This window comes from Cryptomeria japonica, chromosome 9 (assembly GCF_030272615.1).
Source record: "Cryptomeria japonica chromosome 9, Sugi_1.0, whole genome shotgun sequence".
Lineage (NCBI taxonomy): Eukaryota > Viridiplantae > Streptophyta > Pinopsida > Cupressales > Cupressaceae > Cryptomeria > Cryptomeria japonica.
In genome coordinates this window covers 48,625,999-48,698,087 of record NC_081413.1, presented here as the reverse complement: position 1 = coordinate 48,698,087, position 72,089 = coordinate 48,625,999, and positions in this window count along the sequence as shown.

Sequence of the window (72,089 nt, the reverse complement as noted above, 5' to 3'; positions counted from 1 at the left end):
TTTGTTTACTCCATTTGTATGTACTGGTTTGATTGAATTCTTTTATTACATATTGATTCATTATAATTAATTAATACAGTATAAATTGTTAATCTCTTCTATTTGCTAATTGTTTACTAAAATACATATTCAATTACTATTACAATTTGTTGGCAATTTGGCACTAAGTTGTCATTGATGTCAATTGGCATGATGAATATTCACATAAGGGCGAGCATAAAGAATGAAGGTCTACCGGTAGTCTCACACCACCGGAGGTGAAGATGTGCTACCAGTATAGGGTGCTCTACCAGTTAACAGAAGAAGAAAGCTCTATTGGTAAAGAGTTGTACCGATGTGACCAACAATGTGTTGGTGGGCCATGTCTTGATCGTTGAGACACCATGTGAAGCAGAGGTGGCAAACATGTTGTGGTTGGTGAAACCTCATCGACAGGGTTGATGAAACTAATAATCGCCATTAATGGAGGAGCCACAAATCCAGGATTGTATCTGACTGATTGTGGCTCGAGGAAGAAGGAATGATAGAGGAAGATCAGAGAGTAGTTGGCTCCTGAATCTATGCAAAGGAAATCCGATTTAGGAAGTCCTCGAAAAGAAAACTTCTGAAGCGCTTTATGTGTCGATTGATTTCGTGACAAGATCTGATTCGAGATTGGCATTTCCAAAAAATGTGCATTGGATAATGGAAACCGTGTGCAGGTGCATCCTTCAAGGACAGGTGATCGATCCAAGATAGGCAGGATTGGATCTCATGAAGATTGTGTCGAAAAGAGGAAACCCTTCCCGCTCAAGTTTTTGAATTGCATTCTAGCAGGAAATCACCATATAAGAAATGAGATCTCAAAATAGAAAAGATTGATCTTGTGAAAGTGTAGAAGTGTAGAGATATTAAGCCAGGAAAAGGAGCTATGAGCCTTAGAAAGAATTCTAAGAAAGTTGCAGTGTGTGTGAGCAAGCATAGTGGTGAGAGGATTCTACTGGCAGTTCTATAGTCTTGTAGTTGAGCCTAACCGGTAAGGCATGGCAGAGTAGGCAACATCCTAGTGTAATCTAGTGTGTTGAGAGATTGTGTGTGAGAGGGAGAGAAAGATAACAGAGGTTAAGAAACAAAGACAGTAATTCCACAACCGATAGTATGAGTTTCAATGGAGGAGAAAAGACTGTCAACCTACAGAGTGTTATTTGATCAAAGAGTTGCATAATTCATTTGCAACAAGAAGCCTTAATTGCATTCAAATAGCATTTCAATATACATTATCAAGTTGAAGCTTGGTGCAGGGGTTGGTGCTCCTTGGGTTGGTGCCCAAAATCTTTGTAAGTCAGTGTTTTACCTGTGAGGCTGGATTGGAGCAGTAGTCTCCAGCTGCTTTTCTCACCAAGGTTTTTCCCACATTGGGTTTTCCTCATAAATTTGGAGTTGTGAATCTCTTATGTGTGAATGATCTCTTTGGTTCTCGTTCCTGTATTACCGGTATGACTGCTTAAAAGTTTAGTGAGTAATTGATATTTTGAGATTAGTTTAGAAAAGTGAAAAAGCCAGAAACCACTGATTCACCCCCCTCTCAGTGGTATTAAGTGTTGAACAGTTGGTATCAGAGCGAGGTTCCCAGTTATATTTAAACCTTGGGTTGATTCTGGACTTTGAACACAATGGCAAGAAGTGAGTCTGCTTCCTCAAAAGCCCCCATGTTTGATGGATCCAACTGTGCCTTCTGGGGTAGAATAATGAGGACCTGTATTTCATCTCTTGGGTTTGATGTGTGGATGTCGGTCAAGAATGGGTATTTTGTTCCTAATACTCCTCCCTCTGATCCAAATGCAAAAAAAGAGTATGAGAATAATGCAAAGGCAAAACATGCTATCTTGAGTGGATTGTCTGATAATGAATTTGTCAAATTCATGCACTATGTATCAACAAAGGAGACATGGGACAAATTGCAGAGGTTGTTTGAGGGAGATGCGAAATTCAAAGAAGCCAAGCTGCAAACATTAAGAGGCCAACTTGAAAGCATCAAAATGAAAGATGATGAAAAGATTGCAAACTATCTTCACGGATTTGATGAGACTGTGAATACCATTAGAGGACTTGGAGAAGAGATTGCAGATGAGATTCTTGTCAAGAAGATACTTAGATCTCTTACTCCCAAATATAATACTAAGGTGTCAGCCATAAAAGAAGCCAAGGATCTGAAGACTTTTACAATGGATGAGCTATTTGGCTCTCTGATAGCCTATGAGATGAGAACAATCGATGATACTTCCTCAAGGAAAGAAGCAGCATTCAACATCACCAAAAAGGGCAAAGAAGTTGTTACTCATAAAGAATCCAGTGAAGATTCTGATGCAGAAGTAGCAAAATTTGTCAGGAAGCTCAAAAGAGGATCTGGCCGGTACAAAGGAAAGCTACCACTTAAGTGCTTCAATTGTGGAAAGGTAGGACACTTCGCTGCAAACTGTCCTCACAAAGAAACTGGTGGAGATGAGTCAAGAGAGTTCAGAAGATTTGCCAGCAAAGATGGTGAAAGGAATGACTATCGGGAGGGAAGGAGAGGCTACCGGAACCAAAATAGCTTATATACCTTTGAGGATAAAACAACAGATGATGAAAATGCATCAGAGGATGATGACCATGAGAACAATAGAAAAGTCAATCTCTTCATGGCACTTGACAGACCAGCTGATGAAGATGAGGAAGAAGAGGATACTGAGGCTGAAGTGGATTTGGAGAGTGAACTTATCAGTGCTCTTGAAGGATTGAGTCAAACAAGAAGAGAACTCAAGAGGGTTAAGCTTGTTGCAGTAGATGAACACGACCTTTTGAAACAATCCCTAGAAGAGTCCGCTCAAGTCATATCTAACTTGAAGCTGCAACTGGAAGAAACTAAGAGGATTTGTGAAGCTACAACCTTTGATCTGACAAAGAAAGAAAAGGAGCATCAAGAGCTGGAAGCAGAAATAATAAAGCTCAGAAAGGAGCTTGAAGAAATCAAGGAAGAAATAAAAATAAGGAGCAAGTATGAAGGCAACACTGAGGCCTTAGATAAGATGTCGAGCAAACAAAAGCAATCCAAAGACACCAGTGGCTTAGGCTTTGAAGAAGGTCAAAGTTCAACCCACAAAGATAAATCCGACAAAGAAATAATGTTCACCTCTTTAATCAAAGGTGAAGGAAAGAAGACATTCACTGTAAGCAAGGATGCCAACAAAAAGACATATGCAGATGTTGTTGGAAATCGTCACTCAAATCGGTATGCAGAAATGAACCAGAGGCCACATTTCTTGCACCAATATGCAGACCCAAGGAGAAATGCCAAAATTGATCGTGAAGGATTCACCAGATTTAACAACATGAAGGGAAGACCCTCCATGATGCAGTTCCATTCAGGACCAAGATAGCCCAACCGGTATGTTTCAAACTTTCATGGTTGCTATTACCGGTGTAATAAATTTGGACACAAAATAGCTGACTGTAGATTAAACAATAATCCTTCTATGAATTATGAAAGTAAAAACCCATTTAATATACTCCGGGATATGAATGTTGTCTGCTATCACTGTAATGGATATGGTCATAAGAGTTTTGATTGTAGGAAGAATAAACCTGTACCCTACAATAATTTTAAGGACATTCCCTTTAATGAAAATGTAAAATGCTATAACTGTCAAGAATTTGGACACATAGCAAAGTTATGCAAAAATAATAAGATCAAGCAAATGAAGACAAATCCAGATCAAGGGTCGGTAATTGAACCTGAGCTCAATATAGCAGCAGACAAGAAGAAGGAAATCAAACCAGTTTGGGCTGAAAAAGAAAAGGAATAGGCAGAATCAAGTCTCATAGTACAGACGGTCTTGCATGTTGAAAGGAAAAATCTATGGGTGGTAGATAGTGGTTGTTCAAACCATATGACTGGTGACAAAAAGAAATTCATCAAACTTGAAGACTGGAATAGTGGATCAGTAAGGTTTGGAGACAATTCCTCCATCAAAATAAAGGGAAAAGGAACTCTAAGCATTGATGGAAAACTGAAGGCATGTGATGTATATTATGTGGAAGGCCTCAAGCATAATTTGTTGAGTGTGAGTCAGATGTGTGATAAATGTTACAAATTCACCTTTGACTCAACCAGTTGCAAGATAAAGAAAGATAGTACCAATAAAGTTGTGGCAGAAGGAAAGAGAACCGATGGAAATGTTTATAATCTGAAGGAATGCTATGAGTCCCAATGTATGTTAGGACAAGTAGATGAAAGTTGGTTGTGGAACAGAAGATTAGGCCACATAAATCTTGATAACTTAGTTGCAGTAAGTGAAAAGGCGTGTGTGAGGAATATTCCACTCATCATCAAACCGATAAACACATTTTGTGATGAATGTGTAAAAGGTAAGCAAACAAAAGTGAGTTTCAGGACAAAGAAGCACAACACATCAAGACCACTTGAAAATTGTGCATACAAATCTATGTGGTCCAACTCAAACAAGAGCTCTTGTCGGTGAAAGATACTTTATGCTCTTCATTAATGACTACTCAAGAATGACATGGGTCACCTTTCTGCAAGATAAATCACAAGCATTTGAAAGATTCAAGATCTTTCGAAAAATGGTGGAAAAGGAAAGTGGGTACATATTAAAATGCCTAAGATCAGATAGGGGTGGAGAGTTCACATCAAATGAATTTGAAGGTTATTGTGAAAAACATGGAATTAGAAGGAAATACTCTGCTCCTAGAACACCACAACAAAATGGTGTGGTAGAAAGGAAGAACAAGACAGTCAAGGAGATGGCTAGAACCATGTTAAATGAGGCCAGTCTGTCAGACACATATTGGAAAGAAGTTGTTCATACTATTGCATACACTTTGAACCGGGTTCAATTAAGAACAAACATCAAAATGACACCTTATGAGTTATGGTATGATCGGAAGCCATCAGTCAAATACTTCAAAGTATGTGGAAGCAAGTGCTTCATCAAGAAAGATATGGATAGTTTAGGAAGTTTTGACTCTAGGAGTGATGAAGGAATCTTCCTTGGTTACTCATCTAATAGCAAAGCCTACAAATGCTACAATAAAAGACTAAGAAGAGTCGTTGAGAGTGTGCATGTAAAAGTTGATGAAGATATGCACAAAGGATGTCAACCACGGGTTAACCGGTATGATGACTCCAGTGATGAATATTGTGAAGTTCAGACAGATACTGAACCAGAGGTAGCATCCAAGAAGGCCCCCAACCAGTATGTACAACTAAATCACCCGGAAGAGAAAATTTTGGGAAATGTGAGTGATGGTGTGCATACTAGAAGAAGACTTACCTAAAATGATGAACAAGTCAACCTATGCCTCATGACTGAAGTTGAACCCAAAACGTTCATTGAGGCCATTAAGAGACAAGAATGGATGGATTCTATGGAAGAAGAACTGCACCAGATTGAGAAGAACAAGACTTGGGAATTAGTTCCTAGATCGGAAGAGAAGAATATCATTGGCGCAAAATGGGTCTACCGGAACAAGATGAATGAAGAAGGTAAGATTGTAAGGCACAAGGCTAAACTAGTATGCAAAGGATACTCTCAAGTAGAGGGGATTGACTTTGAAGAAGCATTTGCACCGGTGGCTAGATTAGAAGCAATTAGAATGTTTCTATCTTACTCTGCCTACAAGGGCTATAAAGTATACCAAATGGATGTAAAATATGCTTTTCTAAATGGAAATTTGGAAGAAGTATACATGGAGCAACCATAAGGGTTTCTGCTACATGATGATGAGACATTTGTGTGTAGGTTAAAGAAGGGTCTGTATGGTCTAAAGAAAGCTCCTAGAACATGGTACTCAAGATTAGATCAGTATCTGAAGGAGTAGGGATTCAAAAAGGGAAGTGCTGACAACAATTTGTACATAAAGAAAGATGGGAATCACATGATTATTGTGGTTGTGTATGTAGATGACATCATCTTTGGAGGCAACAAGGATACCCTCTAAAAAGAGTTTGCTGATCAGATGCAGTCAGAATTTGAGATGTCAATTCTTGGTGAATTGACTTACTTCCTTGGTTTGCAGATATTACATCAAGCTAAAGGAATCTTTATCTCTCAAATCAAGTATGCAAAGGAGATGTTGAACAAATTCCAACTGGAAGATTGTAAACCGGTAAGTACCCCCATGGTGACTGATAGCAAATTGAGCAAGAATGATGAATCACCGATGGTGGATTAGACTCTATATAGATCCATGATAGGCAGTCTACTATATCTAACTGCTTCAAGACCAAATATAGTTCAGGCAGTGTGCATGGTGGCTAGATTCCAAGCTACCCCAAAGCAATCACACATGAATGTTGTTAGTAGAATTTTTAGGTACCTACAAGGAACACTCAACTATGGTTTGTGGTATCCTAAACAAGGAGATCTTCTCTTGGAAGCATACACTGATGCTGATTGGGCAAGATGCATTGATGATAGAAAGAGCACAAGTGATGGTGCATTCTTTCTTGGTGATCGGTTGGTCTCTTAACATAGCAAGAAGCAAGACTCGTTCTCTCTATCTACTACTAAAGCTAAGTACATTGTTGTTGCTACGTGCTTCTCTTAGGTTCTTTGGATGAATCAGACTCTCAAAGATATACAGGTGGACATCACCGATCCTATTCTCATTCAGTGTGACAATTTGAGTGCAATCAACATAGCAAAGAATCATGTCATGCATTCTAGTACAAAGCACATTGCTATCAAATATCATTTTCTCAAAGAGAAGGTTGAAGGATAGGAGGTAAGGATGGATTATGTTCCTACTGGTGAACAAGTAGCAGACATTTTCACCAAACCATTACCGGTAATCACTTTTGAGTACCTCTGACACAAGTTGGGATTTGTGTCTTCTGCCTAGGCAGGTTTTATGTGGCTCAGGGGGAGCTGATAGTGGTCAAAGGGGGAGTTTGGTATGAATTAAAGGGGGAGTGCATAGTACCCTTTGTCATTGTGTCAAAGGGGGAGAAATATACCGGTATGGAGTATCTCACTAGAAGTTGACATCAATGCCAAATGGGGAGATTGTTGACAATTTGGCACTAGTTGTCATCGGTGTCAACCAACATGATGAATATTCACATAAGGGTGAGCATAAAGAATGAAGGCCTACTAGTAGTCTCACACCACTGGAGGTGAAGATGTGTTATCGGTTTAGGGTGCTCTACCGGTTAACAGAAGAAGAAAGCTCTACCGGCAAAGAGTTGTACCGGTATGTGTTTTTCGAACCAACAATGTGTTGGTGGGCCATGTCTTGATTATTGTGACACTATGTGAAGCAGAGGTGGCAAATGTGTTGTGGTTGGTGAAACCTCATCGACAGGGTTGATGAAACTATTAATTTCCATTAATGGAGGAGCCACAAATCACGGGATTGTATCTGACTGATTGCGACTCAAGGAAGAAGGAATGACAGGGGAAGATCAGAGAGTAGTTGGCGCCTAAATCTATGCAAAGGAAATCCAATTCAGGAAGTCCTCAAAAAGAAAACTTCTGAAGCGCTTTATGTGTCGATTGATTCCGTGACAGAAGATCTGATTCGAGATTGCCATTTCCAAAAAATGTGCATTAGATAATGGATACCGTGTGCAGGTGCATCCTTCAAGGATAGGTGATCGATCCAAGATAGGTAGGATTGGATCTCATGAAGATTGTGTTGAAAAGAGGAAACCCTGACCGCTCAAGTTTTTGATTTGCATTCTAGCGGGAAATCACCATATAAGAAATGAGAGCTCAAAACATAAAAGATTGATGTTGTGAAAGTTTAGAAGTATAGAGATATTAAGCGAGGAAAAGGAGTTGCGAGCCTTAGAAAGAATTCTAAGAAAGTTGCAATGTGTGTGAGCAAGCATACCAATGAGAGGATTCTATCGGCAGTTCTATAGTCTTGCAGTTGAGCCTAACCGGTAAGGCATGGAAGAGCAGGCAACATCCTAGTGTGATCTAGTGTGTTGAGAGATTGCGTGTGAGAGGGAGAGAAAGATAACAGAGGTTGAGAAACAGAGACAGTAATTCCACAACCAACAATGTGAGTTTTAGTGGAGGAGAAAAGACTGTCAACCGACAGAGTGTTATTTGATCAAAGAGTTGCAGAATTCATTTGCAACAAGAAGCCTTAATTGTATTCAAATATTATTTCAATATACATCGTCAAGTTGAAACTTGGTGTAGGGGTTGGTGCTCCTTGAGTTGGTGCCCAAAATCTTTGTAAGTTAGTGTTTTACCTGTGAGGTTGGATTGGAGCAGTAGTCTCTAGCAGCTTTTCTCACCGAGGTTTTTCCCATATTGGGTTTTCCTCATAAATCTGGAGTTGTGAATCTCTTGTGTGTGAATTATCTCTTTGGTTCTCGTTCTTGTATTACTGATATGACTGCTTAAAAGTTTAGTGAGTAATTGATATTTTAAGATTAGTTTAGAAAAGTGAAAAAGCCAGAAACCATTGATTCACCCCCCTCTTAGTGGTATTCAGTGTTGAACAATCTACACGACAAGTACTAGCCACTACATGGCATTTGTTTTTTAATATATTTAATTTAATAGTTTTAGTTTTTAAAATATATTTTCATGTATTTTGATTTTTATGTAGGTAGTCACAACATGCGATTCCATGACATGTTATCATTGCAAAATATTTCTTAATGTAATGAAAAAGTGGTTGGTTGGCACACACAACCTTAAGAGTCAAATAAATCAAAATATAAAGAAATTAAAATATAGAATGTAGGGGAAGCATACCAGTAGTCATTATAGCTAACTTTGAACAACCACATATTCTAAACAGTAGATTGGATTTTAACGATTTTTTTTGTTGTCTTTGCATGTAACTCAACTGCTTATAGCTATTGTTTTGGCTTTTGGGTAGTAATGATGCACGTTGTGGGATCCGTTATGCATGCAAGGGTCAAAAAGTACACATTTCAAAGTGTCCCCTAGTACTTGCTCAAAGATGTCCTAATAACTATGCACTTTAAAATTATTAATACTTATGCGCAAATTCCCTTGTAGTCGTCTGCTACGGGTACCAATTAAGATGCACAAATGGGCCAATTATGATCCAAAAAAGCTAAAAGATGAACGATTATTGGTACATGTGAAATTTATTAATGAGATTTTAGTTATTTGTTTTTGGGTTTTTTTTAAGTTAGTGATTGGGGGTTGGGTGTGCAAGGAGTGAATGGTTATTGGAACATGAGCGATAACTGTTGTTCTTCCCCTACAGGTAAGAATATTAAGCATAAGTAATAGCCTCGAGAGGAGAGGCAAAAAATTGTTGCATCTCAAGACCCCCCATTAGAATGGTCATCAGTCATCTAAGGTGTTTTCTAGTCATCATGTTGATCCTGTAGACACCTAAAATTGTCCAGTCTAATTTATTTATTTAATTATCTAAGCCTAATTCTTCTATTAATTAAATAAATCCTTATTTTTTTAATTAATTCATTTATCCTCTTCTAGCCTTATTTCTCATTTAAATAAATACATTTATTTATTTAAATTTTCCTTTTTCTAAATTAAATAAATACTCTTATTTATTTAATTGATCCCACTTCTTCTATTAATTAAATAAATCTTTATTTATTTAATTAATTCATTAGCTTTTTCTACCTATGACACATGTCATTCATCTCTTAATTCCTACACTACCTACCCTCTCATTATTTTCTTATTTTCTCTACCTACCCTCTAATCATAGCCGACCATTTATCTTTTACACCTCTCAATCTTATCCTTCCATTTCTTATAGTGTCTTCTATATAAGGAGATACTTCCTTCATTATCAAACCCTATGCATCTTGACTAACTCAATTACGCACTCAACTACACTACGCCTTTGCACTTTCATATGCGATCCTACTTGCAACCACATTTCCGTTCTTTGTTGAGCTCTTGTGCACATAAAATCTTAGAGCAAATATATCAAGCAAGATCAATGGAGATAGGAAGAATGGAGATCCAAACCCTAGTGGACATGTGATGGTATAATCTTTGTGATTTCATTTGATTTGCAATGTCTTAGGTAATCTTCATATGTTATGGTGGATCTTTGTTGTTGTTAGGCTAGGGTTTTGTGGTTGAATTCATTTAGTCTTTCAATATTGTTCTTTTCCACTTTTCACCGTACATATTTTGGCACGCCCGGTGGGACTCTTGTCCCTTTTGCATTTAACATCTTTTGTTGCAAATTTTTGTTTTGAAGTTGTAGATCTTACATTTTCGACAACATTTTGATATTTCGCGTCTGCGCACTTTCAGATCGCGTTTTTAATTTTCTGTCGCGTCTGTGAAATCCGGAACCGCGTCTGCGTCTTCGACAATATTTTATTTTTTTTGCAAATTTCGGGAAATGCGTTTGTATTCCATAGTCACGTCTATGAAGTCTTTAGGCGCGTCTGCGTTAGGAAAACGCGTCTGAGTTTGGGAGCCGCGTCTGTGTCAGATCTAGGCACGTCCGTGTATTCTAGCAGCGTCTGTGTCTATGATAACTGCGTTTATGTTCGGTTGTTACATTTTTGGTTTCATTGATTCAGTTTTTCATCATTCAAATTTCAGATCTGGTTTATTTTGGGCTAACATTTTCAGATATAGCTAACAAAATTGGTGCAGCTTGTCTTGAAAGCAAAATCGTTTTGTTGAAGGCCCCTATTTCCACAAAGTCTTTTGGATCTAAAATTTACCTAACTTGTGTGCTTGCAGGAAGGGGTGATTATTTGAAACAATCCAAACTACTAATAGATCTTTGTTGTAGGACCTTGGCAAGGGTTTTTGATCTTTATTGTGTGCCTTGTTTTCATAGATTAGCAAACACTTCAATTGGTGCACTAAAATTGAACCATTGTCTTTTGTGTCTTGAGCAATAGGCTCTTTTTGTTTAATCTTTAGAGGGTCTGTCTCCCCGTGTGATCATTAAAACTACTAGTGAGGAGAGAATGACCCAAGTGGTAGCAAAAGAAAAGCCATCTTCTTCCAAACCACTATAAATAATTATATCCATGGTGAAAACTATGGATAACATGTGTTGATTAGTTCATACCGACACTATGTCTCCCCATAAACCCGTTTGATCAAATTTATTTGATCAGTTGTAGGGTGTAACCCCTACCGGCTGGGAGCCTTCTATATTTACAGAGCTAAAAGTGTTGCATGTATGGCCACATGAGCAGATGCCCTTACTAGCACCTTTTTGTTTTAGAAGCCAAAATCCTTTTAGTTGTCAGGGCAGGAGGTCGGACCTCTGGTAGCGGCCCACACACATACGGTTCTTAGTAGAGATATAAAGTTCGCCACAAGGATTTTTCGTGGGGACTGATGCTTGGCTGCCCCGAGAAGTGAGTGCTGAGGGTGGAGCTAGTGGGGTCAAGCATCTAAGTATCCGCTTTGAATAGTGTAGCCTCGGGGGAAACTCCATGTGGGATCAACAACTATTGTCTTGGCCAGCCATAAGAATTGTGCTTGACTCATTTTGAACAATCAAACATTCAAAACCAAACACCAAAACATTGTGTCTTTTGTGTCTTCAAGTGTATGCAAAATAATTTTACATCAAACAACACACTTGTCTTTGAGTCATTTTGGGAGTCTAAACACTTGCAAACATTGAGTCCTCATCAACACTGTGTCCTCTTGTCACGAAAAATAGTCAAACATTCAGATTTGGTCACAACAATTAACTTCACAGATTGGAAAAATTACACAAAGTTTGCAAAAACGCGTCTGTGTCTGACAAACCCGCGTTTGTGTCATCTAAACGCGCCTGTGAAGGGCAGAAACGCATATGTGTCTTTTGAGCAACATTGCAACATCTCAGAAACGCATCTGTGTTTGGTAGAACCACGTCTGTGTCATTTAAGTGCATCTGTGTTTGATAGAATAGCGTCTGTGAAGTATACAGGAACGTCTGTGTTCAAGATTGAAAACTTTCATAATTCAGCAAACAAGAACAGTCAGTTCTAGACTTATTGAGCTTCCTAGGTTATCTCTTTGGGTTTTTCATCTAGCATTTAGCTTGTCTTTGGGTCTCACAAAGTCCATCATTGCTTTACACCTTACATTACATTCACATTTGTCTAAACTTGAGTCAAAAGGTCACTTGCTTGTCCTCATCTTACTTTGTCAACACACTACATACAACAACACTTTGCTAAGTGGTCCCTCATCAAGGTCTATCACCTTTGGGTCTCATTTGGTCTTACTTAGAGTCAAGGTCAACTTACCTCATCAAGAGAAACTATCCTCTCTTTGGAAGCCACACCTACTTTACTACATACGTACTTAGTCTTACACTTTGGACATTGCAAGTAAACCTCAGATTTATTTACATTCCATCCAACTCTTGGTCTTCCATACTCTTTCCATTTTCATCTAGTCTCTCACATCTTGGTCAATACCTAGTTCATGGTTGAAACCCGTTCCCAAAAATCTAGAAGAGAAGCTAAAGAGGCTCAAGAGTCCGCAAACATGAGTTCTTATGAGTATGACAATGATATCTTTTTCAATTCTGATCATACTACGTTACCTGACTTGGATGCCTATAGAAACGTTCCAAATGTTGAGAACATGGACACTACAAACAACAATGATACACACAATGACAATATGGACAACTTCTCCATACATTTAGTAGAAGTGGAAGACACCATTATGAAATCCCGTTTCAATAGATTGGTTGAGGAAATAATGAGGAGAGATAGACAATACTTTCTACAAGTGATGGCACAAAGTGGAGCCAAGATCCCTCGTGATTTTGACATGTCTCAAATAATGGAAAATCGACCTTTGCAACAAACTCACTCCAACATGGATCAAATGAGGCCTAATAGTTGAGGCACTAGAGGACCACATATGGTGCCTGAATCACCATCATCTTTGTTTCAAAAACCAGAGGTCCCATACACACATGGTCAAGCATATGATACTCATCTTCGCAGACCATTATGAAAGTCTTATGCAGAAAAATATGCTCAATCACATACCAATGCTAAGGATCAACCACCAAAGCAATTGGATATTCAAAGGCATGCTCAAAATTTGGACACAAGGAAACCCCGCGTCAAATTTGGGGGCAACACACTAGAACAAACTCATGACATTCCTATAGAGTATGGTATACATGGACAAAGCAGATATGTCGTTCCTCAACATGACTCTATACCAAGTGGTCCATATACGCAGCATCATTATAGACCTCCTCCATATGAACATGTGTATGATCAATATCATCCATATATGCAACATGCTCCTCCTCCACCTGGTGGTTCAGGCATGGGGTATGGTCCAAGAAGTCAGTCTCCATCGAAGAACAATATGGAGCAACAAATCAGGGACTTACAAAAGCAAATGGAGGACATAAATACACCGAAGCCAACATACACAATGAGAGACATATGTCCTTATCCATTTGACAAGAGCATTCCAATGCCTCCATTTCCTACACACTTTGTGACACCTAAGTTTGATAAGTATAGAGGAAAAGGGGATCCTAAGGCACACATAAGATAGTTTTTCACAGCTTGCATTGAGGTAGCAGCAGAAGAGACATATTTGATGAGATTATTCCCACAAAGCTTAGGTGATCAAGCTATGGAATGGTTCTCCCAACTCCCACCTGGAATTAAGTCATGGGGTGATTTAGCAAAGGCATTTATTCAACATTTCTCATACAACATAGAGACAGACATATCAGTCACTACCTTGTGCAACACCAAGCAAAAAGATGGAGAATCTTTTTCATCATTTTTACAAAGATGGAGGAATTTAGCCAGCAGATGCTCTTGTGAAATTCCACAAAAACAAATGGTAGAAATGTTCACCCAGAATGTTAACAAAGACATTGGTTATGATCTAAGAAAAGCTTGTTTGTCCACCTTCAAGGACGTCATTGAAAAAGGCTTAGCGACAAAGAAGGTCCTAATTGAACAAGAAGTCATTAAGATATTCAAGGAAAACAAAGATGACTTTAAAGGAAAAGATAAGCCAAGATTTTGGAATAAAAATAAGAACACAGTCAATGATGGTGTTGTTGATGCTAATACAGTGCGACCCAAAATCATTTTTTCTGGATCAAGCTCTACAAACAATCAAGTGAATACTCAAACAACTTCAAAGTCGCGAAGGAAGTACACTCCATTGGGAGAACCACTTGAGTCAGTATTCAAGAAGCTAGTGGCAAACAAAGTAATCACAGTTCCAGATTTTCCTCCATATGAACCAAAGGTTAAACCAAATTGGTGGAATGATGATGAGTATTGTGAATTTCATAAGAGAAAGGGTCATAAAACAGGAAATTGTCATTGATTGAAGAACATCATACAAGATCTCATTGATAGAGGTGACATTGAGATTGAAGGACACTCATCCAATCAAGAACATGAGATGTTTAAAGAACCATTCCCAAAACATGACAAGGGAAAAGCTACAGCCACAGATGACCAAACCAACTATACCAGAGCATCTTATAACTATGATTCAACTATCAATCACATTTCAATGGACAATTATGTCTCTACCATTATCATCAAGGACAAAACCCCTAAGAATTCTACCCAGAGACCCAAGATCGTCCTGAAAGGAATTGGATCTTCTTCCAAACCTACCTTTGAATGTCATGTTACAAGTTATCAAGGTAAATTTACTTTGCAGGGCGCTCCAGCTAAAAACACAACTTCCTCATCAACCAAACCTGAGTATGACCTTGTAGAACAGTTAGGGAAGACACCCGCGCTTATCTCAATCCTTGAGCTCTTACGCATATCCCCCGCACATAAAGCCATTCTTGACAAAATCTTGAGAGACACTGATGTCCCCACTGATTTGAACGTGGACTAGTTTCAAGCCATGGTGGGATACCTTTCCATACCACACTCCCTTACATTCACAGAAGCCGATGATGCCTCTGTAAGTCAGCCACATAATGCACCTTTACACATTGAAGCCTTCATACACAAACATCGAATAAAACGAGTCCTGATAGATGGAGGAGCAGGTCTGAACATTTGTATGTTGAGCACTATTAAACAATTGGGATATTCTGATAAAGCTGTGAATTCTACAAACAAAATTACCATCAAGGCATATGATGATGAAGAGTGTTCATCTAAAGGCACAGTCACCTTACCTCTCAAAGTTGGGCCAGTTACAAAGGATGTGGTTTGTCAAGTCCTAGACCTAGACCTCACATACAATATATTACTAGGACATCATTGGATTCATGAAATGAGGGCAGTCCCATCTACACATCACCAATGCATCAAGTTTTCTCACAATGGAGTTGAAATAACAGTTAATGGAGATCTTAATCCATTCATATACTGCAATAACTTGAGACCGAAAACTGAAACGATCATTCCAAGTAATAGGGAAGTTGTTCCTTCTTCTGCATACATTGATCCTGAATCATTAAAACCTTCGACCTCAAAACAAGGTGAGCTTAAAGGCAAATTCTAGGACAAGGGCATGGGTGAATACACTTTGAATCAAACCATGTACTTACGACAAGTCATGAGTTCACCAAAAGAATATGGAAGACCACATCCTAATAAGCAGGTATCTATCATTATACTCAAATGGGACCCTACTACCTTTCAAAGATGGGGTGAACTGGAAGAGGAAGACTTATACAAAATGCTTTACAAAGACCTTGAAAATGATACACAAGATCACATCAGCATACCATGTGAAAAGTATGGCAAAGGGTTCAAGATCCTACAAAAATTTGGGTATGATGGCAAAAGCCCTCTTGTCTTAAGAGAGGAAGGCATCATGGAACCTTTACAATCTGAATTGACATTCAAAAAGGAACGCTCAAAGGGACTTGGTTTCATGACTTCCAAGGTCCACACTCAAAGGACAAAAGAAGCATTACAAATCAAAGCTACCAAAATTCAACAAGAGAATCACTATTCCACAGACTCCAATGAATGGGAATGGGGTTTAGACAAATCCACCAGTGACTATGAGCTCACCGAGACATTCAAAGAACTAGATGAACCCGCAGAAGAAGAGGAATTTTATAGAAAATTCAAAGTTGGTCAAGAAACAACCCCGGAGGATCCCATACAGTCCTTGCCTCTAGGTCCTAGGTTGAAATCACATAGAATGAGAACACCTGTCCTAGAATGCGCTACTAGGGATGATAATTTGGATTCGTTCACGATCGAGACTAATGAGGAGAGTGCCAACAACGACCTTGATAATTACCTCGATATACTTGAATATAACTGCATCTTCACTCTTAGCCCTGCTAACTTCGAAGACATCAAAGGCCTTCCCCTTGTTCACCACCAACTTATTGACTGGGACCATGAAGGACCTGCACAATTTGACACATTCCAGAACGATTAAGCTTTTATTGACTATCTTGGCATATGAGATGATCTTCCCCCTGGAGACCATAAAGAGAGATACACTATAGAACTCAATAGCATGGCATATTTTGGTGAGGGTGTCGGGCCTTCTAGTCGCAAAAATATAAAAATAAAAACAAACCAAGGGTCTTATGGCGAAAACCATACTGTGGCGTTGTCTGACCCCAAAAAGGTAAAAAGAAAGGACGTATCTAAGGGTTAAAACCTTTCTGAGGCACCTGAAGATGGAAGGCTCGACATTCTCCCAGCATCATATGAGGAAAAGTCATCCATGTTGGTAGAGGAGACTATCAAAACAAACATTGGCACACAAGAAGTTCCACACAACATATTCCTAGCTCAATCTTTGACAGAGTCAGAAAGGTCAAAATTCATAAGTTTCTTCACAGAACGACAAATCAACTTTGCATGGTCATACGCTGATATGCCTGGATTGGATCCGGATTTGGTAATGCATCATTTGACAGTTAAACCGGGGGCAAAACCAGTGAAACAGAAATTGAGAAAGATGCATCCACAGGTGGCACTATTAGTCAAGGCTGAGCTTGAAAAATTATTGGATGTTGGATTCATACGCCCAATTGATTATCCTGAATGGATCTCCAACTTAGTACCTATCAATAAACCATATCGTAGCACCAGGATATGTACAGACTTCAGAGACATCAACAAATCTTGTCCTAAGGATGACTTCCCATTACCAAACATAGATTTGATTATAGATCTCACAGCAAGTCATGAAATGTTATCGTTGATGGATGGATTCTCTGGTTATAATCAAATAAAAATTGCATCCGAGGATCAGCACAAAACAACATTCACTTGTCCTTGGGGAACTTTCTGTTGGAATGTCATGCCCTTCGGGCTAAAAAATGCAGGCGCTACATATCAAAGAGCCATGACTACTATCTTTCATGATCTCATGCACGTAACTATGGAAGATTATGTTGACGACCTCTTGGGTAAATCAATAGACAGAGATACACATTTGGACATACTTTTAGTTGTCTTTGATTGGTTGGAAAAGTATAAAGTAAGATTAAGCCCCAAGAAATGTGTCTTTGGAGTAACCTCTGGGAAGCTCCTGGGATTCATTGTATCAAAAAGAGGAATCGAAGCCAATCCAGCAAAAGTCAAGGCCATCCTAGAGATGCAACCACCATGAAATATCAATCAACTTCGATCTTTGCAAGGGAGACTCTAGTCCATACAAAGATTCATAGCACAACTTGCAAATAAGTGTAATCCCTTTCAGCACTTGCTACATAAAAACATCAAATTCAAATGGGATGATAACTGTCAACAGGCTTTCCAGATACTCAAAGATTATCTTCTGAATCCGCTAGTTTTGATGCCACCAGTTCCAGATCAACCTTTATTACTATACATATCAGCTACTTCAACAACACTGGGGGCACCTTAGCACAACAAGTTGCTGAGGGCAAAGAAAAGGCAGTATACTATATCAATCGCACATTGGTGGAATATGAGCTAAACTACACACCAATTGAGCGTGCATGTCTCGCTATGGTCTTTGCTTCGCAGAAATTACGACATTACATGCTAACTCATAAGACTAAGTTGGTTGCAAGGATCGATCCATTGAAATACCTTCTCAATAAAGCAACACTTACTGGGTGACTAGCCAAATGGGTGATGATCCTGAGTGAATTCGACATCGAGTATGTGGAAAAAAAAATAATAAAAAGACAAACTATCACAGATCAATTAGCAGATGCTCCCATGATAGATGATGTTCCTCTAATTTCAGAATTTCCAGATGAATCCATTTTAACAGTGTCACATGCAAAGCCTTGGCAACTATACTTTGACGGCTCATACACACAGCATGGGGCAGGAGCTGGCATCCTCTTCATAACTCCTCAAGGGGATTCTATACCAAAATCATATCGATTATCATTTCCCTGCACTAATAACATAGCGGAATATGAGGCATTAACAACTGGATTACAGATTGCAGTTCAGTGGAAGATCCAGGAACTTCATGTTTTTGGGGACTCTCAACTTGTAATTCGTCAAGCAACTAATGACTACCAAACAAAGGATGAGAAATTAATGCCTTATAAAAGAATGGTGGATGACTTGAAACAACAGTTCACGAAGATAGACTTTGAGCAGATACCAAGAGAGCAGAATTGAGCCGCGGATGCCACGGATGCCATGGCTACAATTGTTTCACTAATTGATCTACCACCTAATGAGACCCGCTATGAGTTCTTGGTGGATAACCTTTTGGTTCCCTCATATGAAATCACTCCTACTGAGATTATATGTGTTGTTGGTCCTGAGTCCTAGTTATATGGTTCCATTGTTGCATACCTTCATGACAATACCCTACCTCCTGATCTATCCAATAACCAACGTCGCACTTTCATTCGCCAATCTTTTCGATATGTCATTTTAGCCGATATCTTATACCGTCGAGGTCTAGATGGCACTCTTCTTAGATGTTTAGAAAGCGACAAAGCTCAAATTGCGTTACGTGAAGTACATGAAGGGATATGTGGTCCCCATTCTAGTGGTTCTACCTTAGCCAAGAAACTCATCAGGACTGGATATTACTGGCTCAATATGGAAAAAGATTCATATCAGTTTGTCAAGAAATGTAAGCAGTGTCAACTTCATGGAGACCTCATCCATGCACCAGCGCAAGAACTTCAACCAATTGTGACTCCTTGGCCCTTTTGTCAGTGAGGACTCGATCTCATAAGCAAGATTCACCCTCCATCTTCCAATGGTCATAAATTCATCATCACTGCCACAGAGTATTTCACAAAATGGATCGAAGTCGTGCCTCTCACACAAGTCACTAGAAAACAAATTGCTACATTCATTCTCAACTATATCGTTTGTCAATACGGTATTCATGTTTCCATCATCACCGATAACGGGCATCCCTTCAAAAATTAGGATGTTCATGAACTCTGTGACCGCTTCCATATTACCCATCGTTTCTCCACACCATATTACCCCCAAGGTAATGGTCAAGCTGAGGCGTCTAATAAAATAATCCTTAAAATTCTAAAAAAGATAGTTGACGACGTTGGCCGTAATTGGCATATCCAACTTAATCCCGCACTTTGGGCTTACCGCACAAACATCCGCGCACCTACAGGAGCTACACCCTATTCACTTGTCTATGACACTGAATCTATCTTTCCTATTGAGGTCGAGTTACCCTCTTTACGAGTCTCTTTGCAAAACATTATCAGTGATGAAGACTACAGGGTCTCTTGCTTACAAGCACTTGAACTATTGGATGAATGAAGACAAACTGCTTTTAACCATCTCAAGTCTTATCAACAACAAATGAGTCGCAACTACAATCATAAAATCAAGCCTCACACATTTGAGGTAGGTGACTTGGTTCTCAGAGAAAATCCTAAAAATCAGCAAGACAGAGAGAAGGGCAAGTTCGAACCAAACTGGCTTGGTCTTTACATCATCACAACAGCATATGGATCTGGTGCATATCAAATCTTAACCATAGAGGGTGAATCCTTGGAGGATCCTATCAACAACATGCACCTTCATAGGTTTTACACATAGCTCTTCAGAGTATCCCAATTCAAAAATACAAAAAAAATTAAAAAATTAAAAAATACAAAAAAATCATAAAAATTAAAAAATCGTTACTTGGTGAAAACCTGGTAAACAGGCGTCTTGTGACACAAATTTTTTTTGAAAAATAGAAAAACATTTCGTCCAACGATGAAAACCACTTTGGTGGCGCCCTAGGCAAGTACCATGGTGAAAATTGGGTTACCAGCGCCATGCGTAGAGACATTGCTCCTCCCTCCTTCAGGATTCCATTTCATCCTTTCACTTTGCACACACTCACGACCTATTCATTCATAATAAATTTACCCATTTCCACCATGGCTTGTTATTGATCTACCTAAGATTCATTAGCCATTCATAATAACCCCCTTTTCACCCTTTCCATCCATAATAAATCAGCTCCTATCTGTGGCTAAGGCAAATCCTACGTCTAGTGATGGGTGTGGAACTAAGAACATCACATGTTTCGAGGAGTACAGTTTCTTCCAGTTTCCTTCAGTCTATCCGCGCACAATCCACAATAAAGCAACATTTGTATTGCCAATCTGCAATAAAGTTTCATCTTCTCCGCAATAAAGTATCAGTTGCATGGATTCAGTCAGTTTCAGATGAGACACAGCAGTAACAATGAGCTTCAACAAATCAAATCTTTCAACAGACTCAGACAACATTATGGTTCAGTGCGATCTATCCTTTTTGTGAAAGTAAACATTGTGACCACAATCAAATAAGACTTATACAAGTGACAAGAGACACTAAACTTGAGGACTATAGTGGATGTTGGTGTCGAGTCTTGGTTTTCTTTTGATTTTATCTTTCTGGTGACATGTCTTTTAACTTTTCTAGGATGTCTCTGACTAGAGATTTTATCTCCAGGATGTCTTTGACTAGAAAGGCGAGGATGGGGTATCGTCACCTATTTTTATTTGCTGTTTGTCAATTGTCTCTTAGTAATGCTATAACTAGTCCAAGGATATGAGGACACTGTGAGTCTAGTGTGAACTAGGGCATTCCTTGTTTGTGGTTGTCTTATCTCCATGCAAACAGGTATAATGACTTTCTGGGTCGAACATATGCCTCGATTGTCATAACCTACTTGCCATAATAAAGCTCAATGATGATAACACATAAGAAGCTCTTTCACTTTCATATCTTTTGTCTTCCATCCCCCGTTCTTGATTGAATTTCATCGTCCTTCCTGAGTCTGTGTAGCCTACTATCACACGACTGAGTATAATGACATGCTAAAAACATTTGCATTTCATGTAGTTTTCACCTGCATTACCACATATTAAGAATTTCATACATACATATAGATATCATAATTGCATCACATCCTGCATACAACACATGTTAGCAATCTTACATTTTTATCATGTAAATAGTTCTTTGCATTATCATATTCATTTGCATCATACATAACATATTAAAAACATAAAAGAACAAAAATATTGCATTTCATCATGTATATATTTGCATCCATATCATAAACATACATCATGAAACATCTCATCACATAGGTACACATGCATATAGCATCCGCAAAGATGAATCATCTCATATATATATAATCATAAGTGTCATGATACAATGATGTCAAAACCATATGGCTACAAATCCCCTGAAGGTGTCTACATCATCATACAAAATAGTACAAAACTGATACATAGGGAGCCCTCTAAGGCTATGATGAACTCCCTCCCTTGGAGCCACCTGGCCTCGATGGAGTCTGAGTCCTAGAAGGACCCACCCCAGGATCATCTCTCCTGCCCCCTCTATCTGGTGGTGGTGGAGGACCCATAACCCCACCACTGGATGTCTGTCTCCTCTGACTCCCTCTTGTGGTCGTCACTGTCCGTGATGGTCTACGGAAGCCCCTCGCCCTCTGCTCTAGTGGCACTGTCCCATAGTATAGGTCTCGCTAATAACCTATCTCCTCCCCTGCCCACAGAACATAGGCATATCCAGCCCCTGTGTCCTCTGTCGCCTGCCTCCTAGCCCTCAGTGCTGTCTCAGCCTCAGTATAGCATTGGATAGCCTGATCCTACTCTCGCTCTGTATCCCTCAGCTATCTCTTGAGCCTAGCTATCTCCCTCTCCAGGTCCTAGATCTCATCTGTCTGTCCCTGGTAGATCTCCCTCAGCTCAAACAACTCATCCTCCTCCTCCTCGACCCCCTGTGCCTCTACTTGTGGCTCCCCCTATACTGGTACCTGTACCTCTACCTGTACCTGTGTTTGTCCCTGTCCCTGCACCTGTCTAGGACCATGTGCTATTGGCACCTGTAGTGGCAATCTACCGCGACCCCTCACCACCCGAGCCTATCTCTCCTCCCCACCCTCTCTTCGTGGAGCCACTCTCCTCTCTCCAATAGCACCCCATCTCCTCCATCGACCTCTCCCCCCACCATCTCCATCTCCATCATCATCCCCATCCCCACCACCATCTCCATCTATCAGCTCCCCTGGGTCTGTCAATCATGGAAATGGATGCTTAGCCCAATATGCAGTGTACTTTGCATCCATACCTGCATCCTCAATCTCCGACCACATATCCCATGGCATAGGCACCATCTCTACCAGCTGCATCACGACCTGATCATACGACAACAACGACCCAAAGTGTGCCTGATCCCTAACTGTCCGAGCATACATACCAGAACCCAGTGGCATCCGCTGAATCCTGCCAAACTGCCTACATACCCTGTCAACCAGTTGTCTCTCCAATACATAGGGTGTCGGCCCAATCAGATATCTACTCCAGAAAGTATAGGGTAGATCCACTGCGTCATCTTCCCATTGCTCGCATTCACGGTACGACCTCCATATCACAGTGTCGATCTCATCCAGGACTCGTCGCCAATGCTCCAACCTGCCAATCCGTGGTTGTGATGTAATCATATCGTACAAATGAACAAAGTTGCGTCCATGACCCCTACCCCTGAAATGTATCGGTTGGATAATGACAGATGCTCATATGCCCACACTTATAGCAATATAACTCCGCAACCCAATCCTACAGATCCATGATAAACACACTAATGAAGCTCATAATATAAGTGTGCCAGCACGCACGGTCCCCAGACATATCTAGTATGCTGTGTAACCAGTGTCTCCAAGGTGCTCCCCTAGCCTATAGCCAACCCTCGTGTCGCCCTATCTGGACATAGGAACCCACTGATCACTCCTCATAGCACTGCTGGTAGTGTTAGTCTTGTCGTTGTCATGGTGTCCCATGCCACGTGTCCAGCCCTCATCTCTAGTCCCAGATCCTGGAACACTCATCTCAATGCATCCCTGTCTCCATCTCGATCATAGGGTATCAGCTCCCCATCGATCGATATCCTCAGAATCCTGTAAACCTCCTCCAAGGTGACTGTCATCTCACCCATCGGCAAATGAAAAGTGCATGTCTCAGAATGCCATCTCTCAGCAAGTGCAGTCAGCAAACCCATGTTCACCCAAAACTCAGGCACATACAGAATGTATCGTAAACCCATAACCTCAATAGCTGCTCTATCCTCAAATGTCAGCTCTGGTCGTAATCTCTGCGTCGACGGGAATCTCTCTCGCGACTCCAGCATAGGCAAGTACTCCTGCAGTCAAGCAAAGCAATCATGTTAGTCAAAGTGACACTCACTGTTCATCACAAAGTGTTGCTATCTATCCTAGTGACACTCACTATTCATCACAAAGTGTTGCTATCTATCCTAGTGACACTCACTGTTTATCACAAAGTGTTGCTATTTATCCTAGTGGTACTCTCTGTTCATCACAAAGTGTTGCTCATATTTGTACTCATTGTTCATCACAAAGTGCTGCTCCTATTGGTACTCCCTGTTCATCACAAAGTACTATGTCTTGGTACTCCCTATTCATCATAAAGTGCCTCGCTTTATCTTATCTTAGGACCTCTACTTGAGTGTATCCTCTTGAGTAGTTTCCTAATTGGCAACGTATGTTCTATCACAGAATTGTCAATCCTAGCCCTATCTGCTATCCTAGTCTTCCCTAGAGGACCTGCTTGAGTGTATCATCTCAGCAGCTTATCCAATCGACAGCGTATGTTCATCACAGAACTGCCAATTTGACCTTGAAGACATAAACACGCCTTCATGACATAAACACGCTTACAGACTGCACAAACGCGTCTGCTCTGCAAAGACTTGCCTGAAACACACAAACATGCCTATGCTTTGCACAGACGCACCTATCCTACATAAACGTGCCCATATTTCACAAATGCGCTCGCATTTGGCACAAATGCTTTTCCCAGCATAGACGTGCCTGGCACAAACGCAGACGCGCCTAGCCAACATAAACGCGCCTGGCACCAACGCAGACCCGCCTACACGTTTTTGACATTTTTTGACATTATCCTAATACGCACTTATTGCACTACCTAGCATGCATTTATGACAACAATTAATGTGACAAAGTACAAAGAGGTTTTGTGGTACTTACCGACTCTCCTGCGTCGGCTGGCCTCTAAAATCGACGAACGCGATCGAATCTGTGAACTAATGCCATCACTGCTGACTGTTGCTGCTCTATTCTCTCTCTGCACTCTGATCTCTTGGATGTGTGGATGACAATGAGGATGTATTCCCCTCGTGGTCTATTTTATAGACTGCCCTAGCCCTAGCCCTAGCCCTCATTTCCCGAGTCAGTCTTCATTATCCCGTGACTCTATCACTTTATCCTATCTTTTCAGTCCATTCTAGCCTTTCTTTCTTATTGAGAGATTGTCTGTGCTCTTTCTAGACATTTTCATCCAATCTCTCGAGGGGGCATATCATTCCCATCTTGGGGCAACTTTGTATCAGTTCATCTTATCTTCTTTGAAACAACGCAACAAGCTGCATTGTCTCAAAGAGGGGCAAAATGTAGACACCTAAAATTGTCCAGTCTAATTAAATAAATTTATTTAATTATCTAAGCCTAATTCTTCTATTAATTAAATAAATCCTTATTTATTTAATTAATTCATTTATCCTCTTCTAGCCTTATTTCTCATTTAAGTAAATACATTTATTTATTTAAATTATCCTTTTTCTAAATTAAATAAATACTCTTATTTATTTAATTGATCCCACTTCTTCTATTAATTAAATAAATCTTTATTTATTTAATTAATTCATTAGCTTTTTCTACCTATGACACATGTCATTCATCTCTTAATTCCTACACTACCTACCCTCTCATTATTTTCTTATTTTCTCTACCTACCCTCTAATCATAGCCGACCATTTATCTTTTACACCTCTCAATCTTATCCTTCCATTTCTTATAGTGTCTTCTATATAAGGAGATGCTTCCTTCATTATCAAACCCTATGCATCCTGACTAACTCAATTACTCACTCGACTACACTACACCTTTGCACTTTCATATGCGATCCTACTTGCAACCACATTTCCGTTCTTTGTTGAGCTCTTGTGCACATAAAATCTGAGAGCAAATATATCAAGCAAGATCAATGGAGATAGGAAGAATGGAGATCCAAACCCTAGTGGACATGTGATGGTATAATCTTTGTGATTTCATTTGATTTGCATTGTCTTAGGTAATCTTCATATGTTTTGGTGGATCTTTATTGTTGTTAGGCTAGGGTTTTGTGGTTGAATTCATTTAGTCTTACAATATTGTTGTTTCCATTTTCACCGTACACAGATCCTATATGATTAAAGGAGACAAGAATACCCCACCCTTCTATTAGGTAACTATAGTCTTAATGTTACTATGTGTTCCCACATGAAGACAAACCAATCCTACTAATATGCAATAGGTAAAGAGAAATTACTAAGAAGGGTTGTTTAAGTGACTTCATTAAGAGGAACATAACTCATAGCACAATGAGCACTCCTCCTAGTGATTAGGTAAATCTTGCAATGAAATTTTCAATGCAACCTTTTTATTGAAACCTATATCCTTAAGTACACAAAGGAAACCATCTACACTTTCTCAATAAAAAAGAAATTGTAACTAATCAAATCATTAGAACAATATTTTTTTTCCTAAAACATCCAAAGTTGAAGAAGAATAACAACCTTAAAGAAGTTATAAACTCTATCAATATAAGCAAGCCAATGTGTTGTATCCTCAAGAGCAACTCTTATAGAGAAGAAATTCAAATGAGAAAAGACAAAATAAGTTGAGGATACATTCGTAGGCTTCTTAAACATAGAGGCAAATACAAAGGATATGTTTGAAGGTCTCAATTCACTGGCAAGTGAAACACTTGGGATAGGTTTTACCCAAGTGAACTAGCCTTTTACCTAATGGAAACTCCTAATAATACAAGAACCAAAGAAAATGTGTAGTCTTAGGGTTGATTCTTACCTAGCAACTTTTTGAAGTCTAAAGGGAAAAGTGTGGAGAGGGGAATAGAGGCCCCCGTGTTGATGTAACTTATTGGGACCCAAAGAAAAGGGACTAAAAATCATGTACAACAAACCAAATTTATAGTTCTTATTTAGTGATATTGCAATTCTATCACCAATTTTTTCACCAACCTCTAAGAGGTTGAACCCCAACTTGTGAAGCAGAATGTGTTTTCCTCAACATTAAATTTATAATCAAACAAAGTTTAGAAATATAAATCCAAATTACTCTCAAATAATATTAAAATATCATGGCAATTTTGTGAAATAATGATAAAGGAACTTGCACCAAATTATGAAAATAAACCAAAATTCTTATTAATCATAGTTATGAATAAAGAATAATAACAATTAATTACTATTGAAAATAAGAATAATACTTATTTATAATACTATATACTATTGTTGTTATAAATCATTGTGACAAGTAAAACACGTTGATGGTATATCATAGTATTTGGTATGTTACGCCTTATAACAATAACAACATTATTACTACAACAAGAAGTAATCAAGTACAAACTTTTGCGAAAAAACCACAACACCAAACTTCAACAACATTGCAAAATATCTTGTGATCAAGTTACCCAATCTACCAAGTGAACATAAAAAAGGCCCCAACCAAAATATTAATGATGTTTTTAATATAACAACAAAATATGGTTTGATATAACATATAACAACAATAAAAATAACATAAATTAAATTTAGAAAATTTTCCCGCCTATGCTTGTGCTATCTACAATGAATGTTGCAGGGGGGGCCTCTTTAGAGATTATGATTACTTGTTGTTATTATAAATCATTGTGACAAGTAAAACACATTGATGGTATATCATAGTATTTGGTATGTTACGCCTTATAACAATAACAACATTATTACTACAACAACAAGTAATCAAGTACAAACTTTTGCGAAAAACCCACAACACCAAACTTCAACAACATTGCAAAATATCTTGTGATCAAGTTACCCAATCTACCAAGTGAACATAAAAAAGGCCCCAACAAAAATATTAATGATGTTTCTAATATAACAACAAAAATATAGTTTGATATAACATATAACAACAATAAAAATAACATAAATTAAATTTAGAAAATTTTCCCGCCTATGCTGGTGCTATCTACAATGAATGTTGCAGGGGGGGCCCTCTTTAGGCTTCCCAGTCTCCGGGGACCCGAAATCATGAGTCTCTTGTATATCCTTTGCATCAGGTGTTGACCCTCAGGTGGTGAAATCTTTTTGGTGCCCTCCTTTGCCTTAGTACCACTTTGACTCCTTTTTTGCAGATGTGGAACCTTCCACATTCGTTGACAAGCTCCATGGTGGAAGCCCTGATAAGATGGGGAAAGTGTCTAACATTCATGTATCCCAAGAAGAATGTGTGGTCAAAGAACACCAAGTGGAGATTTTTGATGTGTTGTTGAATTTGATGATAGCAGAGTTGAGCCTTTCTCCAATTGGTAAGTTCCTTGTGTTTTGTCCTTCCTTGGATCATGTAAGAAAGTGGGTAGCAACTAAATAGAAACTGAAAGGAAGCGTTTCTATTAATGCTATGTCAATTGGAATTTTCCTTTTCAGTTTTATTAATCAAGAGGATTTGACCTATATCCTTACAGATGGGCCTTAGGCTTATGGAAGCAACAACTTCCTTTCGTTGTGCAAATGGAAGCCAAATCTTGAACCATGGAAGGATTTAGGAGTTGTGACTCCAACTTGGATTTGTATCCTTGGTCTTCCCTTGGAGTTTTGGAATTTGGGAGTTTTTAAGGGAATTACCAGCTCGTTTGGTAAATTCCTGGTTGTTGACCACATCACTCAAACCAAATCTAAATTGTTATTTTCTAGAATCTATGTGAATGTAGCTATTAACTTTGTGCTACCGACCAAGGTAATTCTCCTTTCTAGATTGGGCTCGTGGATCTAGCTGATTGAGTATGAGAATGCTAAGTCTTTTTCTCAAAGTTGTGACAAATATGGGCACCTTAGCACAACCTATAAGAAAAATGTGGGGATGAAGCAACAACCCCCTAGGGTCATGGATAAGTCAGCAAGAGATAGGTTTGACCCTGAATGGTGACTAGATATAGTGTTTGCCTACTGGTCAGGGCCCCTCTAATATGGAGATCAAGAAAAATTTGGCTCAGGACAGGAAAAAACAAGTTGATGACCTCATAGCCTCTTCATCAAATAGCGCCAAGCAGGGTGGCAAGATTCCACTTCCCATTATTAACAATCCTAAAGACCAAATGCAAAAGACTACCCTTAAGGTAGGGGAGATGGTGATTGATCTGAGTCAAAATTGAGTTCAATAGAAGATTACAACTGGAGAAGATGAGCCAGAGGTAACAAAGAAAAGAGAGTCAAAGGACTCTACCCATGATAAGGAAAATATAAATTTAGAAAACCAGATGAAGACCCCGAAGAAGAAAAGCAATGGAGGTTTTGTGAACCATAAGGAAAACTACCAGATTTTGAGATTCTCTTCAACCCCTTCGACTACCAAGTCAAAATTATGGCTCTCAGATGATAAGAGTGATGACAAAGAGTGGACGCAGGTTGCAACTAAGAATAAAAAGAAGAAAAAGGTGGATGTGGGTGGAGAGGGAAAACTAGGGAGACCTTCATAGAAGGATGCCACTATGAAGGATGCAACCTGGGAAGTTGTAGAGGGAAGACAAAGAACCTTGGATGGTCTCTCCGAGAACAAAGAGATGAAAACTTAACTTATCCCAGATGTGGCATACTACTTCCACTCAGGTGAGTAGAGTTGTTTGTGATGTGTTCAAATGAAGATTTTATCCTAGAATATGAGGGGCTTGAATAGTCCCCTAAAACAACATATGCTTAGATGTACGTTAATGAAACATAAAGTGGATATTCTTTTGATTCATGGTGCCAAAATGAAAGCAGATGTTTTTAAGAAGGCTATTAACTCCTTTTAGGCCTCTTCTACTTTCCTTGCCAGTGATGCAGAGGGTGCATTAGGAGGCATTGCTAGTCTTTGGAATCCATCCTTCATTGAAGGCACTCTGATTCTTTCAGCTAAAAATTGCTTGATAGTTTAGATGTGGGACCTGAGAACTCAGTTGTAATGGTTCCTCATCAATGTCTATGCTCATAATGCAAGATCCCCAAGTTCTTCCCTTTGGTCCTCTCTATCCAACCTTATTGTGAATCAGGTGAACACTCTCTTGATGGTGGTTGGAGATTTCAACTCACCACTTTATCCCTCAAAGAAATTGGGAGGCATATAGGACTACTCTGAGAGTATGACTGATTTAGCTGATTTCATTTTGACTACAAGTCTGATGGACATCATCCTTAATGGTTCCAAATTCACGTGGTCAAATAGAAGACAAGGTCATAATCTGATCCAAGTTAGATTAGATAGGTTCTTGGTGTCCAGTAACTGGGAAAACTTTGTTTCCTTCTCACTTTGCTCCTTCCCGAGAGTTGGATCTGATCACAATGCAATTATTTTGTACATGGAAGACTCTAGGGAGAAAAATTGTTATGTGGTCACATCACCCTAACTTCAAATCCCTAGTTGAACAATGGTGGAATGTTCCTGTCAGTGGTACCCCTTTGCAATAATTTGCTCAAAAACTCAAATTCCAAGATCTAGAGTCTAATTGATAGCACGAGAGAGAGAGAGAGAGAGAGAGAGAGAGAGAGAGAGAGAGAGAGAGAGAGAGAGAGAATATTTGATAAGAATAAACTACATTCTAATCAAGATGCAAAATACTAATCAACTGCATTCTAATCAAGATGCAAAATACTAATCAACTGGATCATTAAAAATTGTTACATATAATGTAGATGAGCCTACTTATAAAGGCAAGGCCATATGGATATGTGAGCACACAATCATGACATGTGGCTCAATGAGAAACAAGGGTAGGTAAGGGTGGGTAAGAGTAGGTAGGAGAAATAATAAAATATTCCAAAAGAGGTGGATCACCCATCGAAGGTGGAATGTAACAAAAATACAAAAGGTGGAATTTATCCTACATACATCATCCCTATGTGCACACTTCCCCAAGTGTCTCATATCCAAACTACTATGAGATGCATCATCCTAACTCAACTTAAGTAAGGTGTAATTGTGAGGAATAATTTACACCAACACCCCCCCTTAAGTGCAACTTAGGGGAATGTAGACTCAAGTTAACAATGCAAGATGGGTCCTGGCTACTAGATCATGTTAGGTACCCATGTACAAATTTAAATGCACACAAACCAATGCAATCTCACAAATGAAGAAAGAGAGAAAAAACCAACGGGAAAAATCTCCCCCACAAAAGAGAGATGAAAGCACACAATGCTCTCAATGAAGAATGAGAAGAACGAATCCTTATGTGAGGAAAAAGTCCCCCCATAAGAGATAAGAAGAGACCATGAAGCCCCCCCTCAATCTAGAATCTCTTGCAAAAATGGTCAAAGAATGGTGACCAAAATACCTCCCCATTAGGAAGAAAGAGAGCCAATGTTGAACCAATAATGTCAAAGTGTGACAAAACCAGGTACCAAGTCGATGACGATGAATCACTCGATATAACATGATAAAGATCAGGCATGGAGACTGGCAAATGAGCACCAGTGATAGATGTACTCAATCCAAATACCTATTAGCAACAACCAAGAAGGAAAACTGAGAGGGGGGGTGAATTAGTTTTCACTGGGTTAAACAATTTAAGCACAATCTCATATCTAAATAACTGCAACAAGAATGAAGATAAACATAACAACACCGACACACATAACACCAATATTTTGACGTGGAAAACCTGGTTAAGGTAAAAACCGCGGTGGGAACCTACCCACAATAATATGATACTCTGCAGTAGTATGTGCAAATATTATAATGGGGAACACATATGCATTCAAGCATGCTGCCTAGAGCTCACTACTCAAAATAAGATGACCCAGAAGGTTCCAACACTTAGGGAAGGTTCACTAGCTTACAATAAGATTCAAACTACAATCTAGATTACATGAACTGCAAAGATAGCATCTGCTAATGACTAACGATAGGTCTGGTTAAGTATAAATGTCTGCTCTTCACCAAACTCTTCTCAATACACCACATTGAAAGATAAATTCAATTATGCACACATACACCACTCTCTAATAATGTAGACACAACATCGACACACAAATTACATGACTATACCACCTATATATACAAATCATCAACCTTGACTACAAGGTCGACCAAACCCTCAACTCTAAATTACACAATTACATCACACGATGCATAGATCAACCACCAGACCAATATAATGACATATATGACATAACATAGACTTAAATCAAACCTCCAAACATGCATCACCACGGGAAATCTCGCTAAGATCAACCGCAACACGTTACACAACTAAGAATACTGCATAACATGAAGAATATCACCAGATCAACAAAAGCACCATTATCGCACACAAGGATCAATGCGGACCACCAAAACAAATAGGACATGATTAGGAAACACCAACAAGCACATTAGAACCATCCACAATAGTTGCACCAACACCACGTATTCAAATCTTCATCGATCAACACGCTAACGCACAAGAATACTCAATAGTAGCAATTCGGACTAGAAAGATAGCTTGCGGATCACCAAATCATGAACCATTTGAACTGAAGATACACGTGATCATCCAAAACATTCTCCCAAATATGCAACCAAAAATATGATCATACCATAGCACAATGGATCAACCACCAAACTCTTCCAACCACAGAACAAAAAGACTGAACTTCAAACCAAATCAAATAATATGATCAAATCAACTTTTGGATCACTGAAATCAATAGGGAATGAAGTATTCCAACATCCCAAATAGATAAACCAACCATATTAGCTCAATGCAATCATCAGAACACAGGAATATGTTGACATCAATGACAACAACTGATGCAGGAGCATCCTCGGTTCTTAGCAATCTTGCATCAACCAAAAACATTTTATTTTTGTTTGTTTTATGTTTTACAGTTTCAATATTTCTTTATGCATTTTCTTGCATCGGCTCACCAGATCTTGCAAAGCTGGATTTTGCTTGAGGATATGATCATCTTCCTTATTCCTAAACCGCGAAGCGTTTAGATCATTTACCGACAAGTTATCGATTCCGAATTCTGAGATAGTTTTTCTGGCACCGGAACCGCTTGGACCTATTTGCATTGGAGAATCTTGCAAACCCTTTTCATAGCTTGCAGAGCCTCAATTCATTGATCCTGATGTTCCTTGGCATGTGGCTGACCTTCCCTTTGATCTGCACTTCATCCTTTTGATTTTTCGAAGGAATCTCTTCGACGGAGGCCGACCTGTTGGTTTTACGTGTTTGATTTGTTCTTCAACATTCGATCCCTTTTGGGCCAACCAGATCTCCTTGGATCATATAAATCATTGAGCATTAGAAATCAATCACATAGAACTTAGAAGATATATCTTAAGATCTAGAGGTCCGGAGTTGACCAATTCTATAATTGAGCATGTATGTGGCAGGCTAGTGAGCCGAATCTTGTAACCCGGATGTTACCAGTTATCTGTAATCACTTTTTCATGATCTAATTCATTCAGTTCTGCATTGCCTCCATCATATCCTCTTGTTTTTGTTGTGTTTACTCTTGCTTCCCGGTCTAGATTGATCTCTTTGAGGTCCCTCCTAATTGGTGATTGCACCAACAGCATATCCTAGCAACATCAATATCCAATAATCTCCCACTTTAGCATTGTTGGCAACATATGAATGTGAAAAACAATCAATGCAAAGGAATGAATCAACACCAGAAATCTGCAACAAACTCCCCCTAAGATCATGCACACAAGGCTTCTAAGGATAAAGCATTTTTTCACATGACTCTCTCCCCCTTTGACAACAATGCCAAACATAGAATACAGATTATGCTCTCTCTCCCCCAAGACAATCTCCTCCTACTGATCATCAAAATCACACACTGACTACTCTGACTGAGTAGCAACACCAACTCATCGACCTAGATAAAAAGATCAGACTCTGAAATCCACCAGATTGATGCAACTCCATGCATCTAGTTCTCATTAGGAGGGGAAAAGACCCCTAACTTGTCTCTCAAATAGATAAATGTATTTGTAGGCAAAGGCTTGGTGAAAATATGTACAATCTGATCCTTTGTGGATACATATTCTATTCTGACTTCCTCATCACTAATTTTCTCCCTCAAGAAGTGATATTTTATGGACACATGCTTTGTTTTAGAATGCAACACCAGATTCTTTGAAATATTGATAGCACTTGAATTGTCATAGTATATAACAGTAGGCTCATCATAAATCACCCTAATATCCTTCAACATTTTCTTCATCCAAACTACTTGATTACAGTTGCTATCAGCAACAATATATTCAGCTTCAACAATAGATAAAGGTACAACATCTTGTTTCTTACTGGACCATGAAATCAACTTCTTTCCCAAAAATAATGCTCCACCAGAAGTGCTCTTCCAGTCATCAACATCACCAGCTCAATCAGCATCAGTTTAGGCACATAGTAGAAAATCATCATTCTTTGGATACCACAAACCATAGTCAACAATCCTCTTCAAGTATATGAAAATCCTCTTCATAGTAGTAACACTAGTCTCTTTAGGATCTGCTTGAAATCTAGCAAAAATACAAACAACATGCATAATATCTAGTCTAGTCTGAGTTAAGTACAATAATCCACCAACCATAGATCTATACAAAGTCTGATTAACTTTCTGAGATTCATCATTCTTAGACAACTTGCATCTAGTCACCATAGGAGTTCCAACAGGTTTAGAATCAACTAATCCAAATTTATTCAAAAATTCCTTCACATACTTAGATTGAGAAATGAAAATACCTTTACCGGTTTGAGCAATCTGCAATCCTAAAAAGAATTTCATCTCACCTATCATAGACATCTCAAGTTCCTTTTGCATATCATAAGCAAACTTCATACTCAAATCATCATCTCTGCCAAAAATGATATCATCAACAAAGAATTCAACAATCAAAATGTTATCATTTTCAACCTTAAAATACAAGCTACTGTCAGTGGTACCTTTACTGAATCCTAACTTTAACAAGTACTTATCCAATCTTGCATACTAGGCTCTAGGGGCTTGTTTCAGTCCAAACAAAGCTTTCTTCAACTTGCATACCATATCTCCTTCATTTGATAAAGAAAATCCATCTGGTTTCTCAATGTATACTTCCTCTTCAAGATCACCATTCAAAAAGGCTGACTTGACATCCATCTGATACACCTTGAAGTTCTTGTAAGCAACATATGCAAGTAATAATCTAACAACTTCAATTATAGCTACAGGGGCAAAAGTTTCCTCATAATCAATACCTTTCATCCAAGAACACCCTTTACATACCAATCTTGCTTTGTTTCTGACAACTTCAGCGGCTTCATTCAGTTTATTCTGGAACACCCATTTAGTACCAATCACATTCTTGTCCTTAGGTCTTGGAACAAGCTCCCAAGTGATTCTTCTCAATCTAATTAAGCTCTTTTCCCATTGCTTTTATCCAATTCTCATCCTTACATGCTTCTACAACATCTTTAGGCTCAATCTTTGAAATCAAACATATTTTTTCAGCAACAATCCTTCTCCTAGTCATCACACCTTTATTCTTGTCACCAATAATCTGATTTTCTAAACGATTCAATCTTACATACCCTGGAGTCTTTTGATTATTCTGATTTTCAGCTTCTTGCACTTCTTCACCAACAACAGTAATATCTAGATTAACTGTCTTCACCAAATCAATTTGCTTCAAGATCTAAGTCTACACAGGCTTAGGAACAACATCTTCATCATCAAGATCATATCCATATGCTCTAATTTTATTTCCAAGACATTCATCCACCTTCACATTTGCACTCTCAATAATCTTCTTCAACCTCTTATTATAGCACCAGTAGGCCTTGCTCTTAGTAGAATATCCCAAGAATATTCCTTCATCACATCTTGCATCAAACTTTCCTATATCCTCATCTCTATTGATATAACATTTACTTCCAATTTTTTTGAAATATCTAACTATAGGAACATGACCAAACCATAGCTCATAAGGAGTCTTACCGTTACCAGAATCACCTTTAATATGCACCCAGTTGAATGTATAAACAACAATACTAATGGCTTCTTTCCAAAAGGTTTGTGCAATATTTCCTTCAAATAGCATAGTCCTTGCATCATCCAAGATAGTTTTGTTCTTCCTTTCAACAAATCCATTCTATTGAGGGGTTCTAGGAGCAAATAACTGTTTTCTAATTCCATTTAAATCATAGAATGTATCAAACTCTCATGATGTAAATTCTCCTCCTCTATCTGATCTCAGGCGCTTCCGCTTCAATCCAGTCTTAGTCTCCACTTTGGCTTTGAATATCTTGAATTTCTTCAACGCTTTTGATTTCTCTCTCAAGAAGGTAACCCACATCATCCTTGAATAGTCATCAATCAACAACATGAAATATCTATCACCCTGCATGCTTCTCACTCTAGCAAGACCACATAAGTTAGTATGAACAAGATCTAGCAATCCATTAGATGAATATAGCTTACTCATAAATGAAGTTCTTGTTTGCTTTCTCATCTAGCATTCCTTACATACCAAATTAGTAGGCTTCACAATCTTAGTCAAATCTCTAACAACTTGAGTAGAAATTATCCTTACCATGTAGTCAAAATTAATATGACACATTCTCCTATGCCACAACCAACTTTCATCAATCTGAGCAATCAAACAACTTTTCTCACCAGCATTCAAATGAAAGATATCACCTTTACCTTTAGTCTTAGTTCTTGATGCAATCTCTATACCAAAGGCATTTAGAATCTTGTATTTACCGTTCTTGAATTGCAAATCATATCCCTTGTCAACCATCTGTCCAACACACAAAAGATTATGCTTTAAACCTTCAACATACAAGACATCATCAATAGTATGCTTACCATTGAAAGATATAGAACCTCTACCACAAATCACACAAACTTTGTCATCTCCAAATCTCACTATTCCACCATCATACCTTTCCATACTCACAAATTTGCTTTTATCACTTTTCATATGATGTGAAAAACCACTATCAATCACCCATTCATCTTTCTCTTCAATCTTAGCAGATAAAGCTTTCTCCTCAACAATGCAGCTTGTAGGATTCATTGATACCGGGTCATCTTCCTTGATAGCAATAAATACAAATTCGTCTTTTGAATTGCCATTCTCTGATTCCTCCTATGTCACGCCTTCATCAACAACATAATAACATCTCTTCTGATTTTTGTACTTCCTGTAGGACTTATAGGGCTTATCATACTTATCATGCTTCTCATATCTATCATTCTTGTTAGATCTATCATGCCTTTTGAATTTACCATGCCTATCATATGTAGACATTCTCTCAAGGAACCTAGAAGCAAAGTGTCCTATCTTATTACAAGAAAAAAATTTCAAAGGTAACTTTCCAACATACTTACCAACACCTTTAGGCAATCTCCGAGCAATAAGGGCTTCAAGCTCATTCGATTCTCTTTCTTATTCTTTCATTTCTCTCTTTTCTCTTTCAAATCTGGATACCCAACATGAACTTTCTCCTAGATCATACTTCTGCTTCCCAGATACAGAGGCTCTGAATGCAGTCGTAGGTTTTCCATGTGATTCTCCAAATTCGCTCAATTCAAATGCAACAAGCTTCCTAACCAATATATTTCTAGTCACAATAGTCACACTCTGAATCTCATCAATAGCAGCTACTTTGTGTTTGTAAACATGAGGCAATGATCTCAACACCTTAGTAACAATCTCATCTTCTTCAAGGGTTCCACCAACACATCTGATATTAATGACAAGTTCATTCACCTTATCCATAAAGGATGTTATGTTTTCATCATCTCCCATCTTCAATGCTTCATACTTTCCTTTCAAACTCTGCAACTTAGCAACTTTAACTTGCCCATCTCCCTCATACAAGGTCTCTAGCTTCTTCCAGATCTCATGTGCAATTTGCAAACCCATCACATTAGTCATCTCTGAATCAATCAAGGCACTCAACATTGCTTCCTTAGCTCTTATGTTATGTTCAACATCCTTGATCTTAACAACAGTAACTGGTCCATTCTTGTTAGTGTAGGTTTTTTATTTTCCTTATGTTAGGGGGTATTTATTTTTTCCTACACATATTATTTAAGCTTGCTTAGGTTAATAGGAGTGGTTTATATGAGGACACGTGGTGAAATAATTTAGCTACATGTGTAACTCTCCACCTCACATGGGTAGTTGAGTTACACACCCTCTTTTGGCTTGTTGTGCCACCTCTCATAACCACTAATTTGTCATTTCCTAAGTGGGTTATGGGGTAGTTGGGTTTCACACCCTCTTTTGGCCTTATGTGCCAACTTTCTCAACTCCTTTTTTGTCTTCATGTAAGGAGGTTATGCCACATGTTTTGGCATTTATGAAGAAGGTAAAACCTCCCACTTCTTATGGGGAATAGGAGTTAATGCACCCCTTGGATGTATATGCTTATATTTTTCTATATAATAAGCACTATACTCTCACCTTCACTAGTCAAGTAAGTGAAGTGATAGCTTGGTGAGAGTCTTCTCCAAATTCTCTTATTTGTCTCTATTTCTCTCTCATGTCGAAATTATCTTCATTCAGCTATTTTGATCTTCGATCATCCGTTGCGTGAGGAGTTGCATGTGATCTACGACCAACATCAGATCTTGGCTCGATTCTCACTTCTTGCAGAATCTCACAATTCTAAGGAACATTGTAGACAATTTTTGTGATCTTCTAATACTCATCTCCAAGACACTTCAAATGAACTTCCATTTGGTCCTTCCATACAGTATAATTGCTTCCATCAAATTTAGGCCTCTCCTTCTTGAACACATAGGTTGCCATCCCGGATCTCCTCTAGCGGTCAACCTTCTTCCGGAGGATCTAGCTTTGATACCAATTGTTAGCAACAACCAATAAGGAAAACTGAGAGATTTGGGGGGGGGGGGTTAACCAATTTTCACTAGGTTAAACAATTTAAGCACAATCTCAGATCTAAACAATTGCAATAAGAATGAAGATAAAAAACAACACCAACACACATAACACCAAGATTTTGACGTGTAAAACCCGGTTAAGGGAAAAACCGCGACGGGAACCTACCCACAATAAGATGGTACTCTGCAGTAGTATGTGTAAATATTACAATGGGGAATGCACATGCATTCAGGCACATTGCCTAAAGCTCACTTCTCAAAATAAGATGACCCAAAAGGCTCCAACCCTCAGGGAAGGTTCACTACCTTGTAATAAGATTCAAACTACAATCCGGATTATATGAACTGCAAAGATATCATTTTCTATTGTTTGATAACAGTTCTGGTTAAGCACAAATGTCTACTCTTCACCAAACTCTGCTCAATACACCACACTGAAAGATAAATTCTCTTATGCACACATACACCACTATTTGATAATGCAGACACAACATCAACACACAAATTACATGACTATACCACCTATATATACAAATCATCAACCTTGACTACAAGGTCGGCCAAACCCTCAACCCTAAATTACAAAATTAAATCACACGATACATAGATCAACCACCAGACCAATATAATGACATATATGACATAACATGGACCTAAATCAAATCTCCAAACATGCATCACAACCATAAATCTTGCCAAGATCAACCACAACACGTTACACAACCAAGAATACCGCAAAACATGAAGAATATCACAGGATCAACAAAAGCACCATTACCACACACAAGGATCAATGTGAACCACTAAAAAAAATAGGAAACAATTAGGAAACACCAACACGCACATTAGAACCATCTGCAATAGCTGCACCAACACCACTTATTCAAATCTTCATCGATCAACATGCTAGCTCACAAGAATACTCAACAACAGTAATTCGGACTAGAAAGATAGCTTGCAGAGCACCAAATCACAAACCATCTAAACTAAAGATACACATGATCATCCAAAACATTCTCCCAAATCTGTAACCAAAAATATGATCATGCTGGAGCACAATGGATCAACCACCAAACCCTACCAACCACTTAACAGAAAGACTGAACTTCAAACCAGATCAAATAATATGATCAAGTAAACTTCTGGATCATTGAAATCAACAGGGAATGAAGTATTCCATCATCCCAAACAGATAAACCAACCATATCAACTCAATGCAATCACCAAAACAACAAATAGCTTTTTGCAACATCAAATCACAAGATTATGTTGACATCAATGACAACACCATATCCTAGTAGCAACAATATCCAACAATACCTTCTCAACTAGAGAATAAAGGTAAAGGTCTCACATGAATATTCCTAATCTAAGTATATAAGAGGATTACATCAAATAGGTCATCAATGACAAGATACAAAGAGGTGTGACACTTTATGATAGTGCGAGTACAACATAGCTCATGCAAGAGCATACAACATGATATACTGCAAATCTGGAAACATGAAGATGATGCCACCAAAAAGATGCCCTATTGAAGATCACAGATGAAGATGCCTCTGATTGGGAATGTCACCAAGAGATATAAATGAGTAAACTGACCCCCCCCCCCCCCTTGACTGTCAGTTGGAGACGCTGCAAATAGGTATGGTAGACAAGAAAAAAATTTGTTCCCAATTTTGCTTATTACATGAAAATTTTGTTTTTAAAAGATTTGAAAAAAAACCCATAAAAACATTTATTAAATACCTAAAATTAAAAAACTAATAAAGAAAAAATTTGATTTTTTTTTCTTTTTGAAAAAAAACTTTATTAACAAAAGTAAAAACCACATGATTATTTAAAAAAAAAAAATTTGACAATTAAAAGATAAACTTTATTTAAAAAATAAAGGAAAACATTTTTTTGATTTTTTAAACATTTTAAAAAACAATTTTTATTTAATTTATTAATTAAAAAACTTTTTGAAATTTTTGAAAGGGGCAAGGCCCTGGCTGCATGGGCTGCAGTCGTGCCTGGCACGAACCGCAACCATGACAGCCATAGACTGCAGCGGTGGCAGGGACTGACAAGGCCTATCGGGCACCCTATCACGGTATTGCAGGTACCTTAAATTTTTTTAAAAATTGATTAACAAAAAACGAACCCCCTCCCCCTCTCCCCACCCCTCGGTTAAATTTAATTAAATTTTATTTTATTTTATTTTAAATTTTCTAAAAAATTAAAAAAAAAAGATTTTTTTTTTTTTAAAATAAAATAAAATTGGACCTATAACTACATCCGTACAACGGCCAAGAAGGGGAAAAATTTTCAACTTGGAGTCACGGAGCCCAATTTAGATGAATTGATAGGCAATTTTGGGGTTTTTGGGCTTTCTGAGTGCGATGGTGATGACAGATTTTGTCAAAAATGCTCCAAAATTGTAGATCACTGCTAGGACAGGTAACCACCCTCCACCTTCAAACGACTCTAGATTTGGCCTCGGATGTCGGATTTGGAGGAAACAAAAGGCGATTATGAATTTCTCGAACCTCCTCAATCCAATGGTGATCTTAGATTTGACCCAACAAGCTTCAATAATAACTTGTAATAGAAAGCTCCAAAATGCAAAACACCAAATTACATCAAATTTCTCTCAATTGACAAACCAATGACACTCTAACGGCTTTGATACCATGTGAGAATTTTCCAGGATCTAGAGTCTAATTGATAGCACAAGAGAGAGAGAGAGAGAGAGAGAGAGAGAGAGAGAGAGAGAGAGAGAGAGAGAGAGAGAGAGAGAGAGAGAGAATATTTGATAAGAATAAATTGTATTCTAATCAAGATGCAAAATATTGATCAACTGGATCATTAAAAATTGTTACATACAATGTAGATGAGCTTGATTATAAGGGCAAGACCAAATGGATATGTGAGCACTTAATCATGACATGTGGATCAATGAGAAACAAGGGTAGGTAAGGGTAGGTAGGAGAAATAATAAAATATTTCACAAGAGGTGGATCACCCACTGAAGGTGGAATGTAACAAAAAGATAAGACCACAAAAGGTGGAATTTCTCCTACATACATCATCCCTATGTGCACACTTCCCTAAGTGTCTCATATCCAAACTACTATGATGAGATGCATTATCCTAAGTCAACTTAAGTAAGGTGTCATTATGAGGAATAATTTACACCAATAATAACCAGTACTCATTTGGTAATATCTTTGAACAAAAAAGGACATCAGTGCAAACCTTGAGAAGATACATAAAAGGGTGGAAGAAAGAAAAGCCTTGGAGGAAGAAAAATGGAGGAAACTGAATTAAGAGATCAATGGGTCAAGCTGAGTAAGAAAGAGGAGGTGTTTTGGAAACAAAAGTCAAGAATACAATGGCTCGATGAGGGAGATAGAAATACCAAATTCTTCCATCAGTCAACCCTAAAACATAGAAGCAGGAATATAATAAGAAAACTAACTAAGGAGGATGGCTCCTCTGTTGAGAATGAGGAAGATATGGTTGAGTTATTTATTAAAATCCTAAGTCTAAATAACCCAAATAACTAGGACAACTTCCAAGACCCTAATAGCTTGCTTGATATGATCCCATAAGTTATTACTAACGAAGACCTATTTAAGCTAATCGAGAAGGTGACCTCCCAAGAGGTAAAGGATGCAATGTTTTCATTTGGAGCCTTTAAAGCCCTAGGCCCTGAAGGATTTCCCCCAACCTTCTTTCAAGATCACTGGGAAATTGTGGGAGAGGTCATCTACCATGCAGTGAAAGACTTCTTCAGGTTAGGTAAAATTCTTAATCAAATCAATACCACTTTCATTGCCTTGGTTCCTAAGAATGAGAATGTTGTTTCCACTAAAGATTTCAGGCCAATCAACTTCTATAATACTTTGTATAATATCCTCTCTAAAGTTATGGTCAATAGGTTAAAACCGATGCTAGATAAGATGATTTCTATTAATAAAAAAGGATTTATTAAAGGTAGACACATTTTAGATGTTGTAATTGTTGCTCATGAACTTGTCCACTCAATGGAAAACAACAAAAAACCCTCCATGGCCTTCAAATTAGACATTTCTAAAGCCTATGCCAGGGTCTCTTGGGACTTCCTCTTTGAGGTCCTGAAAAAGTTTGACAAAAAGGGCAAATTTCTAAACATGATTGAGCAATGTGTTACTACTAAAAAATTTTCAGTTCTTTTAAATGGATCACCAAGGGGTTATTTTTCTAGTGGAAAAGGGCTTCGCCAGGGGGACCCTCTCTCACCCTACTTGTTCATCATAGTTATTGAAGTGGTGGGGAGAAATATTGAAAAACTAAGAAGGAGAGGAATGCTAAATGGGGTTAGAGCTGCTTCCACGCTTGTTCCTATCTCTCATCAATAATTTGTTGATGACACCATCATTTTTGGAGAAGCATATGTCTTAGAAGTGAGGTATTGGAAGATGATGCTGGATAATTATGCTAAGATCTCAAGGCAACATATTAATTATGAGAAAAGTAAGATTTTCTTTATGAATGCCAATTGCATCCTTCAAGAGAAAATCACTACTATCCTAGCTTGCCAAACTGCTAATTTTCCTGATTCTTATTTGGGGTTACCTCTCATATCCAAATCCCCCTCTTTGACCTTATGTAATGGGATTATCAAGAGGTTCCAAAATAAATTGGATGGCTGGAAGGGTCAGTTTGTTAGTATGGCTGGGAAAATTCAGTTGGTTAAATCTTGTCTCCAAAGCATTACCATATATTACCTCTCCCTCTTCAAAATGCTAGGGAAGGTGGCAGAGAAGATTGAGAGGATTCAAAAAATATTTTGATGGACTATTATGAAGGAAAAAAATAGAATGTCCTTAATCACTTGGGACACGGTTTGTTGCTCCATCAAATCGGGGGACTTGGGTTAAGAAAAATCAAATCTTTCAACAAGGTGCTATTATCTAAAGGTTGTTGGTAGTTAACTATAAGGTAAAAAGGACTGGGTGGACATATTGAAATCCAAATACCTCAACAATGAAAGACACAACAAATTCCTAAATTAGTCTGAGTTACTCTCTGGGTCCTTCATACGAAATAATGTGGCAAAAACTAAGACTTTCATTAAAAAGAATGGAAGAATGATAATAGGGAATGGAAAAAAACCAGATTTTGAGATGATGTTTGGACTCATGACCAAGCCCTTTCAGATCTACCTCAATTCAAGAAAGTGAGATCTATCTTAATCGGGAGATGTGGGAAGCTGGTTCAGGATTACATAGTGTGGCAAAGAGACAAAGCTTAGTGGAAGAATCTTGAAGAGGTGGTGATTCAACAACATGATATCCTATCCCATCTTCATGATTAATTTATTGCTCCTTCTTATCTCCCTTCATTGAGGATGGGTGGATATGGAAATAAAACTCCTCGGGTACCTTCTTAGTCAAATCTGCCTACCATATGTAGACACCTAAAAATGTCTCATTAATCGCACACTAATTATTCATCTTATTAATTAAGTAATTATTTAATTCTTTAATTAATTTAATATTATTTCTTCTCAATTGAGTCAATCATCATCTTTCCACATTATTAATTATTCAATTTCCACTTATTAATCAATTAATCATTTAACCCTCCTCCAAATATTAAATATTTAGTTAATTACAATTAATTTTCCTAATTAAATAATCTTTATTATTTAATTAATTTCATTTCCAATGATTAAATAATCTCATTTAAATTATTTAATTAATTAACTTATTCCTCCAATTCCCCAAATTTGAATTTCAAATAATTCCATCTAATTTCATTTTCCCAAATTCACATTTCACCAAATTTGCATTTCAATGAATTTTGATAAATCTCATGTACATTTAAGCATTCAAAAATCAAAATGAAATTGAATTTCAATTCAATCTCCTACAACACATGTTGAAAATCATGTATGATTGATCAAATCAGTTAACTCTTCAATCTCCCCTTTTCACTCCAAATTACCTTTTTTAACTGATCAATCAATCCACTTATCTCTCCAATCCATTCAGTCATCTCCTCAATTTATCTAGTCAATTGGCTAATCTATTCAGTCCACTATTCAGTCTATCTAGTTGACTACTCAATCAAATGAGTTAACAAGTCAATCAATTTGAGTTAAAAAAATCAATTAACTATGTTAGCTGATCAATCTAAATCAGTTCACTCCCAATCAGAAATTGAGTTCAAAATCCCTCCTCATCTCTCATGAAAATCTATATAAATAACATCAATTTCTCAAATCAAGCTAGATCACACTCTTCAAAACAATTGTCTACTTTATGCAGGAATCTCAGTCCAGTACTTAAAAGCCACCTTCATACACAATTCAGAGAAGAACAATGGAAGCGCAAATGTGGAATAGGGAGTTTTAATTAGCATATATCTTCCATTTCTTTCATTTATTCTATTGCCTTGCGTTTGATTTTAGCTAGATTAGTTAAGGATCTGTGATCGTCCTTATTTCCTAATTAGCTTAATCATATGACTTTTAAGCATGAAAACAATGGTGAACTCGACATAAAATTTACAACTACTAATTTGTCTTTTATGATTTTTGTGATTTGCAGTGCCGTATGGAACAGGAAAAATGGAGTGCGCACTTGTATTGATAGTACTTTGCAATTTCCATTATTAATGTGCAATTGTTATTATTCTGATGCATAATTGCTATCATTCTGATTCACAATTGTTTTAACTAATGCACAATTGCAGGGATAACCCAACATTTCGATATTAATTGTCATTTTGGCTTTATTTGCATTTGCGAGATTAACCCAGAAAAATCTTCCAATTCTAGAAAATTTGTTTTTTGTGCATACAATGTCTTTAACCCCATGGCAGACAAGGTAACTTTCAATATTTCAGGTGCCATGAGGAGGAAACAACATAAGAGACAACAAAAATAATATCAAAGACTTGTGAAGGCAAAAAAGAACCTCCAAGAAATTGATAAAGAAGAAGCCATCATTGAATATCAATGTACTATAGGCAAGATCCTGAAAAAGTTCAAGGTTTATGATGACATCAAAATTTTAGCCCGTCTTACTTGGAATGAATTCGTTGAAAGTGAAAATTGACCTCTCTCTTCTGTCTATATTATTTTTTCAAGTTCAGTAAGTAATTTCTAATTGCTCTGTCAGTAATTCGCATTTACTCTGACAATAATTCACATTTTCCTAGTCAGTAATTCACATTTGCTAATATGTTAGTTCATATTTGCTTAGAAGTTAGTTTGCACTTGCTGGAAAATGTTAGAATGTCTCTGTTTTATTTTCTCTCTGTTTTCTGTCATTAATTAGCTCTGTTTATGGAAATAGAGGGGTCAAAGTTGTAACCAAGAGGAAGAATTAGGCTGGAAAGCCCACCATGTGCTAACAACCTTTTGATTTTCTTGCAGGGGTAGCTTAGACAGACTTTCATTTGGTGTTGTTAAAAAGAACAAACAAACATTCTTCTTTTTATTTCCTCATCATTGCAATATCAGATAAAATGAACATCATGTCTTCTTGGAGCAACATCTCCATCTAGCCTAGACAATTTTGCAATGACAGTTTAAAAAAAACTCTTGTTTTCTGTATTTTCAAGGTGGTAGGCATATGCTCTCCCCTTCACTGGGTGATAAAAAAGCCATACCCACCTTTTTTTATGCTTTCTATCAATTCTACAGTAGGATAAAACCTTTAGAAGGCCTGCCTCCCGAGTAGCCCATAAGGCTAAGTGAGAGGGAACAACCTAAGTGGTAACGACTAACGCTAAGTATTTCAAACCACTATAAAATAAATGTGTTTGCAATGAAAATTGTAAGCAACAGGTGATACATGTTGTCATAATGACGTTATGCCTCCCTCGGTGCCTATATGGCACGAAAAAATCTATAGAGTGTAACCTCTTCGGACTGGGAGACCTCCTTAACAGATCGTAACACGTTGTTGATTATGACCACTTGAATTGAAGCCTAATTAAATACCTTAGGATCTAGAGGCCAAATTGAGTCAGTTTCCATGCACATATATACTATCACAGTGCAAGGGTGGGGAAGAATCTGCCCTTAAGACACTCACCATATATCTCCCAGAATAACGAGCCAATTGAGGAGCGATCCTCTTTGGTTTAGTTTCCAGACAAAGGCAAAAAGAGGGTGCACCCTAGGGTGTGACAGGGTTGTTTGAGCTGATGGAGTATCAAGATGTGGGTTGTGGTAATGTTTGTGACCTTTTGACCATAGGAGAGTCTTCTTGATGTGCTATCGAATGACCAAAATTTTATCGAAAACAAAATAAGGTTTTGAAAAAGATCTCAACATCCACAAGGGTTTGAAAAAATCCTTTAAATAGTGCTCTCTTTTGGCTATGTCAAGTTATTTTTCACTGCTTTGCTATTGTGTCTTTTCTACATGATCAAACAATACAAAGTATAATATCAACTAAGTTTTGTCAAAAACATCAACAAGAATCTCGAAGCTCAAAGAAAACTTCAAGTATCAACATCAACATCAAAATCAAACATTGCTACTTTTAGAGAAATGGAGAAAACATCTTACATGTTGTGATTTTAGGTCAACAAATCAAGACTTTGCAACAACAAATGAGAGACATGACTAGTCCTAACAACCATAGGGATTGGTTTGAAAAAATGATGAGGGAAGTGATAACCACGAGGAAATCATTATCAAGCCAACCTTCCTTTTCTTGCGAGGCCATTCAAACATGCCAACCTTCATTCTTCAATAAAATCGCTCCTACTTCAGTTCAACCAACATTAGAGTCAGGTCAACCTTCTTTTTCTTTCAACCCAAGATATCAAACATATAAATCACATCAACCCAACATTAAAACCCCTTTCTACCAAAATCAAACCCTTTTCAACCAAAATTCAAATCAACCATATCCATCCACCATTCCATCATCCCCTGAAGTCACACAAGAGTAGTCCACACCATCTCTATCCAATGACACAATCTCCCAAGGGCTATCCATAGTACACATCCAATCTGATCCAAGTCATGATGCCAGCCCTTTCCATGCTTCAGAAATTCAAGATCCAATGCCACCATATATTCCATTTCCAAGAAAACCCACTTCAAAGAGTCATTCAAAATCCTTTCTCATTAGGCCAAAGTGTTGAAACCTTCCAAAAATCTCCCATACATATCCAAAATCCTTCCCCATGTTAAAAGGATGATCCAAAATTAGAAGAAATCGGTCATGAAACAACTCAAGATCAAGAACTAACCCTTCCATCCTACCCAAATTTTTATCAAGATCTCACCGACCAAGAATATTATGATGACCCCTCATTCTTTTCTATTCCATTCATAATAACACTCTTGTATCTCAAGATCCAGATGTTCTTTCAAGTCCCATCCAACATACACCTCCTAAGAAAGATCAAGACATCCCTTTCATCCTCCCTAATAATATCTTCCCAAGTCAAGATCAAAGTATTCCTTCACCTTCACATCCTAAGCAAGATCCCATTATTTCTCTAGATCATGATCAAGATCCCTCCATCCCTTCATCTCCATGTCATAATCCTCCATGTTCCTCACAAGGTTCCCTCTCAAATGAACTTACCATTTCTCCTAGTCCCCCTCATGATCCCAATCCCTCTACACAAGTTGCTCATGAACCCCTTATCAATGAAATCACCAATCCAAATCATACTGCAAAGAACAATTTATCAATGATTGTAGGGTACCTACAGCTGCAACACAAACACTCAATAGATCATTACAAGCATGGTTACTGAATTGAAATCAAACAAAAGATAAACCATGAAAAAGCAACCTATCGCCTCCTAAGAGATGCGAGTATGAATTTGCTCTCAAAGCTAGATGAGCAATCCCAGTGACTTGACTACACCTAGATGGAGGATTTAAAAGGATATGATATGCAAGCTATATGAGTGTATGATTATGCTAGATTGATCCAAGAAGTTAATTAAGCTAATGAGATGCATTATTAAGCTAAATGAGAGATTTATTAGGCTATAATATAATCAAATTAAGCTAGATCTAAGATGCAAAACATGATAACAATGCTAAACTAGAATGCTAGAAATGATGTGCCTATAATAACAATGCTCTAAAATGATATGAGATAGATGTGCCTATGATAAAAATGCATAAGATGAAAATGAGATGGGATCCTTTGTGCTCCAAAATGGGGGATATTTATAGGATTTCCAAGGCCAGGGGTGAGGTGGCAGGAATCAATGGTCAAGATTGAGTCTGAAGATATCAAGGGTCAAATTGGAGGAGGTTGGAGAAGAGGTTGGAGGGAGGGACACTTGTCATCTCAGTGGTGACAAGTGTTAAGGAGCCTTTCTCATAAGAGGGCAAGTGTCCAAGGGATGAGACATGTGGCCTAAGTGCCATGTGTCTCAGGGGAGAATATCTACACCATAGGAGGTTAGGATGTGCAAGATAGGATAGGGTTAGTTAAACCTAGGATTAGGTGGAATGGGTTAGGTTAGGGGATGGTTAGGTTAGGTGGTTAGAAGTTAGGAGGCATGTGGGTAATTTGAATTTAATAATTCAGATAATAAGAAAAGGCTAATTAACTTTCAACAACTCATAAATTGATTTATTTTAATTAATTAGGGGATTAGAAGAAATGAATTAAATGGGTTGGGGGGGGGATTAATTAATTTAGATTAATTAATCAAAAGGGACTATTGAAATGAACCTATTAAATAAATCCTTAGATTTATTAATAAGTAGATTAATGGGGGAATTTAATCAAATTGCTAATGAATTCAATTAAATTGGGAAGAGGGAATAATTAAATAATTGCTTATTTAACTAATTATCTTCAGACCATTTTTAGGTGTATAGATTTTGCCCCTCTTTGAAGCAAGGTGTGATGACGCGTTGATTCAAAGAATAATCTAATTTTGATGATGTTGATGATATTGATTTGATAGGATGCCCTGGATATTGATTGATAAATTGCGATATGATGATGCCCCCTCGGGAGATCAATTGAGATAATTGACCTTTGGAGTGTTTGAATCGTGGCGAAATTGATTTCCCAATTAAAAATGATGTGATTTCTGCAACGTTGATTGATGAAATTGCGAGTTATTTGATCACGGTGATGTGGTTCTGGATGTGATGATTGATAAAGCTTGATTCAATTGATAAGATTGATGATAAGATTGATTAGATTGATATCTAGTCTGGTTTCAGGAATGCCACCTCCTGTATAAGACAAAGATGATCAAAGCGTCTGGTTTCAGGAAAGATACATCCTATATAAGACATGATAGAATGGATCATAAGAGATCAATTGATAGAATTGGTAAAATTGATTGGATAAGGAACTGACATTTTGTTGATATCCTGTTGCAGGAAGATTCAGATGTGTTGAGGTTGGTACATTTGAGGGAATAGCATAAGATTCACTTTGGGTCGACGATATCTAGAGAGAGATGAGTCATTGTTCTAATTGTGTATACACCTATTGATGATTCCTACGATAGATTTGGCCTTGGAGAAGATGAGCTTTTGGGATCCTATGCAAGAATGAAATGCAAATGCAAAAATGCAAAGCTGCGATCAAACCAGTCATTGGGTTATTGATTTGTGTCATCATTGAGATTTTTTAAAATGTGGGAAGTGAGTGCAAACATCAATGGTATAATTGAACCATGATGACCTGAGCACTACCTTCCTGGATTTTGATATTGTAAGTTAGCACAAGCATCGAGGTATAATTGAACCAAGATGACCTGAGTGTTGCTTGTGTAAAACAGGCAGTATTAACCATTTCTATAGGCAAATCGGAAATGTCTTCTATGATACTTCAATGATCATGTCCTAAGACAAATATGCACATATTAATGATTAATTTATAGACAAAAGACAAGAAAAATATCATGTTCCTTCCTTGTTCCTCTAGTCAGAGACATCCCAGAGTCACTCAGAAATCATGATAGCGAAAATCAACATATAAAAGTTGAACCAAAGTGTTAAAATCATTAGTCAAAAGATATCACCCATTGATATGTGTGTGTGTCGTGTCTGACATGTGATAGTTTTATGGTTGATAATTTGATCTCGTGCTCAACGTTGGATGTGTCTCAGTTTCGCTTGACAAGAGTTGTCTAACTATTGTTTTACCTGTTTGATGAAGCTCAAAATGATTGAAAATTTTGCTCCCAGCTAGGTGCAAGATTTTTCCCCAAGCCTAGAAACAAATTTATTGTGATATACCCAATGATCCAAACCATGGTGAGAAACCAGCTGTGATGCCTGCATATGTACAAAGGCTTATTATGGATATGAACAACGTTGATGGAAAATGAAATGCAAGCGAAAGGATGCATGAACTAATAGATGGAAGAGCTAGCTAACAGATAGCGCCTGCTGCCAGGTTTTCACCATATGTTTTTATTGCACTTTTTCTCATATTTGATTTTTTTGTTGTTTTTGTTGTTTTCGTTGTTTTTTATGTTTTTATGTTTTTTGCTTTTTTTTTTTTTGGATTTTTCTACTTTTCTACTGTTTTTGGATTTTTCTGCTTTTTCAAACATAAAAATTCTTCAGATGCATGCTATTGATGGGTTCCTCGATCTGATCCCCATCCTGTGTTGATAGTTGATAGGCTCTTGATCCAAATACTGTTGTGACCATAAACGGACCTAACTAGTTTGGTTCAAACTTCCCTTTCTTTTCTCGATCTGCTTGGTTGCATGGATTTTCCTTTAGTACTAGTTCTCCAACTTGAAAGGCTCATGGTTTGACCTTGTGATTATAACTGCAACACATTTGTTGCTGATATACGTTTAAATGATCAAAGGCATTTTGTCTTCGTTCATGGATCAATTCTAATTCGTGCAGTCTGGATACTCTTTATTCTTCATCCGAGATAAGGCCTTTTAATGATACTCGTAGAGAAGGTATCTCTACTTCTATTGGCAATATTATTTATGATCCATAGACAAGAGAGAAAGGTGTGGCACTTGTTGGTGTGCGGATATTGGTACGGTAGGCCCATAGAGTAGGGTTCAATTGAATATGCCAATCTCTGCCAACATCATTCACTGTCTTTTTGAGAATTTTCAGAATAGTTTTGTTTGATGCTTCTTCTTGCCCATTCCCTTGTGGATAATAGGATGTGGAAAATCTATGTTGGATCTTGAATTTCTCACATAGCTCTTGTACATCCCGATTCTTGAACGATCACCCATTATCAGTGATAATGGTCATGGGAATGCTATAGCGACATATGATGTAGTTCAAGATAAATGCAACAATTTGTTTCCCTATGATATTGATGAGAGGTACTACCTCAATCCATTTTGTAAAATATTCTGTAGCTAAAAGAATGAATTTGTGACCATTGGATGAATGAGGATGTATCTTTCCTACTAGATCAAGAACCCATTGGCAGAAAGGCCAAGATGTTGCCAAAGCATGAAGCTCTTGTGCTGGTGCATGAATTAAATTTCCATGGATCTGACATTGTTTGCATGTTTTAGCTATCTGAAAAGAATCTCGTTCCATAGTTGGCCAATAATAGCCCAAGTGTATGAGTTTTTTCGAAAGGGTAAGACCACCTGAATGAGTGCCACAAATGTCATTATGGACTTCATTTAAGGCCTTCTCAGATTCTTCTTGCTTGAGACATCTTAAGAAAGTACCATCCATACCTCGTTTAAAAAGGGTATTTGCGATAAGAGTATAATGGGAGCATTGGTGAATAAAGTTTCTCTTTTGGTTATTTGACAAGTGAGGAGGGAGGATATTATCTTGTAGGTATGTATAAGCTTGGCCATAGCGGGAGGAATCATTCCCAACAAGGTGACATATAGTTTGGGAATCCAGACAATTATGAGCAGGGTAAAACAACTCTTCCACCAGGAATTCATAATGCTCTTGATTTTCTTGTGTCTGGAATAGAGAAGCAAGTGTTTCCATGGCGTCTGCTGCTTTTTTGTCATTCCTCAGAATTTGCTGAAAAGTTATTTTGACAAAGTATTTCGTGACATCATCAACCATCTTCTTATAAGGCATTAACTTTTCATCCTTTGTTTGATAATCGTCATTGATTTGATTGATGATGCGCTGAGAGTCTCCAAAGACCTGTAGCTGTGTAATGTTCCATTCTATAGACATCTTGATACCTGTGACCAAAGCTTCACATTTTGCTGTATTGTTGGTGCATGGAAACCTTAATTTGTATGCCTTTGGAATTGTATGACCTTGTGGTGTGATGAATAGAATGCTTGCACCTGATCCATGTTGTGTTCCAATATTGATGTTTGCTCCTGGACTGATATTCGGGTGATGTATTATAGGATATGGATCTAACCCTGGAAAGTCTGCATATGACCAGGCAAAATTGATGTGCCATATTTTGAAGGGTTCCAAATATTTCTGCACTTCGTGTTCTAATAGAGAGATTGCTGGATGTAGATCAATTGTGCCAATGGTAACTGCCTCTGTTGGATCTATCAAGATAGATGACCTCTCTTGATAGTATTTAGGTAAGGTGTCAAATCTCCCATCTTCCAGTGCCTCGAGGAGGTTTTCACCGTTAGATGCGTCCTTTCTTTTTACTTTTTCATGGTCTAATGTTGCCAATAAATGGTTTTCAGCAGTAGACCTGATATTGTTTTCTTTATTTTCACTTTTGCGACTAGGAGATTTGGTACCCACTTGACTAGAAGACGCGTTGTTGAGATTATTGGTGAAATTTGTTAAGAGTTTGATTGCATTAAGATATAAGGATATGACATGGTCATTAGGAAAGGTATCAATGGCAGTATGTCTTTCATTTTTCCAGTCAATAAGTTTAGGATGGATTAGAGGTAAGGGGTCCTTATGTTGAGATGCTTTGAGGGTATTAGGGGTCATGATAGAGTTGGCAAAGTTTTTGATATGCATTTCAATGTCTAGAATGATACTCTTGTCAGAATGACCTCTCGCAAGTAGCTCTTGATTATCCTCAATTAAGCCCAAGTCAACCAAATGTGACTCTAATTCAAGTGGGCTAGTTCCTAACATTTTCCCCGCATACGTATGAACCACATCGACTCCTACATCTTCTTTAAAGCAAGTTTCTTCAGTTGATTGTTCAGAATGATAGGAATCCCATTCCCATTCATTAGAATTTGTGTCACTTGCAGCTTGCAATCTGCAAATTTGTTCCTATAGCATTTGATTTGTTTCTTCTATTTTTCTTGCTATATCTTTTCTTCTCTCATATTCAGCTTCCTTTGGGCTGATATTGAGTTCTATCAACCTTGCTATCAATTCTCCTTGATTTGTACCAGCTTCTTGTTTGTCTTGATTAGGGGTTAACATTGCTTGGGAGGTGTCTTTAGTTTGTTTTTCCTATTGATTAGAAGTTTGCTTCTTTTTCCATTTCATTTTTGTTTGTTCTCGGTGCTTGGCCGATTCTTCTTCCCTTTCAATTGCAAGATGTTCTTGTTTGTTTTCATATTCATCTTGTTGTTGGCTAGAAGATGTGTCCTCTGGTAGAGTAACTTGTCCATACCCTAAGCCTGTTTTGTTTGTAGCTTGCTGAGTATGAGGTTGGATAGGCTCTGAGATACCTTCTTTTCGTTTTCCTACAAAACCTGTTCCAGTGTATCCCATTTTCTGAAGGATATTAAATCATTTTCCATATTTTTCTGTAGGTATTCTGACATTGTTGATCTTTTGTTGGAATTCTTCATCCTTGTATAGCCACTGTAGCACATTTTTGTCTTATGTTTCCTCTGATAAGGTCCCAACGCTAACAAATGCTCCATCAAATATTGGAAGATGTTTCACAATTGGTTGTTGTTTAGAGTTTGATGGTTTTCCATAGGATTTAGGAGAAAGTGGTAATTGTGATAGTGAATATTCTTCATCCCCTTGATCTCTTAGCTACATTTGTTTTTCCATACTTGACAAAATTGAGGCAAATGATTTTTCTTTGGATTGTGTTTGAAGACTATGCCTCTCTATTATGAGGAACAATGACCTCTTGAGCTGGTTTGAGATTATTGTACTGAAACGGATTTGAATCTACCGAGATAGCGATTTGCTTCCCATTGTATGGAAATTTGAGGCATTGATGATATGTTGATGGAATAGCTTGTATGTCATGTATCCAGGGCCTTCCCAAGAGTATGTTGTATGATATATCCAAGTATAGAACTTGGCATGTTGTGTATTTTTGCAAAGGTTCCACTCTGATGGGTAATATCACAATTCCTTTAGAGGAACACTCTTCTTCATCATATGCTTTGAATGTGATCTTTTTTTTTGGATCAACTGCATCTTCAGAATAACCTAGAGCATAGATAAGACTCAATGAGAAAATGTTTAAGCCAAGTCCCCCATCTATTAGGACACGTTTAACGAGAGTTCTATGAATGAGGACTTCAATTTGCAAGGCAGCATTATGGAGATGTTGCAAGGAATCAATGCTTGGATATGAAGGAGATGGGCTTTAAATATGATCCTCTGAAATAGTTTTGATGGCAATTATGGATATCCCTTGGGGAAATTCATCCTTGGGTATATTGTTTGGTGAGGATGCTATGGAAGGTTCTTCCAAGTTTTCAAGAGGTGTAGGAATAGATGTCTTTGGAGAGTCAATTTTCTTATGGGGGGATGAGCCATTGCTAGACACAGGTGCATGATTTTGGTCTTCCTCATCAAAATCCCTTAGGGATCTCTTTAAGAGTTGCATAAAAGAGCCACCTTTCTTTGGAGATGTATTTGAATCCTTGTGAGGTTTTGACATAGTTGGCTTTTGATTTTGGACTTGTTTGATTTATCTGATATGTTGACCTGATATGTCTTATTCTTGTATTTTGCTTTGGTATGCCATGTTTCTATGATCTTTAGCTATTTTGAATGTTTCTATTTCCATTTCTTCGATCTTACACCTCTGCGTTGTAGTTAAAATGGGCATATGCGTGTGTTGAATGTTGTGCGAGTATTCGATTGCCTAAGAGTTGTTTCGATAAGTGACCAACTGTTAATGTAGATATGATAGAGTGTTATGACACGAAAAAATAATTTAAGTATTTGAAAGTTTGCAAGTTTTTCGATCCTCGGTTTGGAGTGCAATGATGATGATTTTGATAAAAACCAAGTCCAATAGGAATGATATATCCTACGATATGGGACAAGGTTATCCTGACCAAACATTGTAGTTCCGTGATAGAGGATGATAGATCCTGATGAGAAACTATGTTTTGAGTGATCAATTTATCAAAGAAGGTGATAAGGAACTTTGAGATGTTAGATCTTGAACTTGTTGAAGGTGAATACTTGAAAATGTTGCGGTGCCTAGTTCTAGAATCAAATTTGACAGAAGATAACTTGACCGGGCGAACCAAGAAGACAATCTAAGCACAAAATGACAGATATCAGGTGTTTATGCTCACTATAAATTGACCAAGCAAACATGATAGATCTGAAAAAGACATGCAAGAAGACAGCTTTGGACTGACAGAGACAAAAATCCGTACGACAGTTTATATAGTCCAAGACGATAATTTAGATAGGTCCATACGATAAACTAGAAGTCTCGCACGACAAAGACCTAAAATTGTGCGACACTTCCCACCAAACCAGATGAAAACTAATAAAAAATAAGCCTCTGCTAACCTGACTTGTATGATAATTCCCATAGAACCAGACGATAAACTAGCTTTCTCGTACGATAAACTAGAAATCTCGTACAACTGAGGACAGAACAGAGACAAAAAATTTGCTTTGACAGATTTTTAACCAAAAATATTTGATGTTTTGAATATGTTTTCCAGTTTTAGATGTTTGAGTTTCTGTTTCAGGGATGAAAACACAACAAACATGTGATATGCTAAGTCACCTCAATCACATCACGCTAAATCCTAAGGAAGTTGGCTGAGAGAGAAAACCTTTGCTTGCAAACTTAGGTACACACCCAATAGCTAGTCAGAATATGACTGTTGAGTCTCACGCAATGGATTCTCAATGGCGTATTATCTGACTCCAAATGCTAATGGGGGCACAATATGTCAAGTGTCTTGGGAGAGTTACTATCTCTCTTGCACAAAGATTATCCCCCTTTCAAGGGTGAATCAAGTAGCTTCTATCTTAGGGTTCATAGTAAGGATTTTCATTTGGAATTACCCCTTGCAGTCGTGCAAGCGCAATTGAGGCCTATAGCCCAACAAGGTACCGAAACAAGAAGTAGTCACACAAGCATGATTGAGACTGTGATGCCCTACTAAATGTTCGATATGAGAGATTTCAAAAGAGAAGATTCAAATAATCCCATCCTCTGAGACTTTAATCCTGAGAGGCCTATTTTTTAGAGTGAGTCGGAAAGCTTAGGTCTAGTTGTACTCACTTGGGTCGTTCTCACAGGGTGATTAATTTTTCCCACTGTGATAGGCCTACTAAATGTATTCAAATCTCAAACATAGAAGCGCTTCAAGGGTTAGGGTTTCTGATTGTCCAAATGGACAAGAGCATACTCTCCTACCTTTTAGACAACTTCTCAGACATAGAAAACAAGACGTTCATTAACCATTGGCAAAATAAGTGTGCCTAGAAAACTTAAGAATACACAAAGTCTTGTTGATTTTCCTTAGGCAACTTGCAAAACAAATACGCTAGTAATCATGTTGTTTTGAGAAATTGAATCTTTGGCAAGCGTAATATTCGATAACCATCTTGCAAAAACCAGTTAGGCTACTAGAAAACTTAAAATCAGGCAAGGGTTAGCATTAGTGATATCAAATTTCAAGCACAAAAACCCTAAAATGCAAACTATTTTGAAAACACAGAAGCGTAAATTCGTACGAGTATAATCACTTGATCGTATGAGTATTCTCACATTCACGTACGAGTGCACAAAGAAACTCGTACAGTACTGTAAAGGTACTCATACGAGATTTCGAAACAGGCCCGACTAGAAACCCATGAGATTGAAGATTTGATGATGAGAGAGGCCAAAAAATTAGATTTCCTGTCCCACGGTGGGTGCCAAAATATCGTGCGTGTGAAGTAGGGTACCTATAGCTGCAACAAAAACACTCAATAGATCATTACAAGCATGGTTAGCAAATTGAAATCAAACAAAAGATAAACCATGACAAAGCGACCTATCACCTCCTAAGAGATGCGAGTATGAATTTGCTCTCAGAGCTAGATGAGCAATCTGAGTGACTTGACTACACCTAGATGGAGGATTTAAAAGGATATGATATGCAAGCTAGATGAGTGTATGATTATGCTAGATTGATCCAAGAAGCTAATTAAGCTAATGAGATGCATGATTAAGCTAAATGAGAGATTGATTATGGTAGAATATGATCAAATTAAGCTAGATCTAAGATGCAAAACATGATAACAATACTAAACTAGAATGCTAGAAATGATGTGCCTATAATAACAATGCTCTAAAATGATATGAGATATATGTGCCTATAATAACAATGCTCTAAAATGATATGAGATAGATGTGCCTATAATAACAATGCATAAGATGAAAATGAGATGGGATCCTTTGTGCTCCAAAATGGGGGATATTTATAGGATTTTCAAGGCCAGGGGTGAGGTGGCAGGAATCAATGGTCAAGATTGAGTCTGAAGATATCAAGGGTCAAATTGGAGGAGGTTGGAGAAGAGGTTGGAGGGAGGGACACCTATCATTTCAGTGGTGACAAGTGTCAAGGTGCTTTGCTCATAAGAGGGCAAGTGTCCAAGGGAGGAGACATGTGGCCTAAGTGCCATGTGTCTCAAGGGGAGAATATCCACACCATAGGAGGTTAGGATGTGCAAGATAGGATAGGGTTAGTTAAACCCAAGATTAGGTGGAATGGGTTAGGTTAGGGGATGGTTAGGTTAGGCGGTTAGAAGTTAGGAGGCATGTGGGTAATTTGAATTTAAAAATTCAAATAATAAGAAAGGCTAATTAACTTTCAACAACTCATAAATTGATTTGTTTTAATTAATTAGGGGATTAGAAGAAATGAATTAAATGGGGGGGGGATTAATTAGTTCAGATTAATTAATCAAAAGGGACTATTGAAATGAACTTATTAAATAAATCCTTAGATTTATGAATAAGTAGATGAATGGGGGAATTTAATCAAATTGCTAATGAATTTAATTAAATTGGGAAGAGGGAATAATTAAATAATTGCTTATTTAACTAATTATCTTCAGACCATTTTTAGGTGTATACAGTATGTGCACCATTTTCACATGCCAATGTAGTGATAGAATCAAGAATTAATGAAATCAACACCCAAATTGTTCCATCATCTTCTGCAAGCACAAGCATAGCACCAACTAATGAGATCAAAACCTAGTTGAATTCATCATCCTCTTCAAGTGCATCAATAGAAACAAGCATAGCACCTACTCATGTCACAACTTCAGAACCAGAATCTATTTGCTGCATATACCCACACTTGAAAGACTAGGGGCAAGAAGATCTATCACAACCGGATTGGTTTGAAAATAATGAGGCCATAACAGAAACTGTACATGAAATACACCCAACTGAATATCCTATTGAAAAAGACAAGTTTATTTGACTCTTCAAACAAAGACCAATGAACTATCTACACAAAATTCATACCAACTCAATAACAACATCCACCTTAAAAATATATTACATCTAAGGGATGTGTTCATTTAAATTTTTTTAGTACTACATTTGCTTATTTCTTTACTACATTGCATCACATATCTTTATTTCAGAGTGCATCATAGTTGGTGCACAACATATAGCTGCATATCATTATTACTTTCGCATATAGTTGCATGAATAAAACAAGGCGATTGTCTAAGTCATTCACCTGTCTACATTGAAAGGAGAGAAGGTGGCCTTATTTCCCAGATAAGTTGGTACATGAAGTTCTTAGGAGGTCTTTAGTCATTTATCTTCAACATTACCTTGTGATTGAGCTTTATCCATGGTTGTGTAGAGGTTTCACCATGGAGTTTTGTTACCCAAAAATCTATCAATTGCTATATCTGACACATTTATCACATGCTCTAAGTCATTACAGATACCTAGTTGGTCATGTGGCTAATGAAAAATCCAAAATTCTACTTCAACGCCACTATAATTATCATACCTGAGTGGGATTCATTACTTACAAGTCAAGACAAGAAAATAAAAGAAAAAAAGTGCTATGCCAAATCAATATCAAAATCTCATGGCAAAAATGAGCAAAGATATATAACTAAAATATCATGCAAAAATGTGCAATAAAGCTTGACTAAGGGAACATGCGAATAAATCCATCAGGGCTATGGATGCCTGCTGGCAATGAAACAATATTCGAGAGATTTCAGTGTATAACCTCGTCGGATCCCTAAAAGCTTGCTGGCAGTGAGACTCTATCCAGGTTGTTTTTGAAGTCAAAATAACTCATGCAGCTAGCCAGCTAGGATTCCAAGGTTCTGTAATGGTTATAAAGGTGGGAATAAATTGAGATGCACACACATGGGCAAAAGAAGATCAAAGTTTCAAGAATTGATGGAGAATTTTTCCGCTCCTCCATTCATAAATCTTGGTTACATAGTGTGTTAGGTTGGATGGTCTAAGGTCTTTTGAGAACATATTAAACTCCTATCTCTGAAATGCTCCACACCTTTAATCCAATTAGTACATTTCAAAATGAAAGACACACACGATCATCCTTGTTCGAATAAGAATTACATCTTCATCATGCGTCTTACATTAGTATAACTCATATCAAAAATTCATTTTCTCCATATGCATCACCTAGATCATCATGTCATAATAGGTCTGCACATAGGGGGCATAACTGAAAAAATCCTAAAAATCATATAAAGTCTTGAAAAAATCCTAAAATTTGTAAAAAGTCTTGAAAAAATCCTAAAAATGAGACAATGTCCTGACAAAATCCTAAATATCATAAAAGATCCTAAACAAATACCAAAAACATCGAAAAATCCAACGATCAACCAAAAACATTTGAAAATGATCCACATAACCCTAAACATCAAAAAACTCTTCAAAAAGAATTAAAAAGCGAAAACAACCAAAACTTGCAATAAAATATCTCATGAGGAACAAATATCCTAGCAAATATCTAGCAAACACTTCGCACAAAGTTAAATAAAGGATATAACTATCTTATCAAACGTCTACAACCAAACTAATCAAGTCTTATCAATCATCAATATCCATATCAACGTGATCATTATCTTGTCTTAAACAGAAGAGGATACACTCAGAATCAGACAGATTAGTCTTAAATGGGGTCCACAACTTTATGAAACTAGACATTATCAACTATCAATCATCAAACGATTAAAACAATAACATAAATCAATATGGCTACTGGATTTTGTCGTAGTTAGTCTTATCTTTATCAATTGATGGCAGGTTATGTTTCATCAAATCCAAAAAATAGAAAATATAAAAAAAAAATTGAAAAACATAAATTTCAAAAACACAAAAATCACACAAAAACATTCAACGATCCTGAAAAAAGCCCTAAAAATAAAAAAATTCGAAAAACACAAAAATCAACCAAAAACATTCAAATACGATCTTGAAAAATACAAAAAACATCGAAAAACATCAAACTCAAACAAAAACATCGAAAAAAATAAAAATCAAACAAAAACATCAAAAAATTAAAAATACCAAAATTCAAAAATATCGGAAAAGCTCTTTGAAAAATAACTAAATATCAGAAACACAATAAAAAATAAAAAATAAAATCATCAAATCACAATTCACAATAAATTATCCTCTGCAAACGACAAGCATTTCAACAAACACAAAATGCAAAACAAATGAAAATATTGAGCTTAACAAATCATGTATCAACAAACAAACTACCAAGCTAGTCTACAAACTAACCGATCAATGCCTATTAGTTGTCAACATTCTTATTAAACAACATGACTTTACAGATACATTGTTCTTAAAACATGCACCTATCAGATATCATGTCCTAAAGGATACATCTTTCCTATAATGGACATCCTATCAAACAATCATCCTATCAAGAAAACACTTATCCATGGCAAGAAGATTAGTATGGTTGTTGGCTTGCATGACCAAGTTTGTCTTATCTTTCATTGATTTATCTTTTATCAATTTATGTCAATCATGTTACTATGCTACTCAAGGATGTCCAAAAGTGACTAGAGGAGCCGTGATGAGCATGATCTTTTTCTTTGTTTGTTGTTTGTGGTGTGAACTAATGAAGTTCTAGGGCAATAGTTCCAGTGGGTGTCTGTGATTGGTACGTTCATTCGGCAAGTATCCTATGCAAAAATAAAAGTCAGGATATCTATGCTTGTGACTACCACACATACTGTGACCCCTGGCGCTATATCCGGAATGGAGGGTTCACTCCTTGTCTGCTACATGTTTTTTTCTTGCAATGAGATATCTAAACATCTTGGTTCCTTATACCCTGGTGTACGCAACTTCATTGTTACATAATAAGGCTCAATGATGATAATGTATTGCACTATGAATAAAGGCAAAGAAGAGTATTCATCACCATCATTCACTATCATCATCAATCATATTAGTTCATTCCATCAAGATTGACTCGTGTATCATCATCAATCATATCATTTCATTTTCTCATCTCATCATGTTGATTCTATCTCAAAAATCATTTTCTCATCTAACATATTCTACTCTTAATGAGTTCATTTCAATTTCTACTCACATCTTTCTAATTCCATCTTAAATCATTTCCTCATATCAACTATTCTATCTATCAATCAATTATTCTTCTCTTTCATCATATTTTGATCTATCATTTGTCTTATACAGGATATGTCCTTCCTGAAACTAGACATGATCATCTATCATTTATCTTATACAGGATGTATCCTTCCTGAAACTAGACGTTTTGATCATCTTTGTCTTATACAGGATGTGTCCTTTTCGAAACCAAACTTTATCTTTATTAGATCAATCCTATCAATCCTATCAATCTAATCAATCATATCAATCCCATCAATCCTACCAATCTTATCATTCAATCAATCTACAAATCACTCTAGCCATTTCTTCTATCCAATCAAACCCATTCATTTCATCAACTAACCATTCTTCCATTTCTCATAGAACGGTCTTCTTATTTCGAGAGATTATTCCTGACTTTAATGCACAAACAATCTCTTGAGGAGGCATCCTACCTACATTACCAAGGCAAAAAAAATTGTTTTCTTTGAAACAACTTTGTTCCGACATTATCTCAAAGAGGGGCAAATGTAGACACCTAAAAATGTCTCATTAATCGCACACTAATTATTTGCCTTATTAATTAAGTAATTCTTTAATTATTTAATTAATTTAATATTGTTTCTTCTCAATTGACTCAATCATCATCTTTCCATGTTATTAATTATTCAATTTCCACTTCTGAATCAATTAATCATTTAACCCTCTTCCAAATATTAATTATTTAGTTAATTATGATTAATTCCCCTAATTAAATAATCTTTTTTATTTAATTAATTCCATTTCCAATGATTAAATAATTTCATTTAAATAATTTAATTAATTAACTTATTCCTCCAATTCCCCAAATTTGAATTTCAAATAATTCCATCTAATTTCATTTTCCCAAATTCACATTTCACCAAATTTGCATTTCAATGAATTTCAATAAATCTCGTGTGCATTTCAGCATTCGAAAATCAAAATTCAAATCCAAATCAAAATGAAAATGAATTTCAATTCAATATCCTACATCACATGTTGAAAATCACGACTGATTGATCAAATCAGTTAACTAATCCGTTAACTCAGATAACTCTTCAATCTCCCCTTTTCACTCCAAATCACCTTTTCTGACTAATCAATCAATCCACTTATCTCTCCAATCCATTCAGTCATCTCCTCAATCTATCCAATCAATTGGCTAATCTATTCAGTCCACTATTCAATCTATCTATTTGACTACTCAATAAAATGAGTTAACAAGTCAATCAATCTGAGTTAAAAAATCAATCAACTCTGTTAACTGATCAATCTAAATCAGTTCACTCCCAATCAGAACTTGAGTTCAAAATCCCTCCCTATCTCTCATGAAAATCTATATAAACAACATCAATTTCTCAAATAAAGCTAGATCACACTTTTCAAATCAATTGTCTACTTTATGTAGGAATCCCAGTGCAATACCCAAGAGCCACCTTCATACATAATTCGAAGAAGAACAATGGAAGCACAAATGTGGAATAGGGAGTTTAATCAACATATATCTTCAGTTTCTTTCATTTATTCTATTGCCTTGTGTTTGATTTTAGCTAGGTTAGTTAAGGATCTGTGATCATCCTTATTTCCTAATCAGCTTAATCATATGACTTTTGAACATGAAAACACCATAGTTTGGAGGAGGAACTAGTGGAGGATTTCAACTGGTAAAACATATGGATAAAGGGCCTGATCCCGAAAGTCAATTGCTTCTGGTGGGCAACTACACATGGAAAAAATTTCAGAGTTGATAATCTTAACAAAAGAGGATTCTCCTTTGTTGATAGATGTGTGTTATGCTACAAAGACATGGAGAGAATCGATCATTTGTTCTTGCATTGCTAATATACTAAGGAAGTTTGGGATGCACTGTTAGATGATTTGAAAATCTATTGGATCCTCACAGATAAAATGAAAGATTTAATGAGGCAATGACACTTAACCCCATATTGTTACCCTATGTCTAAAAACTTATGGCTTCAGACTCCCCCGGTAATGGTGTGGAATAACTGGAAAGAGCGGAATAATAGTGTTTAGGGATGAAGCTAGGAGCAACAAGGTGTTATTCAATATTATAAAACAATAAATTAAAGAAAGCATCAATGTGGGGAAGCCAAGCACTTCTAAAGTTCTACCTTCCTAGAGATTACTTTGGTGGCAAATATTTGCCAATGGTGAATTTTTCACGTCGGTGACCTGGGAAATGGCGATTTTTTCACGTCGGCGACCTGGGAAATGGTGAATATTTTGTACCGACTGGGGGTGGCCATGTCGCCAGAACATTATCAATTTCCCTCAAAGTCACAACTTGATTGCCATATGTTTTATGTAATTAAATGTTTCCATGCGATGATTTCGCTAATACAATATACGATGGACACACGATAAATTCAATTTTTTTGCCTACACTCTCCAAGGTTGCCTTAATAGACGACCATAATTCGCCTATAGGCATGTGAAGATTTGTTAGCCAGGAGGACCCAATTCGCCCGACATTTTGTCAACGCGTGTCACCATTCACCCCAACTTTCGCCAACTATATTATATTTGCCAATTATTTGGATGACCTATAATCACCTCAAAAATTACATAAGTCATATTTGGATGACCTATAATCGCCTCAAAAATTACATGTCGTGTTATAGTTAAGCATGATTCACCAAATATTTGTATACCATATAAAATTCCTGCGGAATTCACCATATAAGGATTGGTATAAATACATGCAAAGATCAAATCTATCTCAACACAATCTGGTGGGTTCTAGGCTCTGAATTCTGATCAATAGAAAAGTTTCAGACCAAGGAAAATCATTCTTGTTGACTGCATTGGCGACTGTTAGTGACCTAAAGGTGAGAGATCATATTTTTGAAGTGTTATAATATTATTCTAAATTTATCTATATTTTTTTGCATTGTTGAGTTCATTTTTATTCAGCGGCGACCTGTCAGTGCCAAGTAGTCAGGACTCAGGGGGGACATTCAGACCTCAGACATCTTGTAGGTCGTAGGGCCAATGAAACATATATTATACATTATAGTCTATTATTGCTTCTTCAACAAATTGATATTTTTTTGGCAGCCTTTATTTCTGATGTAGAGCATCATGTAAAACCAACAAACCATCAAGGATCATATTGATCCAATCATCCGAACAACATTTTAGAGGCATTTCTCATGTAACAACACACCTTATCATTGAATAAATAACAAATATGATAGGTTCCTCAATCTTATCAAAGACACTTACAACCTTTACATTCCATAAACTTAAAAATTCAATAAATAACCTTCAATTAATCACAAAACTTTCATCATATCCTTACAAACTCATACCACTCAATCATGAGTCCATCCACTTCATGCTTCCAATCACCTTCCAAATCTGTCCTAGTTGTGACAGTTTTGATACCCTGCATTCTGTTATTCACATATTTCAAACCAGATAATATTTTTGAAATATCTTCAGTGAGAATGATGATAACTAGGATTACTAAAACATATCAAAACTTTAGAACAATCCAACAGTGGATTTAAGAGTTATGGTCTCTGCACCGAGACCGTTTTGACTATTAGAAAAAAAACAAGAATTGTGCATGTACAGTTCGCCTAGGGCATCAAATATCTCCCAAAATACAAACCCATTTGATATGAAATAAACTCCATCTGAAAGACTCTTTAATATACTTTCAAAATAACTAAGATTTAGATTTTTTCCATGGTTAAAATTTGGAATATGATCAAACCCTTGCACACACCTTTGTAAATGAGGGTTTACAAACTGTTTTTACAAAAACTAACATAACTCATTCATTCCTTCATTAAAAAACACAAACCAAAGCCAAAATAATGTTAATTCATTGCCCTAACTTTTCATAATAATTATACACCATTTTTAGGCCTTACATGGCCATACAAGGCTTGGAAATAGAGAAGATATATGTTTTAGGACTGCAAAACAAAGGTTTTTGAATTCCCAATTTCAATCAAAATGTACTCCTTCTTTCTCTTCGGTTTGAATCATCATTACATCATTTAAATAGTGATTCCCATCCTTGGTAACTCTCATAACTACCCTTTAACCAATTTGGAACTCCTCATTTATGCATTTTACATCCTTATTACCTTTATTTGGGTCTTTTAACACATTTTGGAACATTTCAACCTCATGAGGACCTTTTGGACAATTTATGAAAAATGGCTTACATAGCCTTACATTATGATTTATAATGACTTGAATAGACCTTATAAACTCAAAAATTATTGAAATTACTCATGACATCACTCTTGACCTCATGGAACCTCCTGAAACTAGGTGCTCATGCACCAATTTCATTGGAGATGTTGAACAGGAAGAGGGGTAGGAAACCTGAATATGGGGAAGGCCATGAGAGGCCAACAAAAAGCAGAATGTTGTCTTCGTACTTTGGCATTGGAAAAGATTGTGGTGAAAATCAGGAAGGTACATCATCACAAGTACAAGTACAAAATTTGCCACCTACACCGCATGTTGAAGATGACGACGAACTTGATATCTCAGATCAAGATGATCTTGAAGAAGATTATTTGGTAGATGCCCAAGTTAGCCGGAATAATATAATCAAATTGGGTGATAATGCCATAGATGATAATGCATGGAAGGGGAAAATAAAAGCCATATCAAAAAAGGGTGAACCATAATAAAAAAGGATCGGGAGTGGGATATGTCAGTGAGGAATTTTCAAATTAATTGGGCATCAAAGTATCCATTCATTGAACCAGTAGAGAATCCAATTGAAGGTGAGCTTCCAATAGAATGCAGGTATAAGATTTTCACTTGGAAACATAACAAGGAAATTAGGTTGCAGCTAAAATTTGACACCATAGAAAAGCATATGGGTAAAGTTTATGAAAAACAAATGATAGACGAGGTTGAAAAATCAGTGATAAGATGGAAAACAAAGGAGGAATGTAAGCATGTGAGGAATGTCGAAGAGTATTATTTTCATGATAAAATATAAACGAATCCTGCTGAAGTTTAAGGTTCCATTGAAGCTAGTTTTGGGAAAGCAATGCAAATAGAACAACTGGGAAAAGCTGTTCAGTTAAGCGCTGTTTTTTATATTTTGAGCAGAGGGCGTGCTATAACAAATTTCCCATCAATTAGTGGTTTATTACACTTTTTGAAAGTTCCTAACTATCCTAATAGACACTGGTCAGTAAACAGTGGATGGGAATGGGCAAGTTGTCTTGCTGAGGTTGAAAAATAAGATGTAAAGAAAAAAATAAGAGAGTCAAACTTTATTGCATTTTCTTTAGACGAAGTTACAACAATAGACAATACTTCATGGGTATGCATGCATGTTTATACTGTAGAGAATCATACCTGCCAACCTCATCTACTATTTGTTGCTAAAATAAAGGAGAGTGCGATAACAAAAAATTTATTTCAACTAGTAAAGAGAAGTTTAATTGAATATGGAGGTATGGATGACATGACGGTAGCTAAAAAATTGGTTTGTGTTGGAGCAGATGGAGCTTTAGTAATGCAAGGTCACAAGAACGGTCTTTGTACAAAGATTGAAACTTCATTTGCACCGTATATTACTGCAATTCATTACATGGCTCACAGAATGAATCTAGCTTTTGGAATTGTGAGCAAGTTTGCTTCGGTTAAAAATATTGAAATTTTAATCAGAGAGCTCTACTCACACTTCTATCGAAGTCCCAAGCAATTTATGGAATTTCAACACTTTGTTGATGGAATAACTGATGGGAACAAGCTTATCAAGGATAATGATACCATATGGATCTCTTTGGATGGTCCAGCGCATCAAGTGTTTTCAGAATATCCATCCTTGATTGGACTATTTCACACAACTCGCGATGAATCAGATCAACCAAAATTTCCTGACCTTCTTCAGAGGTTAATTAATTTAGAGACACTCTTAACTTTAGCAACTCTTTTGCCCATGCTAGAGGAAATGATGAATAGTATGAAGGCTGCCCAAAAAAGAGCTATGTATATTGCAGAATATGCTATGCTGCGTAAGATGACATGCATGACCCTTGAAAATCTCTATCGAAATCAACCAACACTATTTGATGAAAAATTTGTTAAGTGGTGGACACTCATAGATTTGAACAATCCTGATAACTTCTTACAAATCGGTGCAGACAGGGAGGTATGTGCCAATGTATAGGGAGTTGAGATACCAGTGCACTTCTATGCCATGGTTGACCCCGAGGAAAAGCAACTACCAAGAGTTACAAGGGAAGATTTCGACAAGATTGTTGAAACTATAACTACTTATGTGAAGAAACTTGCATATGATCTTTCCTCACAAATTAGAAGTAGATTCCCTCCTGACAAACTTGTTGAAGCCATTTCTATTGTGTTTCCTCATTATTGGAGCCTCAACATTGCATCTAATTTTCAAAGTAAGCTACTGATTTTGATAAAACAATTTTGCATATCTAGAGAATTGAATGGAGTAACTATAAATAGAATAATAGACGAAACTCATCTTCAAGAGCAATCATCTCATTTTGCATACACTATGAGAAAACAATATGGAAAAATGGAGAACCCCTACGAAGAGGGATCAGTAACAAGGCTTTGGAAAATTATAGCTGAGAACGCAGCGTTGCATGATTCAATGCCAGAATATTTGAAGCTTGCTGATTTTTGTCTTACCATGATATTGGGTTCGGTGGAAGATGAGAGAGATTTCAGTGCTTTGGGGTTCCTAAAATCAAAGCTAAGAAACAAACTAGACAAAAATTTGGAAAATTGCTTAGGCTCTATACATCTAGGTATGATATCCACACTTTTCCTTATGATAGGGCACTGCAAATTTGGAGGTCCAAATGTGAAAGAAGAGGTTTGGGAAACACTTCAAACCAAAGTGCCAGTGGGACTATTGACTCATGTACTGGACCACCTAGTAGCATTGAGATGTAGTTCAACGAAGGTATGTAGACTCAAAGTGAAGAAACCACAGACAAGAATCAAGAAAGCTCTGAATTTGATGAGGATGAATGACAACTGTAAGAGATTGGTATTTATTAATCTTATTACTATATCTCATCATTCATATTACAAAAGCATATTACTTTTTGCAATTAGAATTTAAGATTGATTTGTAATTGTATTTTTCAACTTTCTATTTCCAGATTTAAAATAGCATAATAAAAAAAAGACCATAATGTGTTTATTGATACATAGATGTTTATTGTTTATTTAGACATGTTTGAGTCTAAAATCTGTGTGATACATTTTAGAACCATATGATACAATTCATTCAATAGTAATACACATGTCAAGAACTTAGATTTTCATTAATTCTTTCAAAATATAGCCATATGATACAATTCATTCAATAGTAATACACCAATCTATGTGATTCTCCATTCAAATTGCAAAAGTGAATACAAAGTTTGAAAACCCTTTGTAAATGACCCTAAATTCCCTTTTGTAGAAATAAGAGAGCAACAATAGCTCCTGTGTGATTCTCCAATGTCCATGCAAAAGTGAATACAAAGTTTCAGAACCCTTTGCAAATGACCCTAAATTCCCTTTTATAGAAACAAGGGAGCATCAATAGCTTCAGGTCGAATTGCAAGTTTGCAACTGAAGACTCAACATCAAAATCACAAACTCAACACAGATTTATATGGCCATCACAGGCCGTATTAGCAATTTAACATCTACTACATGTTTGATGTCCCCTGTTCAAAAAACAGAGTTCAAAATTAAATATTAATTCACGCCATGACAAATTAAATATAGAAAATAGCAGTGCCTAAAACCTAGTAATCATAAATAGAGAAATGCATAAATGTTAAAGCAAGGGAGAATTTGAGAATACAAATTTACTGGCTGAAGTTTTGCACTGTGCATCATAGATTCATAGGCCGGATTAGCAAAATAGCAATAGCGAGTGCTGGTTTTTTCCTATTCACAAAACAGAGTTATTTCAAGCGATGCCAAATTCCAAACAAAAAAACATAAAACCTTGAAATTAAGAGTAAAAGAAGAAAATTGTGCAATACATACTATGATTCTTAAGATTTCTATGCCAGTTTTTGTAGGGTGCTCCACTCTTCGTCTGATGGAAGGTCAATATTCTGTAAACTATGGAAAGTCAATTGCAACTTCGTCAACATTCCATATTTAGAAGATTGACTTGATATCACTGTTTCATCCAATACCAAATTTAGAGTTGTAAATGGTTGGATGAATTCCAGAAAGCTTTGGGGAGTTGTGTCCTTAGGAAGCAAGTCTAAATCAGACTCATTTTTATCTCCATGCTTTTTTTGTAAGCTTCTTTTCCAATGAATTTATTTGATGGGTCAACGGTCTTAGGCAAACCAAGTTTAATCAAATTATTTTTCTTTTCTTGCAGCTTCAATATCTTTTTTTTTCACAATTTTCCATAACGTCTGATGTTTCCCTTAGTTTTTGGCATTTTTGAATGATAGATGATGTCTTAACTATGACATCAATGCGGCTCTTGATTCCCTTGGATGCCAAGTAGCTGTCACTGGAACTGTAGACTACTTGCAGAATCTTTTTTGCCATATCCTCTTTTGAATAAACATGTGTGCTCTTCTCAAAGTGCCCTTTGATTTTTATATAAATTACTCTCAGACTTTCATTCAATTCAAACCATTCACACAACTTGTGACTCCTCTACATTATTTGCCACCAAATGTTTTCTTGTATATACTTCGTTGTATTTTTCATATTATCTTTCAATCTATCCTCCAAAGTTTTTATTTTATCATTTGCATTGTGTAGGTCTTCTTTCATTTGTGCACATTTTTTTCTTTCTTCCTCTACTTCCTCTTGCAAATGTTTTTCTTTTTCCTTCCCACGATCCAATAGGTCCTGTATTTTTCTTATTTCGATAGCAACAAACTCACAACTTTTGTATAATTTTTGAAAATTGGCTCTTTCCTCATCAATTTTTTTACTGCTTTTAGCCAGTTTTTCTGCCAGGTCCTTCAATTCTGCATCCATCTTCTCCTGCTCTGCAATTTCTACTACAGATCCCAAATTTTTTATCCTTTTCTGTAAATCATTGCACTTGTTATTTGCTGCTTTCCTCGATTTTGCGTTTGCCAGGTCTGCTTGTAACTTTTCTATTTGTTTCTCTAGTTAATTTTTTTCTCTCTCCACCTTTAGCAGTGAAGTGTAGACCACTTCATTAGTCCTTTTTGACACACTAATTTTGTCCACATTATGTACTTTGGAAAAATCCATTTGGAGGGTGCTAACTTGAAATTGAGAGGGATCTATCTGACTGTGTGGTGGATTTTTATCTTTAGTTGGGGCCGGGGGCATAACAACCATGAACTCCATCATATATTTCTGTGGGTCATATGTTGGAAATACCCTGTTCCTTGCAGGCCATTTGTCTAAAACTTCAGTTAGGGAAACCCTATGAAATGCTTTTCTTTTTTTCTTTATTTGCTTTTGTTTTGTGTTCACATTTTTCATAGTAATCACAAAATTGAAAATCTGGGCTTGCTGAAGCAATTGAATGCTTGAAAGGTGACATAGGAATACTGGAGGCTCCAGTTCCACTTATTCCTGTGGTTTTAACTAATGCTTGACTAGAATTACCAACAACAATTTATGATCCTGTCTCACTCCCACTAATACTTTCATGTGTAATTTTCATAATCTTTTTAGGTGTGTGATCTGAAGCTGCAAATGATTGATTTGTAGTGTCAGTGGCACTTGATATAGGATTCTGAATAGTATGAGTATCTACCACTAGTGGCCTCTTGCAAGAGATATTTTGTTGCAACCCTTGTCCAACATCAAGACAACTAGTATCAGTAGTAGTACCCATGCCAACCCCACCAATCACAATGTCACTTGACTGAACAATAATGGGAATACTATCCCCAAAATCCCCACCTCTGGTAGTGGCACTTGATTCACCACCAATAGGAATACCATGATGTGGTGGTGGTTGTGGATTTGAACTTGAAACAAATGTA